A 72,089-nucleotide genomic window follows, 5' to 3' on the forward strand; every position below is an offset into this window, starting at 1 on the left:
TAATAAAGGGTTAGGGACTAGCAAAGATGATGGATAAGTCAAATCTATATGCATTGGACATTAATTTCATTGTTGCTGAATCAAAAGATAATGAGGAAGAAGCTATTCAACAAGTGTTAGAAAGGTTCCTCTCTTCCCCTTGGTACACTGGTATCACCTATGTTTTGCAGCACCTACAAGCTCCACCTGGTTTAACAAAAACAAAAACAATATTGCTTAAGTTGAAAGCTGTAAAATTTTGCATTCTAGATCAGTCTTTATGTTGGAAATATTCAGGACGAATATTATTGAATTGTTTGTTAGAAGATAAGGCAGATAAAATAAAGGCGGAGTTTCATAAGGGTGACTATTGGGGGCATTCTTTTTGGAAAACCACAAAAAAAAATCTTGAGATTTGGTTTCTATTGGCCTACATTATTTGCTCATGTTCACGAAAGGGTTTCTAGTTGTCATGAGTGTCAAATATTTGAAGGGAAGAAGAAAATTTTACCTCTACCCTTGAAGCTTATTTTAGTGGAGGTGCCTTTCTAGCAGTGGCGATTAGACTTCACCGAGGAGATTAATCCAATTTCATCAACTCATCAAAAATGGAGATTAATAGCTACATATTATTTCACTAAGTGTATTGAAGCGATTCCGAATTGGCAAGCCACAGATTCAGTGATTCCAACTCATGGTAGGTAACATTATCTCCATATGTTGTTGTCCTCATAATATTATTACTGATAACGTTGTTGCATTTAAGTCTAAAAGAATGATTGATTTCTACAATAGATATAACATATTGCTTGGTCACTGTATTGCCTATTACACACAAGGAAATAGTCTGGAAGTGTCCTCTAACAAGAGCTTAGTTAATATCATAAAGAAATTGTTGCTGGAGAACAAAAAGACTTGGAATAAGAAATTAATCAATGCATTATGGGAAGATATGGTAAGTACCGAGAAATCAATTGGAATGTGACCTTTCCAATTGGTTTATGGAGTGGATGTTTTTTTCCTACTTCCCTAGGAGTTCCAGTAATGAAATTAATGTGGAATAACATGTGGAACTAAATGATATGCAGAAGAGGATTAATCAGATTATACAATTGCAACAGACTAGAGAGGAGGTCTATAATAACACTCAACTGATTCAGGAAAAGATTAAGAGGATTCATGATAAAAGGATAAAAGATGATGATTTCAAGATTGATGACCTTGTGTTGAGATGGGATGCTAGGAATGAAGAAAAGGGAAAGCATGGAAAATTTGAAAATTTATGGAAGGGACCTTATAAAATTGCAACTTTTCATGGAAACAATGCCTATCTGCTAAAAGACCTGACAAGGAAAATACTTGTTGGAGGGCCTGTTAATAGCAGGCTAATCAAACACTATTTAAATTTCTTTTAGCTGGTTTAAAAGCATCATTGTACATACCTCTTTTATTCTCAGTACTGCATGTGTGGGTGGTTTCCATTAGAAATTGAAGCGTGAAGTGAGGACCATGAGTTTCTGATGAGATGCTATCATATGCAGTAAAAATTTGCAGTCAGTCAAGTCAGTCTTGGTTGGTTGAGAGTCAATAAAGCACCCAATGGAAAACACTACTCGTCTATGATGTTCTTGGCACCCCACAGGGATGATTCCATCCCCATTGGAGCCTATGTTAGGGTCCTATGTCTAGGAATCTTGGTCATGTTATTCTTTCTATTTATCTAAGGTTAATTTGTAAAGATTAGTCATGATGACCTAACTATTATGGTTCAAAGAGGTTTAGATTTAGATTAAGTGTCACGTAAATTTGTTTATTTCTCTAAAGATCCAAATGTATAAAGTCATGAGGTATCCTTATTAAAGGGTAATAATAAGTAATTTTTGGTCATCATGGAAAGAGAACAAAGATGATATCATAAAATCCTTGGTTATTATAGTTTAGTCACCATCCTTGGTAATCATAAGTGGGTCACCTAAGTTTAGAGATTTAGTTTACATCAAAGCAATCATGAGATAGATTAGGCACATATTTGGAGGCTATGGTGAGTCAGTTTAAATATCATTTCAATGACAAGTTATGATATCAATAAGAAGATAACAGTCAGAATGATAGTCCTTTCCTTGATCCCAAGCACTGCATTTTCAAGAGGTGTTGCGCATTCATGATTTTCTGTCTCACTCATGATTATCGCCATAATTTCTGCTCTAGTTGTTTTTCAATTTTATTTGAAATTTCCTCTTCGTTCCACATCACTCATATTTTTTCCATTTCCATCGGAAGCCCTGGTATGCTTGTTTTGTTTCGTTGCAAAAAGGAGGCAGGGGTGCTACAAATCCACACAACACTGCAACTCTCACATACCGGTGGTTGACCTTTCTTCACAAGTGAAAATCCAAGTCTATTTGTGTTCCTTAGCCCCAGATGAATCCTCTAATTTCATGGAGGAGCTAGGAAAACCATAAAAATACTATAAGAAAGATAAATTCATCGTTGTTTTCCTTTTTGAATTGTTATGTTTCTGCCTTTTGTGTTGTGTTTCTATATAGTGGTTTATATTTCACATTTCCTGTTGCCAAATTCACATTTTTCAAAGTGTAGCTTCCACATGCAATGTATTCCATGCTCTTAAAACTAAATTGAAGTTTCTTTCCCTTAGTGTTTATGCTTAAAAGTCTTTAGAAACCCAAAAACCTTAAGTGTTGTTTTTTTTCCTTTCTGCGCTGCAACTGCCCATTAAGTTTCTTTCTCAACTGGTTGTGAATTTATAAGTTTTAAGGTTTCCCTAAGAAAGTTTACAATATCTAGTGTTCTGTGTAATGGTTCTGTGTCTTAAGTCATCATTAGAGGTTTAAGATATTGTAACTCCTCCACTGTTACAGACAACAAATTGCTCATAATCCTAAACTATCTACTGTAACAAGATAAAAATCATGTCAACTCGAGAAGACAAGAAGCAAAAGGGAGGTGTCATTTTTCGACTTAAGTGACAAGATGTCATAATTATCAATGAAAACCCAACCATCATAATGGATTTTGATCAGGTGGGGTGTATGAGGTTTTGTGAAAAGATTCAGGGGTGTCATTTACAACTAAGGAGTTTTCCAAGGGTTTTGATGGTTTGCAAGCTGTTATCACTCAGGCTGTTCCCCAAAAGATCTTGAGAAAAGGGAATACAGATGAGGTAACCACTAACCAGTCTTTTAGCTGCAGATTCTAGCCAAATCTGCAACTAGAGAGGGCTCTCTCTTTATGATTTAGATTTGCTTTGTTATATGTTAGGCTAGTTATGAAGCACAAGTATTTGTTTGGTGTTTGGAAGGTGACATTCAGTAGAATATGGCTGCAAGATAAGAGAAGTTCAGACCATTGGGTTAATGGAGTCAGTTGAAAATGAACCTTTGGTATGGTTTCTTAGGCAAAAGGATGACTGCAGAGCAAGATAATTAAACACAGAGCAATTTTCAAGCCGGAATAAGATGAAATGAAGTCAGGGAATGAAAGGCAATCAAGAATCTTTCATTATGCTAACAGAGAGAAATTGAATAAACACTATCAATGAGCAGTTAAGAATTCTTTGATGATATTTAGAGTGAAAGAACCAGGGAGACAAGACCAGTCAAGAATTCTTGCCTATGCTAGTCCTGTGGAAAACATAAAAATTAACAGGAATTGAACATAGAGTGCAGTCAAGTAAATTCTGGGTTATCCATTTTTCCTGCAATTCAGAATATGATATATAGATGATAAATAAACATAGGAACAATAAAACAAGGGCAAAAAGACTTATTGTTCCAAGAAGTAACACGAGAATTATGCAATATATTCTTCTGTCATTAATCCCACAACAGAAAGTTCACCAGCAAAGCATTCCAAAAATCTTTATTCAGAAAGTTTCTCAAAATTACAGCGCAGGTCCAAAATGATATCCACCAACCAAAAACAATACATCTCATGAGGAGGTATTTATAAAAAAGAGTTACAAAATATCTCATAGACAAAATATCAAGCATTAACTTCATCCATCTACTTCTTTAAAGGCAGTAGGTGGCACTGGAAAGAGAGCACAATGAATGCAAGAGTAACTTGCGTTGTGCTGGCTGCCTTAGGTGGTATGATATCTTTGACTTTTTGACTTATCAAGTCAGCTGGCAGCTGTTTCTTTATCTCGCATTCCTGTGTTGCTGTCCTGGCCCTTCCATTTGTGCCCGATTTCTCTTTACTGTGTTTTGGCATGAACGCCTTCCTTGTTGTCTTCATATTTATGATAGGTGGCACGGATATTAAATTTGATTAAATGCAGACAAACAAAAAAGAACTAGTGCCAACACTATCTTGGTAAAATATCCAACATGCCGTGCCACCATTGATCTGTTGGCAACTGGTGTCTTTGTAGTTTAATTAATGTCTCATCAGATTCAGTATGCATGTAGTAATTGGGCTGGATTTCAAAAAGATGTGTCATCTCATGTTCAATGTAGAACAAATTTTCTAATTTGTCATATAAACTCTGTCCAGAGGGAGGTACTGTCCCTTCTGTAGTGCTCGATGATGCTGTAATTTGATTGGTAACATAGGTATTTACCCTATGAGCATATTGTTCATGTGTTAATAGTCTCCCATTGCTGGTCAATAAGCTGGGTAATCCTTTGCTCTGCAATACTGCAAACTTTTCCCTCAAAGTATTTATTTCTGTCTGCATTTCCTGGCACTTTCTTTCTAAAGTTTGTACAAAATTCCTCATGGTCAACACCTTTTTTACTATCAAAATTGTACCTATTCTATCCTGAATATCTAGAGCTACTAGCTGCTCTCCGGTATGAGTATTCAAAAAATGAATTAGCTTATTGGCTTGTTCGGGCTTGTTAGCCAATAATGCTCTGGCTTTTTGAGTCTCAAATTGAGCTATCCCTATTAATTCAATCTAGTCATGAATAGTCTGTATTGATGTCCATTGATCAGTGATGGATTGGCCAATTTTAGTCCACAAAATTGTTTTGATTTCTTCCAGAGTTTTGTGAAGAGTAAGGTCCTTCTCCAAGGCTTTTACCTTATTTTCCAGAGCCTTCACTTCTCTTGTTTTCTCAGCCACAGTTATTTTTGATTTGTCATAATTCACCTCTATCTTGGCCAATTTTTCTTTGGCTTCTTTTAGTTCTGCCATTTGGAGTTCTAAAGCCTTTATTTCCTTCATCAACTCTTCCATGCTCAGGCTGGCATCTTGTCCTGCTGCTATTGCTGTTGTAGTTGTTGCTGAAGCTGAGGTACCTGCTGTTGCTTTTGGGACAATGGGAGGGACTGCTGCTATAGTTGTAGGAGGAGCTGTTATGCTTATTGGAGCTGTTTTTGGTGGTTGGGAGGCCAATTCTCCTTGTTTTCGTTGTAATGCTATCTCAAATGCCTTCTCTTTTTCTGCCAGCCTTTCATTCATCCTCATTAGCAAACTCACCCCATCCTCCTCTTCTTTCTGCTGTGCAACTTCTGTGGTCTGAGGGTGCATTGTAATTGGCAGCTTAAGTTGCTTTCTGAGGGCTGCTATATCTTCTTCTTTCTTTTTTATTAAGGCCTGTATGCCCTTGGGATCCTTGGGATCATGTCCTAGCTCCATAATAACTTCCTCCAAGGATTTAATTCTATTATCCTTAGCTAATGAGGAGGCCTTCTCCAATTCCAATTGGGCAGAAGTATTGTGCAATGGATTCTGCAGTCTGTGAGAAAATAATGGTTTGTCTGCCATGGTAGAGTATACCATTTCTCTGGTTTGTTTATGTAACTCAATCTGGTCCATTGGGTGGATGTCTTTAGAGAGAACTTCCAGATTGGTCCTGATATAATCAGCAGCTGATTGTGGCTACTGCGTTGTAGGCCTGAAGTGACTAAGGGTCATTTTCCCTTCCTGGATATCATAGGCTACCATTAGCCTTTGTTGGTTGGTAGGAGCCATTCTTAGCAATTGATTATAAAGCTGGAACCTCACTGGCTTATTTCTGGCATTTATTTTAGTGAATGCTTTCTTGATATCCGAGCCTTGCTTGCTTTGTTGCTTGGTGGATGTAACCTCCACACCATGCTGCCTCTCTTGCTCTTTTTGAAATGAGCTAGTTGATGTTTCCAGAATTGGAGGAGCCTACTGTTCAGCTGTCTCCTCACCCCCTAATTTGCCTATTGTTTCTTCTGCCAATTCTTCCTCAGAGTAAGGGTTCAATCTTTGGCTCTTTTCCCCTTGTTGTTCTACTAATCCACCTATAGGTGTATCTTCTTGTCTGTCCCTTTTCTTGGCTCTTTCCTCATTGAGAGGAGTTTGTAACACAGGTATTTCAGGTACTTTTGTTTGTGTCGAAGGAGATTGCCCTTGACTTTGCTCCTTGGCTGTATCTGGCCGGTCTGCCATTGTATCTTGCTACTCTGAATGTTGTACTTCCTTGCCTTTGGATGTCCCTGTAGGTGGAGTCCTCTCTTGAGTAGGTTGTTGTGAAGTTGTGGCAGATGATGTGCCCGCTCCAAGGTGTTGGGGCAATGTGAAAGGGAGCTCTCCAAAAGAGTCCAAGTCAAGTGTTTTCTCAAGCTCTTTCATTGCATTTTTTAATTTCTATTCTTCAATAAGCTCTTCAACTAGTGTGCCTTCTATCCAATCCTGTTGATTAGCATATTGTTCACTTTCAGGGATTTTGTGGTGCACATATCCTGTAAGCTTGTTTTCTACTCTTCTAAAACCTATGAAATGTTCAGGGTCATATGGTGACCAATGAAAACTTTGTTTCAGCATAAGTTGATCTCTTAATATCTTATCTGCTTCCTCCCGGGCTTCTTCCCTTTTATTGAAGATAAAAGGGCCCAATTGATGTCTTATCTTGAGCTGTGCTTTTTTCCTAGCATCATAGAAATAAGTCAAGTCTGAACTATTAAATTGCCGGTAGTATTCCAGGGCAAAGAGTCTCATAGGGACATACTTTGGTAGCTTGTAGGGAGCTAATTCACAGCCATAAATCCTGATCACTGTGTGGCTTTGGTAAAAATACCAGTCACCAATACTGTATTCCTTTGAGAGATGTAGGATTTTCTGCATTTCAGCAGAGAGCCTAGGAGGAGGAGTTGTTATCAACAAAGAAGTGGCTGGATATATGAACAGGTCAATGAACTCACAATATGTATATGGGGAGTCATGGACTTCATGGAATACTGAGGTCCAGAACATCACAGACCTCCTTTCTCCTTTTAGGTCCAATCTTTTAAGAGGAAGTTGGAAACTATCAGGTTGATAGTACAGTAGCAAATGATATATGTAGGATGTGTATTTGAACACTCTTTCTCTCTCCAAATTCATGAATTGCTCATGGATTTTATTTGCTATGAAGGTGGCATAATCATACTTGACAGCAAGGGGCTGTCTTGGAGGGAATATGGACATTAATGCTAAAATAGTTTCATCAATATGCTCACTGGTTTTGAAGCCCAGAATATAGGAAATCATATCAGTAATGAGTATATGAGCCTCATTGAACCAGACTTGATTAAAAGGAGGTGGATTCTTGGGCTGGCTTTCTGGCCTCATGAACAATTGAGCTATTCTGGTAATCTCTGAACTAGGCAGTTTGGTAGCTTGGTCAAGCAAGAATTTCATGGTGAGAGGAGCCAGAGGCTGAGTGGGCTTAAAGTTCAACATCTCATTTATGGATTAAGGAGTAATATGGAAGAGTATAGTCCAAGATGGAGCCATAACTGCTCTTTGTGTGGGATCATAATTTTTGCAGCATAAATGGATGAAATCAGGGAGCACATTTACTGAAGGGAGGTAATAGATAGGCATGTTGGATTCCCAAATTCCCAAGACATTAGTATTGCTTCTGTAGCTATTTCTAACTTCACAGAAGGCTTGTAGGTGAGGCTTCTCACCCATCATATCCTTAATTTGAAAGTGCCTGTCAGCAAGGGGTATCCATTCCAATTCCTTATGTGGTGCATTCAAAGGGGCAACATTCAAGGCCATTGGAGCTTCCATGGTTGACTCTCTGTGTTTAAAATTGGAGTTTGGGTCTGTGTAACAACAGAAAACAGAGTACTGACACTGGGGTCTTTCACAAAAATTTTGCAAACTGAGTTTTGTATAAAAATAGCCTCACTGGGTAAAATTCAAAGAAAGACAAAGTCTGCAGAGTTTAATTGGTTGTTGGATAAAACAGAGGAAATGGTGCTCTTTTGTAAGTGAGTTTGACAATTTTAACTCAATATTTAGGCATTTCTTGGCAATTTTGCCCATGGAAATGGGCTTGAATTGAAATTTAATGGGCAATTTGCAGAGGAAAATAGAATTTGCAGGTTTTCTTTGGAAACAATGGTCAAATAGTGACTTAAAGTGTAGAGGTTTGCAGGCAACAACGCATTTAACTCGAATTTAGTTCTTCGGGTGATTTTAACAGAGAAATTTGGAAAAACAGGGTTTATGGGCGAATTATCGGTTAAATACCTATTTTACAGGCGATTGGTGCGAAATGTGGTTGCAGACTGAGTTGAGGGGGCCGAGTCTACAGAAAGAATTCGCTTGGGTGGCGGACTGGAGCGTTGGTCGCAAACACATCATAATTTTGCATGCACAGTCTCCGTAATACAATGAAATAAAAATAAACAAAAACCATCACTTTCATGACTTTTAAACGAAATTTGGGGTTTTTCGGGCTTTTTGGTGCTTTTTGGGATGATGTCATCATGACATAACTTTGTCCTGTAGCGGGGTACGGAAGGTGATGTGGCGGATGACGTGGTCACTGACATGGATGGATGACATGGCAGACACGGCGGATGAAATAGTGACGCAGGCGCTGACATGGTCAGCGGGAGGCGGTAGCGGTTTGTGGTTTCTATCGCACCGCCTTATGTATGAGGGCAGTTTCTGGTAGAACGGACCCGATACAATGTGCTGACGACACATGTCCTGGGGTACGGTGGGAAAACCACTTTCTATTGGGCGCTAATCTTTGGATGTCATAGCGGCTCCGATATTAACGAGAGCCATTGGATGGGGAGGGCCCGATCCGACGGTTGACGAAACGTGGAGGTGGCGGGTAGTTATGGCGCGGGAACCCACCAAATATTAATGTTTTATATGTATTGCGGGGTTATAAAACTTTGGTTATCAGGGTATGCAGGTATGGTTATTTAATTAACCGAACGTTAATTAAATCCCACTGCTATTGCGCGGCGAGCTATGGTTATTTGTTAAACCAAAGGTCAAACAAATCCCGGTGGAACACGTGGTGGGTTGTTATTGGCCCCAGGTGGACCAATGACTCCCGAGAAAATTAAAATATAGCCATATTAGGCCGGGGTGGGATATTTATAATGTTTTTGGGTTTTTTTGTTACTTATATATAGTAGGGGTAGGGAAACTTTATATAGGAGTTATATAATAATGTTAGGGTGTCAATATGACAAATGATAGGAGAATGCTAAGTTCATAAGGTAGAAACTTAGGTTTTTAGGGAAATGAAAGGGAAATGAAGTGATTATTTTACACAAGAAATGTGGCTTGTTTTGATCAAGTAAACACAAAGTTTCACTTAGTATTTCTCATAAAATGAAATGGGTTAGGACCACTGAGCAGATCCCAATGTCCTTGAGGGGATGTTAGTAAGTGTTCTTGGGGAAAAGAGAGGGGAAATCAGTCATGCTCCACTGAACTGTAGCCACTTTGCCATGATGTTTGAGATACTCATGAGATGGATCACATTAATGCTGATCACCAACCTGCTTCTGCAACACCAGAATCACCTACCCCTTCTGCTATACCTAACATTTTTTCTTCATCTTGTTTGGGTGCATTTGAACTAGAAAACCCTTTCTTCCTTTTTCTTTTGACTGCCCTCCTATCGAAGTCTGCCCTTATCTCTTCCAGGGGCTCAGATTCAACTGTTGAGCACCCTTGTTTCTCTACCTAGCTAGTGATCTGCCAAGCTTGAACTATTTGAACAGACCTTATTCTCTAATGCTTAATACAAGAAATTTAAACATGGACTAGCCAAGATTGAGCTGTTGGGCCATCCGTCAAGTGTGACAAATTCACTAATTGCATGATTTGAAATTCTTTGTAATAAGTAGTATAGTAGTGGCATTTTGACTAGCCACTTTCCTGGTCTTTCTTTGGGGTTCATTTTCTTTCTTTTTCTTAACCAATTCATTTTTCTTTCCCTTTGATTTTTCTTTTAGGGCATACCCTCTTTACATTTTTTAAATTCTTCTGTTTTTTGGAAAATATGGAACCTTTGCAGCATGGAAAGGATGATCATATTTGGCATTTCTACAGTCAATCATGAAACATGACACCTATTGGTATAGGAACCTAACAGTGGCTCCACTTGGGGATGGCTTTTCCAGGTGAAAAGCCAAGAACATCAGGTCAGATGGCCTTACTTTCAACTCTTGCTGTAATCTGAAACTTCCTTCTGCTGTAGAAAAACAAACTGAATCTTTGTAGCATATATACACTTTTGATGAGCTGATGTGAACAGAATTACAACTCTGTCTTTGCTGGTTTGTCTGAGTATTTTTCGTCATCTATATAGCTCCCAAGTTTTCTTCTTGATTTCTTTTGATAACCTCAAAATATACACAAAAAGGTGGCACAATTCCTTGCTTTTCCCTCAAAATTTACTGCATCCTGTTCCCAATCTTATTGTTGTAATAAACTGCTAAAATAGACACTATTTATGTACAAAATACAGTCCTGTTATATTAACAAAGAGGACGAAAATAATGCTTGAGCATTTGCCCATTGACTGGCCCTTCCTCAGCTTCTGTACCATTCAAACTTATCAAAAAATAGGTGTTATTTCCTTGTACAGCTTGAATAACAAAAGGTCCTTTCCATAGGAAGTCAAATTTTCCATGTTTTCCTTTGTCTTCCCTCCTAGAATCCTACTTCAGAACTTTGTCTCCTATGAAGAACTCCTCTGCTTTTGTCCTTTTTTCAAAAATCTTCTTGAGTCTGTCTTGCAGAACCTGAATTCTCTGATACACTTCCTCTCTAGTCTGCTGCAAGTGAATAGTTTGATTGATTATTCTTTGAATATCATTGGGTTCTGCCTGTATTTCTTGCAGCAATTTGATCACAGGGATTCCCAAGGATGAAGGGAATACAGCCTCCATGCCATAAACCAATCCATATGGGCTTGTCCCAATGGATCTCTTTATAGATAGCCTGTCTGCCCAATGTGCATTAACAAGCTTTTTGTTCCAATTCTTCTTATTTTCCTCCAATACTTTCTTTATGATGTTTATCAGGCTCTTATTGGATGATTCAGCTAGACCATTACCTTGAGGGTAATAGGCTATGGAGTGGCCTAAGGTAATATGGTAGCTGTGGCAGAAATTGATCATTCTTTTGGATTTAAAGGCAGCGGCATTGTCTATTATCATCTTTTTCAAACAGCCAAATCTAGATAGGATATTGGTTTCTAAGAATTTAATGATGGTTGAGTCATTCACTTGCCTGCAAGGGATGGCTTCTATCCACTTAGTGAAGTAGTCTGTGGCAGTTAAAATCCACTTGTGTTAGCCAGAGGAGGAAGGGTGAATTTCTCCAATAAAATCTAAACCCCATTGTTGAAATGGTCTCTTTGTGGAAATGGGTTTTAGAGGTAAAGGTAACATCTTTCTCTTGCCTTCAAAGATCTAGCATTTATGGCAAGAAACTACACATTTTTTCACATCAGCAAACATGGAGGGCCAATAGAAACCAGCTCTTAGAATTTTATCAGCGGTTCATTTCCAATACAAATGTCCACCACAGTCCCCTGCATGAAATTCCTTGAGCACTTTGTTAGTTTCATCCTGTGTTAGGAAATTCAGCAAAATACCTTCATGATTCTTCCAAAATAAAACATTGTCTATAATACAAAACTTTGAAGCTTTCATTTTTAAGAATCTCTTTTTAGTTCTGGATAACCCTGGAGGAGCTTGCAGGTTTAACAATACATACACTATATCAGCATACCAAGGTGATTGTAAGAAGGCTTGATTGATCTGTGGAGTCACCATCTCCTACTCGTTATCCAATTCATTAATGTCAAGGGCTTGGAAATTGGTTTCAGTAATCAATTTAGCTAAACCTTGTCCTTTTATCAGTTTTGTTGGTTTGATTTCAATGTCATATTCCAAAATGTTGGTTATCCATTTGCCCCTCTTACCTTCAATTCCTTCTTGAGTCAGAATGTCTTTGACCACAACATTTGGAACATAGGCTATCACATGAGAGTACAAGATATAAACTCTGAAATCCTTGATGGCCTTTACAAGGGCATAGGCCTGTTTCTCCATGATTTGATACTTGAGTGGAGCATCTCTAAGTGCTTTGCTGAAAAAAGCAATGGGCTTCTCACATCCTTGGTCATCTTTTTGTAATAGGACAGCAGCAATAGTATGCTCAGATGCAAAGGAAAAGATTATAAAATCTCTATCAAACTTGGGGCTTGTGAGGACAGGTGTTTTAGTCAAAGCTATTTTGATATCCTCAAAGGCTTGTTTAGCTTCTATTGTCCATTTGACTTTAGAATCTTTCTTCAGCATGTTATTCAACAGTCTTATCAGTTCGGCCAAGTTGGGAATGAATCTTCTTAGGAAATTGATCTTTCCTAGGAAAGCTTGCAATTCTTTGATGTTCCTTGGGTGAGGCACTTGGAGGATAGCTTGAATTCTGTCCGGGTCAATTCTGATGCCATCTTTCGAAATTATGTGACCTAGGACTTTACCTTCTTTTAGGCCAAACAATGATTTCTTCGGGTTCAATGATATGCCATATTTCTACAAATTAGGAACACTTGCCTGAGATGTTATAAATGTTCTTGATCTGATTTGGAAAAAGCAGTGAGATCATCAAGATATATGACTAAAAAATCATGGATTTCTTTAGCAAAGGCTATGTCCATTGCTCGTTGAAATGTGGCCCCTGCATTTTTAAGTCCAAAAGGCATTTCTACATATTTGAAGGTTTCCCAAGGTGTTGTAAAGGCAATTTTGTCTTGATCATCTGGGTGAACTAAGATCTGATTGAATCCTGAGAATCCATCTAGCAGTGAGATCCTAGAGGCCCCTACTACCCTTTGTAAAATGTGATCCATCTTGGGCAAGGGGTAATGGTCTTTGAGAGATACTTTATTCAGATTTCTTAAGTCAACACACAGTGTTATCTCTCCCGTTTTCTTCCTAGTGGGAACTAGATTTGGAATCCACTCTGAAAATCTAATAAGTGCAATTATTCCAGCTTGGTACATTCTTTTGATTTCCTTTTCAATGAGAGGAAGGAGGAATGGATTAACCCTTCTCATCTTTTGTTTAAAAGGCTTTTGATTTTCTTTTAAAGGTATTGTGTGTTGGATGACCGAAGTATCATAGGACTTGAGGTCCTCATAGCTCCATGCAAAGACATCTTGAAATTCTTTAAAGAGCTCAATGTATTTTAGTTTTTTACTTGGAGGCAAGGCTTTGGACAATTTTATCATTTTAGGATTTTTTGCATTCCCTATGTTATAGTCCTCAATGTCTGCATTTAGAGGCTACATTTTTGGCTTTCTTGGAATATCATTTGAATCAAATATATCCTCCAAAGGAGTCAAGCCTGTGGGAAAAAAGTTATCTTTTAAATCAATGACTTTAGCTTCTCCTTCAGCAACTTCATCAAGGTCCATTTGTTTCAGCTTTTGTAAATTTTTGTCAGAAAAAATTGTTGGATGCGAAATCTTATTTGTTGTTTTAGCTGATATATTTTGCTCAATTTTGTCTATTTGTTGTTGATCATCAATGGTGCTTGTGTCTATGCTTGTGCTTGAGAATTCCTCTTTCAAAGTCAAGAAATTATTGATTTGGGTATCATTTTCAAACACTTGCCAATTTTTTACATTATCTGGAACACTAGGTCTATGTTTATTCTCAACAGTAAAGTGATGATTGGGCTCGAATGGCAGCTTGCAAGTGCTGGCAAAAGTTGCCAAACTATGTGCATGTAAATTATGGTTTCTTGAGATTTTGGTGAGCTGGAATTCCAAGAAGGTGTTGAGTATTTCAATGGCTGCCCCTCTGTAAGCTCTTAACCTAAGGTCATTTGTAACAAAGTTTCGCTTTATCTGTTGGATAATCAAATTTGAGTCCCCTAGAATTGAAATCTTACTTGCTCCTAGACTTCTAATCAGTTTGAGTCCCAGCAAAAGGGCCTCATATTTGGCCATATTGTTTGTACATCTAAAATTTAGCCTATATGCATGTCCTTGAGCATGGTCATTTTTCTTGTTGTGTATCCAAACCCCTGCCCCTGCTCCTAATTTGTTCACTGACCCATCAAACTCTAAGCACCATAAGATTTCTTGATTACCTCTAGCCTTAAGAGTTTTAACAATTTGTTCAGTAGGCAGATTTGGATTTCGTAACTCAGATGGTTTGTCTTGTTCGTTTGTTGCATCAATCACTTCAACAATTTTTTGATCTTGAGCACTAGATTGTTCATTTATGTTCTTTGCTTGTGCTGATTCTAGGAGCTTGACATCAGTTTTGGGACACCTTTCAGCATTGTATAAGATGAATAAATCCATATCTGAATGCATGGAATAAATGGGGAAGTTTTGGGGTTTCTCTTGACTGCTGACCACATATTTCATCAATGTTTCCCGATATAATCTCTTTGGCTGGCCAAAGACTGAAATGGTGGCATAGGACATGTCTAGTTGCAAAGACCCTTGGAGTTTTGTGCCCCAAGATCTGAACAAAAGCATTCCATACTTAGGTGAGATATCAGCTACCACCACATCTATCAAGATTTTCTTGGCAGGGTATTGCACTATAGATACACACAAACTTTGATTAGGCCTAGACATTTGACCTGGCTGGAATCAAATGAGAACAAGTCTTTGTATGGCCTTGTGATATCTAGGTCCAATCTTTCCATCACAGACTTAGGCATCATATTATGGGAAGCTCCTGAATCAAACATTGCATTATGCAACACCTTGTCATGAATGTTTAAGCTCACATAGAATGGACGAACTCCTCCATCTACTGTTTTACCATTTACCTCAGGACCAAGTATTAGTTCTGGTTGGTCATCTAAAACATTGACTACATCTCTATTCTCTGATATTTGAAGTGACCTACTGATTTATTCTCTGTAAACCTCATGTTTAGCCAATTCAGACAGAGGAATGGCTATTTTCAACTTACCTATTTCTGTTTCTAGGTTGAAAGGTTTTTCCACTTGAGTTTTTGTATTCTAGGCAGCAAGGTTTTCTTTTTTTCTGTGTTCTCAGTGGTTTTTTCTTCATCATGAGTGCTGTTATGACCTAAATCTATTTTGAAATTGTTTTCAGGAGAGTTGTCTGCATTCTTTTTTGGAGGAAAGGATGTGGATGGTTGATCATTAGATGGCTGGAAGTTTGATATATCCTCAACCGTGGGTTCTTTTGGGTTGAGGTCTATTTTAACAGGGAGTTCTGTCAGGACAGTTTTATCCTTTGCTTTCTTAGACTGCTTGGTATCTTTCAGCTTGTTAGGTTCAGGCACATCTATCGTTCTGCTTCTTAATTTGTATTGTTTATGGACCTCATAGATCGCTGCATCATACCCTTCTCTGAAGTCAAATGATTCTCCGGACTTGGATTGAAATTGATTGAAATTATGGGCCTCTTGGTCATCTTGTGTTAGAAAGATTTTTTGTTCACTGTTTAAACCCATTAGGTTGATTTGGGTGTCCTCTATTGGCTCACTAGAGGTTCAGGCTTCGGCATAGTTCTCTTGAAATGGAGGTCTGATATTCTAATCAGGGCCAGTCTTCCTGGTGTTAGGATTTTGATTTTTTCTAAAGTTTGGATTCCTAGTGGTGTTACTTGGTTGACCCTCCCAAGAAGATTTCCTTTCAATGGTTTCCACTCTATCACCCAGTCTATCCATGACTTTGATGATTGCATCTAGTTTTTGTTCAAATGCTGAAGGCTCTTCTTTGAAAGTAGTCCTTCTTTTAGCTCTAGCTCGAGCTCTTTTAGAGATCAGATTTGTCTCTACACTAACAGCTATGCTCTGCATGTCTTCCAAGCTGGCAAGAGCTCTTTCCCTTAGCTGATATGCCATGTCAGAGTCAAACCCATCAGGGAATTTGATTAAGGCTAAGTCAGGTGGAGGTCTAAGGTTTTGAGGGATAGCATTGTACACATTGTTGAATCTAGCACAATAGTCTTGGACAGTTTCTTGTGGGCCTCTTTTTAAACTGTCATACTCTGATAGGATATGAAATGGGTCCTTCTTCTTTTCCCAACTATTCAAAAAGGTTTGGTACAGGGCATCCGGATCAGCGATTGTGTTTGCACCAAGTGCCCTAACCAGGTCCTTACTTCACCGGTTAAGCTTTGAACAAAAATTTTCATTCTGGCATCGTTGTCATCAATTTCATAGTTCTCAAAGTAGTCCATCATTTTCTTAGTGTGTTGCTGGGATGTGTAGGAGCCAGTACCATCAAAATATGTAATTTTGCTTTGATAATCTTGAGGCATAGACCTTGGATTTGCAGGCAACTGCAGAGGAGCATAACGGTTTGCCATATTTACAAGTATAAATGGGACAACTGGTAGCACAGGGATAACAGCTGGGATAAACGGGGTGGGTGAGGGAGTGGAAGAGGTGCTTTGAAGTGATGACGGTGAACTAGAAGAAGCTGCAACAACAGTAGAAAGGACTGCTCCCTTTGCAGGAGGACATTGGGTCAAATTATGCTGAACTATATCAAGATTTACATCAGTAGAATTTTCTAGACTCTCTTGTCTTCTTAGGGTCTTGGAGATTAAGTTAGGATTTTCAAAAATAGCTGGAGGGTCAGGATCCTGATTTTATCTAGTGTAACGTACTTTCTTCTTTGGAGCCAACTTCTAGTTTTGTTTTAGGTATTTTCTGGAAATGTTTAAAGGACACTGTTTTTTACAATATTTTTTTGAGAAAGTATGAATTGAAAAAGTTTTGAATTTTCCTAAAGATATTTTCTAAAAACAAAAGGAAAATGATAGAATTTATGAGAAAACTGTATAAATCCTAATGCTAGACTGGAGTTTGACTGAAGCAAATTTTATTTACTCCTGTAAATGCACAACAAAAACAGTTTCAAAGGCTACTTGGCTACCTTCAAGCTCCATCTATAGCTTTAGAAAATAGATAGCAGTAACAAATACAATCATTCAGATCCCCAGTGGAGTCGCCAATGATGTTATCACTCAGGTTGTTCCCCAAAAGATCTTGAGAAAAGGGAATACGGCTGAGGTAACCACTAACCAGTCTTTTAGCTACAGATTCTAGCCAATCTGCAACCAGAGATGGCTCTCTCTTTATGATTTAGATTTTTTTTGTTATATGTTAGGCTAGTTATGAAGCACAAGTATTTGTTTGGTGTTTGGAAGGTGACATTCAGTAGAACAGGGCTACAAGATAAGAGAAGTTCAGACCATTGGGTTAATGGAGTCAGTTGAAAATGAACCTCTGGTATGGTTTCTTAGGCAAAAGAAGGACTGCAGATAAAGATAATTAAACACAAAGCTATTTTCAAGCTGGAATAAGACGAAATGAAGTCAGGGAATGAAAGGCAATCAAGAATCTTTCATTATGCTAACAGAGGGAAATTGAATAAACACTACCAAGGAGCAGTTAAGAATTCTTTGATGATATTTAGAGTGAAAGAACCAGGGAGACAAGACCAGTCAAGAATTCTTGCCTATGCTAGTCCTGTGGGAAACATAAAAATTAATAGGAATTGAACAGAGAGTACAGTCAAGTAAATTCTGGGTTATCCTTTTTTCTTGCAATTTAGAATATGATATATAGATGATAAATAAACATAGGAACAGTAAAAGAAGGGTAAAAATACTTATTGTTCCATGAAGTAACACGAGAATTCTGCAATATATTCTTCTGCCATTAATCCCACAACAGAAAGTTCACCAGCAAAGCATTCCAGCAATCTTTGTTCAGAAAGTTTCTCAAAATTACAGCGCAGGTCCAGAATGATATTCAACAACCAACAACAATACATCTCACGAGGAGGTATTTATAAAAAAGAGTTACAAAATATCTCATAGACAAAATATCAAGCATTAACTTCATCCATCTACTTCTTTAAAGGCAGTAGGTGGCATTGGAAAGAGAGCGCAATGATTGTAGGAGTAACTTGCGTTGTGCTGGCTGCCTTAGGTGGTCTAATATCTTTGACTTTTTGACTTATCAAGTCGGCTGGCAGCTGTTTCTTTATCTCGCGTTCCTGTGTTGCTGTCCTGGCCCTTCCATTTGTGCCCGATTTCTCTTTACTGTGTTTTGGCATAAGCGCCTTCCTTACTGTCTTCATATTTATGATAGGTGGCACGCGCATTAAATTTGATTAAATGCAGACAAACAAAAAAGAACTAGTGCCAACACTATCTTGGTAAAATCTCCAACATGCCCTGCCACCATTGATCTGTTGGCAACTGGTGTCTTTGTAGTTTAATTAATGTCTCATTAGCTTCAGTATACATGTAGTAATTGGGCTGGATTTCAAAAAGATGTGTCATCTCATGTTCAATGTAGAACAAATTTTCTAATTTGTCATATAAACTCTGTCCAGAGGGAGGTACTGTCTCTTCTGTAGTGCTTGATGATGCTATAATTTGATTGGTAACATAAGTATTTACCTTGTGAGCATATTGTTCATGTGTTAACAACCTCCCATTGCTGGTCAATAAGTTGGGTAATCCTTTGCTCTGCAATACTGCAAACTTTTCCCTGAAAGCATTTATTTCTGTTTGCATTTCCTGGCACTTTCTTTCTAAAGTTTGTACAAAATTCCTCATGGTCAGCACCTTTTTTACTGTCAAAATTTTACCTGTTCTGTCTTGAATATCTAGAGCTGCTAGCTTCTCTTTGGTATGATTATTCAAAAAATGAATTAGCTTATTGGCTTGTTCGGGCTTGTTTTCCACTAATGCTCTGGCTTTTTGAGTCTCAAATTGAGCTATCCCTATTAATTCAATCTGGTCATGAATAGTCTGTATTGATGTCCATTGATCAGTGATGGACTGGCCAATTTTAGTCCACAAAATTGTTTTGATTTTCACTAGAGTTTTGTGAAGAGTAAGGTCCTTCTCCAAGGCTTTTACCTTATTTTCCAGAGCCTTCACTTCTCTTGTTTTCTCAACCACAGTTATTTTCGATTTGTCATAATTCACCTCTATCTTGGCCAATTTTTCTTTGGCTTCTTTTAGTTCTGCCATTTGGAGTTCTAAAGCCTTTATTTCCTTCATCATCTCTTCCATTCTCAGGCTGGCATCTTGTCCTATTGTTGTTGCTGTTGTAGTTGTTGCTGAAGCTGAGGTACCTGCTGTTGCTTCAGGGACAATGGGAGGGAATGCTATTGTAGTTGTAGGAGGAGCCGTTATGCTTATTGGAGCTATTTCTGGTGGCTGGGAGGCCAATTCTCCTTGTTTTCGTTGTAATGCTATCTCCAATGCCTTCTCTGTTTCTGCTAGTCTTTCATTCATCCTCATTAGCAAACTCACCACATCCTCCTCTTCTTTCTGCTATGCAACTTCTGTGGTCTGAGTGTGCATTGTAATTGACAGCTTAAGTTGCTTTCTGAGGGCTGATATATCTTCTTCTTCCTTTTTTATTAAGGCCTGTATGCCCTTGGGATCCTTGGGATCATGTCCCAGCTCCATAATAATTTCCTCCAAGGATTTAATTCTATTATCATTAGCTAATGAGGAGGCCTTCTCCAATTTAAATTGGGTAGAAGTATTGTGCAATGAATTCTGCAGTCTGTGAGCCAATAATGCTTTGTCTGCCAAGGTATAGTATACCATTTCTCCGGTTTGTTTATGTAACTCAATCTGGTCCATTGGGTGGATGTCTTTAGAGAGAACTTCCAGATTGGTCCTGATATAATCAGCAGCTGACTGTGGCTGCTGTGTTGTAGGCCTGAAGTGACTAAGGGTCATTTTCCCTTCTTGGATATCATAGGCTGCCATTAGCCTTTGTTGGTTGGTAGGATCCATTCTTAGCAATTGATTATAAAGCTGGAACCTCACTAGCTTATTTCTGGCCTTTATTTCAGTGAATGATTTCTTGATATCCGAGCCTTTCTTGCTCTGTTGCTTGGTGGATGTAACCTCCACACCATGCTGCCTCTCTTGCTCTTGCTGAAATGAGCTAGTTGATGTTTCCATAATTGGAGGAGCCTGCTGTTTAGCTGTCTCCTCACCCCCTAAGTTGCCTTCTATTTCTTCTACAAATTCTTCCTTAGAGTAAGGGTTCAATCTTTGCCTCTTTTCCCTTGCTATTCTGCTAATCCACCTGTAGGTGTCTCTTCTTGTCTGTCCCTTTTCTTGGCTCTTTCCTCATTGAGAGGAGTTTGTAACACAGGTATTTCAAGTACTTTTGTTTGTGTCGAAGGAGCTTGCCCTTGACTTTTCTCCTTGGCTATATCTGGCTGGTCTGCCATTGTATCTTGCTACTCTGAATGTTGTACTTCCTTGCCTTTGGATGTCCCTGCAGGTAGAGTCCTCTCTTGAGCAGGTTGTTATGAAGTTGTGGCAGATGATGTGCTCGCTCCAAGGTGTTGAGGCAATGTGAAAGGGACATGTCCAAAATAGTCCAAGTCAAGTGTTTTCTCAAGCTCTTTCATTGCTTTTTCTAATTTCTCTTCTTCAGTAAGCTCTTCAACTAGTGTGCCTTCTATCCAATCCTGTTGATTAGCATATTGTTCAATTTCAGGGATTTTGTGGTGCACATATCCTGTAAGCTTGTTTTTTACTCTTCTAAAACCTATGAAATGTTCAGGGTCATATGGTGACCAATGAAAACTTTATTTCAGCATAAGTTGATCTCTTAATATCTTATCTGCTTCCTCCTAGGATTCTTCCCTTTTATTGAAGATAAAAGGGCCCAATTGATGTCTTATCTTGAGTTGTGCTTTTTTCCTAGCACCATAGAAATGAGTCAAGTCTGAACTATTAAATTGCCGATAGTATTCTAGGGCAAAGAGTCTCATAGGGACATACTTTGGCAGCTTGTAGGGAGCTAATTCACAACCATAAATCCTGATCACTGTGTGGTTTTGGTAAAAATACCAGTCACCAATATTGTATTCCTTTCAGAGATGTAGGATTTTCTGCATTTTAGCAGAGAGCCTTGGAGGTGGAGTTGTTATCAACAAAGAAGTGGCTAGATATATGAATAGGTCAATGAACTCACAATATGTATATGGGGAGTTGTGGACTTCATGGAATACTAAAGTCCAGAAAATCACAGACCTCCTTTCTCCTTTTAGGTCCAATATTTTAAGAGGAAGTTGGAAACTATCAGGTTGATAGTACAGCAGCAAATGATATATGTAGGATGTGTATTTGAACACTCTTTCTCTCTCCAAATTCATGAATTGCTCATGGATTTTATTTGCTACGAAGGTGGCATAATCATACTTGACAGCAGGGGGCTGTTCTAGAGTGAATATGGACATTAATGCTAAAATAGTTTCATCAATATGCTCACTGGTTTTGAAGCCCAGAATATAGGAAATCATATCAGTAATGAGTATACCAGCCTCATTGAACCAGACTTGATTAAAAAGAGGTGGATTCTTGGGCTGGCTTTCTGGCCTCATGAACAATTGAGCTATTCTGGTAATCTCTGAACTGGGTAGTTTGGCGGCTTGGTCAAGCAAGAATTTCATGGTGAGAGGAGCCAGAGGCTGAGTGGGCTTAAAGTTCAGCATCTCATTTATGGATTGAGAAGTAATATGGAAGAGTATAGTCCCAGATGGAGCCATAACTGCTCTTTGTGTGGGATCATAATTTGCACAACATAAATGGATGAAATCAGGGAGCACATTTACTGAAGGGAGGTAATAGATAGGCATGTTAGATTCCCAAATTCCCAAGACATCAGTATCGCTTCTATAGCTATTTCTAACTTCACAGAAGGCTTGCAGGTGAGGCTTCTCACCCATCATATCCTTAATTTGAAAGTCCCTGTCAGCAAGGGGTATCCATTCCAATTCCTTATGTGGTGCATTCAAAGGGGTAACATTCAAGGCCACTGGAGCTTGCATGGTTGACTGTTTGTGTTTAAAATTGGATTTTGGGTCTGTGTAACAACAGAAAACAGAGTACTGGCATTGGGGTCTTTCACAGAAATTTTGCAAACTGAGTTTTGTATAGAAATGGCCTCATTGGGTAAAATTCAAATAAAGACAAAGTCTGCAGAGTTTAATTGGTTGTTGGATAAAACAGAGGAAATGGTGCTCTTTTGTAAGTGAGTTTGACAATTTTAACTCAATATTTAGGCATTTTTTGGAAATTTTGCCACTGGAAATGGGCTTGAATTGCAATTTAATGGGAAATTTGCAGAGGAAAACAGAATTTGCAGGTTTTCTTTGGAAACAATGGTCAAATAGTGACTTAAATTGCAGAGGTTTGCAGGCAACAACGCATTTAACTCAAATTTAGTTCTTCAGGTGATTTTAACAGAGAAATTTAGAAAAATAGGGTTTATGGGCGAATTATCGTGTAAATACCTGTTTTACAAGCAACTGGTGCGAAATGTGGTTGCAGACTGACCTAAGGGGGCCGAGTCTACAGAGTGAATTCGCCTGGGTGGCGGACTGGAGCGTTGGTCGCAAACACATCGTAATTTTGCATGCACAGTCTTCATAATACAACGAAATAAAAATAAACAAAAACCATCACTTTCGTGACTTTTAAATGAAATTTGGGCTTTTTCGAGCTTTTTGGGATGACGTCATCATGACGTAACTTTGTCCTGTAGCGGGGAATGGAAGGTGATGTGGCAGATGACATGGTCGCTGACATGGATGGATGACATGGCAGACACGACGGACGAAATAGTGACATGGGCGCTGACATGGGCGGATGACATGGTCAACAGGAGGCGGGAGCAGTTTGTGGTTTCTACCGCATCGCCTTATGTACGGGGGCGGTTCTAGCAGAACAAGCCCGATGCAATGGGTTGACGACACGCGTCCCGGGGTACGGCGGGAAAACCACTTTCTATCGGGTGCTAATCTTCGGACGTTGGAGCGGCTCCGATATTAACAAGAGCCATTGGATGGGGAGGGCACGATCCGACGGTTGACGGAACGTGGAGGGGGCAGCTAGTTATGGCGCAGGAACCCACCAAATATTAACGTTTTATATGTATTGCAGGGTTATAAAACTTTGGTTATCAGGGTATGCAGGTATGGTTATTTAATTAACCAAGTGTTAATTAAATCCTACTGCTATTGGGCGGTGAGCTATGGTTATTTGTTAAACCAAAGGTCAAACAAATCCCGGTGGAACACGTGGTGGGTTGTTATTGGCCCTAGGTGGACCAATGACTCCCGAGAAAATTAAAATATAGCCATATTAGGTCGGGGCGGGATATTTATAATGTTTTTGGGTTTTTTTGTTATTTATATGTAGTAGGGGCAGGGAAACTTTATATAGGAGTTATATAATAAAGTTAGGGTGTTAATATGACAAATGATAGGAGAATGCTAAGTTCAGAAGGTAGAAACTTAGGTTTTTAGGGAAATGAAAGGGAAATGAAGTGATTATTTTACACAAGAAATGTGGCTTGTTTTGATCAAGTAAACACAAAGTTTCACTTAGTATTTCTCATAAAATGAAATGAGTTAGGACCATTGTGCAGATCCCAATGTCCTTGAGGGGATGTTAGTAAGTGTTCTTGGGGAAAAGACAGGGGAAATCAGTAATGCTCCACTGAACTGTAGCCACTTTGCCATGATGTTTGGGATACCCATGAGATGGATCGCATTAAAGTTGATCACCAACCTGCTTCTGCAACACTAGAATTACCTAGCCCTTCTGCTATACCTAACATTTTTTCTTCATCTTGTTTGGGTGCATTTGAACTAGCAAACCCTTTCTTCCTTTTTCTTTTGACTGCCCTCCTATCTAAGTCTGCCCTTATCTCTTCCAGGGGCTCAGATTCAACTGTTGAGCACCCTTGTTTCTCTACCTAGCTAGTGATCTGCCAAGCTTGAATTGTTTGAACAGACCTTATTCTCTAATGCTTAAAACAAGAAATTTAAATGTGGACTAGCCAAGATTGAGGTGTTGGGCCATCCATCAAGTGTGACAAATTCACTGATTGCATGATTTGAAATTCTTTGCAATAAGTAGTATAGTAGTGGCATTTTGACTAGCCACTTTCCTAGTCTTTCTTTGGGGTTCATTTTCTTTCTTTTTCTTAACCAATTCATTTTTCTTGCCCTTTGATTTTTCTTTTAGGGCATACCCTCTTTACATTTTTTAAATTTTTCTGTTTTTTGGAAAATATGGAACCTTTGCATCATGGAAAGGATGATCATATTTGGCATTTTCACAGTCAATCATGAAACATGACACCTATTGGTATAAGAACCTAACACAAGCAAAGGTGGGGACACCTACTTTTCTAGTCACAACCAAATAAATAGCTGAGGCCAATGAGATCCTTTTGAATGGAGAGGAATGGTTTAAGCATATGGAGTTTGATTTGGTTCATTTCAATGATTTTCTCAAACTAAAACACAAGAAAGGGTATGGGTCTGTTGTTCCAAGGAGCTATCTACAATACTACCATAATAAATTGTTGGAGTTGATTCAAAGGTATTTCACATGTGAAGGGAGGTTCAGTGAAGTTTATCACTATCATATTAGGATCCTAATTCATTTTACAAGTAATAATCCCTTGAATATTCCTTATTACTTGTTTAGAAGTCTTCAAGCCAAAGGGTGTCCTATTGAACCTAGTTGGTTTCATTTCTCATTAATTAAACAACTGGTGATAAAGGATCTTGAAGAGAAGGAGCAGTTATGATAGGAATTTTTGGTTTCTTCAGGGTGGGTAGGAAAATTTTCTAATAACTAGAGAACCAAGAAACATACCCAATCAATTATAGTAAAAGAGGCCTCACCTTTAGCAACTAGCTCGGTCAAAAATCCTTTTACTAAGAACAAATCAGTTGATAAAAGGAGTGCTAAGAAGCTTCATTTCTTACCTGACATAGAAAAAGTGGCTACGGTACCCAGAACAAGAGCTTCAACCAAGATATTTTTTGTAGATCAAACACCTACACATGTTCAAGTTGTTGAATAAGAAAGCACACAGGGAGAAAACAAAGTTGATGAAAGGGATAAAAAAATCAAAGATTTTCAATATCAATTGGACGATAATCACTTAACAATAGCTTATATGCAGCAAGAAAATATATAACTTAGGGATAAAATATCCTAAGAAGTTGTTCAACACAATGAAGGAGAACCATCAAGGAAAACAATAGGACTTGCTGAAAATGGTAAAAGAAAACAAGTCATTGATGTTTAAGAGATAAAGGAGACAATTAAACAATCAAGGGGACCTAGAACTAAGTCTGCTGCCAAGGTGCAAGTGCAAATAAAAGAGACTATCTAGCCATGACAGACAATGTTTTTTAATGAGAAAAAAGAGTTTGAAAGGCTATTGTAACAACTTGAAAGATTTACACAGAAGGTAGATCAGCTTGCAAAAAAGGATCATAGGGATATGTTTTATTTGTTTAAGAAATTAGAAGTTCTTGAACCTATCCTTGAGAAAGATAAATACAAGTTGAAGTGGACCTTTCCTCTGCACAGGCAAGTGAAAAGTTTGTATGTACAGGAATTGGTGTTATAAAGAAGACTCAGATTGGTAAAGTAGAAGCTCACTAAGGCCAAGAAATCTGGAAGAAAGAGGAAGAGAGGCAAGTTAGAAATACTAGTAGAGGCTAGTAAAAAGGTAAATATTCATAAGGAGGGTACCACTTAGCTGTATGTTTTTGTCTTTTTTCTCAGAAAATAAGTCTGTTTTGGTGAAGCTTGTAAAACGCAACAAGGAATTGCTGCACTTTTTATGTAGTCTTTGGTGTTAATAAGATAGTGGAATTTTTAAGTTTTTATTGTCATGAGAGGAGTTATATGAAATTTCACAACACTTATATTGGCGCCTCCAACATTTGCACCAAAAGAAAGTCATGAAATGTTTAAATTTTGAAGGCGCTACGAAAGGTGATAGTTTTGCTACGAAATTGGGGGTTAGTCAATAAGGAGTTCTTAAAGTACTATGAAGCTTATCTGAGAGGTTCAGTACCATTATAGAGACATTTTAAAGACACCCACTTGCTATATTTTTTTAGGGAAGGGCTACAACCTTACAAAACGTTGAGGGCTAATTCAACTTGCTCTGAATATCGCTGATGCGCTATGAAACTTATAGTCAACACAATTTCACTTCATATTTCTGATTTTTAGTTTTTATAAGTAGTTTGGATCATGTGGATAGGTGGAAAATTGTCTTAGGAGGTGTAGTTAATGTTTATTTACAAAATATTACAATTTGGTGATTTTTTGGCCATAGAATGGTCACAAGTAAAAACACTCCTATTTTTAAGCATATGCACCAAAATTTCGATGTATCTATTTAGGAGTTTGTTTAGATCAATAATTTAAACAACCTAGAGTGGGATATTGAACCTAGCAATGTATATAGAGATAAAAAAACATACTAAATTGTTATGTTGGTCACATTAGAGAGAAACAAACTTTTGTGCAATGTAGTTTTTGTAAATTTTGTCAATAAATGAATGAAACAAATAAGGTGATTTGCATGGATTCCTGTGTCAGATATTGATGATGTGTTCTTATTTATTCTTGTAAGTTCATCTCATGCGTTTACATATCTTGAATGTATATATTCTTGAATGGAAAAAACCATATGCTCAAAATAGAATTCATCTTAATGGTTCTCTGATTTAGTTTTTCGAAGTGATTGATATTTTTCCTCTTGAAACAACATTTAGAATTCATCTATAATTGATGATATATTTGTTGTATTCCACCTTTCTTACACTCATGCTCCCACAATAATTTAACTCAATTTCATCACCAAGACTGCCGAGCTTGCCCCTATGTAGATAACCCTTCCTCTCTCCATCATCTGACTTGAAAAAATAAAATTTGACATGACTCCATGCCTAATGGATATGTATCTTTTCTCATCAACCGATCTTTGAAAATAGACCTTATTTGACATTATACCTAGCTTAATATTAGATCTAGTTGAGAAACCTAAGTGAGAGAGCCCTCTCCAAGGCTAGAAGGGTTAGATTCTGGCCTAGAAGTGGTTTGTGGTTACCTCTAAAATTTCTCTCTTCAACCTAGGGAAAGTTACAAGTTCTAACAACACGCACACATATTATTATGAAAAAATACATTATTTATGGCATTGTACACAGACCTTGTAGTTAGAATGAAATTCAGTTAGGGTTAGTTCTTGATAACCACTTATTCTTTCTTTATTTTCGCGGCACATATTACACATGGTGCATATTACCTCTTGTTTGCATGAAGATAATGGAGTTTGACTGAGGAGAAAAGGAAGCCTTAGTAATGATTTCTATGATGTTTCTAAGGGATATTGCATTTTTTTTAAGATTCTGGTTTTTAAGTAGGGAAGTTGCAGTGCTTCTCATTCATTTGAATCTAAGGGTGTCTTTTCATATGCAAAGTTGGTTTCTGCAACTGCAACTCCTTTATATATGTGTCCTCTCTATACATTGATAGGCTATGAAAATGTTAGCTACAAAAATGACTTATGCCAATTTATCATTCACACACTCAAACATGCAAACATTTTAGGTTGTAGTAGTTCCCACGATGTGGAGGAATGAAATATAAAATCCCTAAGGATGAGTAGAGTGTTAGGCATTTCAAATAATTTGTAGAGAAAATGGTGATGTATTTAGTCAAATATTGAAAAGTCACCTTGAGTGTTTGCGCAGACTCTCTATCTACATGATAAAGTAAAAGGAAAATGCCAGAAAGTTTATGCAGTCATGGAATAGAGTCTATTTTGCATAGGCTTATCAGCTTTAAGAGCTACTAAAGATAAGTAGCCATATATTCTTTCAAAAAACATATTCCATATGATTTAAGGGTATATTATTTCATTATTACCCTTGGAAATAAATGTGAGGTATGATTTCCTGAAAAGTTTGCAAGGATTAGTATGTAAAAGCTAAGTATTCTATCATTTATTAGAAGAAATTACATGTGGTTCTTCTATATTAAAACTAGGTAGCCATGTTTTCTTGAGAAGAATATGTCACCATCCTAATAGTTTCATGGAAATAATGGCTATTAAGTTAGTTTTCTTTTGGAAAAAGGAGCTAAGTATTTATATGTAAAAAAGTAACAGTTGAATGTGCTGGTTTCTTCAAAATGGAATACGTTTTGCATGCACCATTGTATTAGATTTATTTAAAGGAGAAATGTTTTTGCATGCTCTATCAAGATCTATTTTGGAAATATTATTTTGGAAAAATGAATGTGTTTGCATGCATATGAACAATATCCATTGTGTTAGCTTCCTCCTACATATTTCCATGCACCAAAATTAATATCTAAGGGGTTATTTTCTTTTGATAAAGTTTATGTAATCACATGTATGAAGATCATAACTAGGGTGTTAGCTTACTTTAAGGGAATATGGATGGTTGTAGTGGTTCATTTGGGAAAGAATATGTTCTTGTGTGATGGGAATAATAGTTAATGTGATATTTATATTCGAAATATTTCCCCTCTTCTTATGAAAAAGGAGACTAATAACTATATAGGTTTTGTAATTGTTTTTTCTCAGTAGAAGTAGAATGTAGTTCTTTCTCTTCCCATGGTGTATGCGAAATAGGGACAAGTGAGCATGCCTTGGTAATATTTATGTTTTTTACTTTATACATGTGAGTTATGGATGGAAAACAAGTGTCCTAACCATAAACATGTACAAATAAATAGACATGTACAGGATGGTTCATTACTTGATGAATCTTATCGTGAAAGCCCCGATGAGCCAAGGTGTCAATAGTGTTTATCTTGAAAAGTTTATCCACGATGGTAAGAAGTGATTACATTTTAAATGGATGTCAAGTGACAACTCGAAGATGTGGTTGTGAAAGAGCAGTGTTTGTGAGTTTCGAGAGTGGATGTGAGTGTTGATGAAGACCAGTCAGACATAGATTATCCTTGTCATTGTAATATTTGTTTTCAATTTTTTCCATGTAAGCATTAAGGGAGGGTATTAGATGTAATTCTTCCATGTGCTTTCATGAGTTGTGTTGACACCTAATAATTGGGATTCATTGAACATATGTAAAATATTGTAAATAGTAAAAAAGGAGAATAGGAATATGAATAGACATTGGGAGGTGAAGCCTAAGATTCTCTCCCTCCATGTGTATATCCATGAGCGAACTTAATGCAAAATACAATTTGCATTATGGAGTTACCTCCTGACCTGACATGGTATTAGAGCCAACTCCATTTTAGCTTTTCTACTCTTTTAACTCCCTCCTGTTCTGCCTATTTTGCAAAACTGACACCTCTCCCTTATCCTTCATTCCTATTCTCTTTTTCCTCTATGTGTTTTATAATCTGGTGTACATCCACATATCTTTTTAATGCTCCCAAATTGCTCCTAACATAATGCTCCTCCCCTGTGTGTTTATTCCATTTGGCCTACACCTGTCTCACCTATGGTTAGGGAAATATCATACCGCCATTGTTATCCTATACTATGCTACAAAATTTGTATGCTCTACTCTAATCACTCCAAATGCTCCATTCCATATTCCTATGTTCGGCTCCATACAGGTTACAAAGTGCCACATTGTTTGGTTTTGTTAAATTGCATTTTTTGGTTTTATTAGGTTATTCTACCACATAGCATAACTCAAAATGGTGTCTTCCCACTGTGGTATACCCATCACTGCTCTCACTATGTACCACTTAAACTCCCCTCCACATTCACAATTTCTGCAATCTTCCCAAAATTGCACCATACCTCACACTACTCCTCCACACAATTTATACTCTCTGCACAAATTATACCACTTCCACCCTCGATTATGCTCCTCACAGTCCCTCAATTGTGCTCCTCACAGTCCCTCGATTATTCTCCCACACCTTCATTGACACCCTTCCTCGGTACCCTCACAGTCAACAATTTCACTATCATACAACACCACTCCCAATTCAATACTACCTCCTAATGTTTAATACCATCTCTCCTATGTAACATTGTCTCCCAATTAATACCGACTCCAAATTCTCCAATTCAATACCACCACAGTATGTTAATCGCTCCTCCCACTTCTTCTTTGGTATATATTGGCCCTCTCCCTGACATGTCATACGTCGGCCTCCTGGGCATACATTGGCTTCCTTGGCATATCGCCTGAAGACATTAATCCATCCTCCCACTGCTTCCTTGGTATCCTCCCCCATACAGTATCTTCCCCACATCAATCTTCCAAAAGTAACCACTCCCAAAAGCATTACCTTTGTCCTATATATCAGAGTGTTTTTTTTTTTACTATTTTACACAAGAACTGACATTTTGTTTACCACTAGGAGTACACAGTTTATATATTGGGAACATAGTATATTTTTACATATCACACAATCTTTAAAATTTATTCACTGATATCAATTATTGGAGTAGTCCTCTCTAGAAAAGAGAACTATCCAGAGTGGTCAAGGAAGATTAACCACACTCTCAATTTTAATGAGTTTTGGAAAGGATTTTGTGTAGGAGAAGGAGATAATGAACCTGCAAAGCCCACCTCAGATAAGGAGATCGCCATTTGGGAAAACAAGAACAACAAGGCCTATGCCTTGATTGCAATATCTGTAAATGAATAGGTGAGTCACCATATTTCACCATTTTCAAATGCTTTTGAAGCCTTACAGATGTTGAAGGAACTCTATGACTCACACTCTGAAATTGAAGCTGTCCAATCGATGATTAATTTGTTCAGTCCGGAATTGAGAAATGATGAGCCTATTGCTTTAGAATCAGAAGTAAGATCTATTATGCATTATATTAAAACCACTATTGCTCAAGTAGACATCCCTCTTATAACTTCTATCAAGGTACTATATCCCACTTATTCAAATTATGTTGAGTCATTGCAAGCAAGTGGAAACCTCGAGGAGATTACCTTTGACTCCCTTGAGAAGAAGTTTTTTGAGAGAGAGAATGATTTTGGGAAGAAGACATCTTCTTAGTCTTCTAAAGAAGTTGTGTGTCTTGCACATTGTTGTTGGGAAAAGTATCCAATTCGGAATGCCCCTATCCCACTCTAAGGTGTGATAGTGCCTTAGCAACAAACAAGGAAAACTATCTGAGTATTCTTCTTTATGAGATGTAAATAGAGAAAGAAGGATGTAACTAACCGGTGTCTTCCGCTAGTTTTTCGATCCAATCACACTCTCTTTTGTTTGCTTCCCGCTTCCTGCTCTTTCACTGGTCCAGCTTCACCAAGTCCCTGCAAGATCACAAGAGAGGAAAACTACACAAAAGACATGCATTTACATTCATAACTAGTTTAGGATCAGATATAAACTAAATATGCAAATATAACAAAACATCATTGAGATACAAGCATATAGGAGAAACTCAAATAGCTTTATTGATATGATAACAAAGTCTAAGAGGAGATACAACCAAGTGAGTCCTGATCCAGCATCTACCTCCCAGCAAAGGAATCCCTTCCTCTCCTCCAACAAAGCATAAATCACCCAATGTACTAATCTCAATCTCAAACCAACAACAATTCTCTGCAAAGTACAAAATTCCAGCCTCCTGAACCTCTGGGTGAGAGATCAATATATAGATGTAAGCAGAGAGGATGAGTCAGCTTATGTTTTGACTTGTGGCCTCTCTCTGTCAGTTCATGCTTCCACTTGGAGGTTGAGAACCTCTTACTCATCACTAGTCGAATTCATTGAGGCAAGTGTCATTGGAGAAGATTCTGGAAGCTTCCAGGGTCTTTCCACCTCGTTGAATGAGCTTGCCATTTGTCATTTCCCACTCATCGCACTCTGGTAGTGCTTCCACCTGCGTTGCAGTGCACCTAGCCAGTGTAACCTCTGCATTTCAACGCAGGCAGCTAGTCGAGCCTCTAAATTGATCCTGAATTGACTGTTTCTGAGTGGTTTTTGGTGGAGAACTTCTGGGAGAAGCTGTCATTGGTTGACCTTGTTCCTTTAGGGGCAGGAACAACTCTTTTAGGGACTTTGGATCCCTTGGATTATGGACATTTCATGCTCAATGCTGTAAGGCACAAAAATGTCTATAACAGTTGCCCCCTAAAGTATGAGGCCGTTTATCGAGTGAAATGCTTTATTAGGAGGATCTGAAGTTCTTCCAATGCTGGGAGGATACCTGTAATAAGATACAATACAATACATTATTTTTCATACTGCTTTCATGATCTAGCTGAGGCGGGCATTCCCATGCTCAACTTTATAAATTCATTTTTCTGTACATAGAACAGACAATCTTCTGATGGTAGACTGATGATTTTGATGAAATCATCATCCTTTTGGTAGGATGATTATCTGTGCTGTAATGCTGTACATGTCAATGTCTTTATTTTTCCTGAATATATATCGCAGCCCGGATGGATGAAACTAGATCCGAGGTCTTCAATCTCGTCCGATCTTCACTCTAAGTAGAAGTCGATCCATGTGAGAAATGTTCTGAAGTCGAACATGGAAAGACATCGCTTGATTACCAGTCAATGATGTAAACTGTTAACAAGCGCGAGAGGAATCACCGATAATGATAATGACCCTCAAGGTACTGCAGTACAATTCACGTGGTGTGAATAAAGGACTTGGCGTCGAACACCACGCAAAATCTTTCGGTCGAAGGTCATTGATGTATACCTGTCCCCGGAAGTGAGAAACTTGCCATTGAGGCATGCAAGCTTCAAAGTACTGAAGGGGGTGTTCCTAGATCAACTTCTTGGATAATGAGTTGATGTCGACAAGAAGCGATCCGTCAAAGGAGGGCCTTAATGTATCCCACATCTGTGACACGGAACGGAGCAAATGATTTTGATGGAGGTGAAAACGATCTGATGATATATGGTTCAGGGTGGCGGTCATGAAAGGATGAAGGATAGTGTATGGTAGTGGATGGGACACGGTTGACTTCTCTGGATGACTTCTCTTGAACATATCGGCGACACTTGTGTGACGGATCGGTAGCATTTACCCCAAAGATGGATGGTATTGGCGAGACCATGGTGATGTGACCGGTGAATGAAACAACCCAACCTGACTCAGGCACGGAGTGGAGGTGTCATGTTCAAGAGCGACTTGCTACCAATAAAAGTTCTTTGAGTTTCTTCCCAATTTTCCCCGGTCATTTCTGACTAGTACCTCTTTATTTTTGTCAAGCTTGAGGAGGATAACATATGCTTGTTCTATAATTTTTCCTTCGGGCAAACCCATCGCTATGTTTTAACGAGCCTAGCGATAGTGAAACTCGTTCTCGTCTAAAGACAAGTTTGTCGCTATTAATGCTTTTAACGAGTCTAACGACAAAGATAACTCGGTCCTTTTCAATTTTAGAGAGTCTGAAAAGGTACGTAAAGATAACTCCAAAGTTCCTTTTTCGTCATCTAATCCATTAAGTCCGAAAAAAGTATAAAACAATACAGAAGGGATGGATTTTCGATAGTTTTAACGAGCCGAACAAAACAAGCGCTCGATCTTTTTGTGCAATAATCCCTCAGGTCCAAAAAGATTAAAATCTAGAGGAGGAATAGCACTTCCGGTCACTTTAACAAGCTGGAAGGCCAAAACTCGGCAATCTTTTCATATTTTACGAGTCATATGAAAAGAGCTTAAAGAGGACTTGTCTTTTGAGGAACGAGTGATGAAACAGGTTAGCAGCTGATTCCAGGTAAGGGTTGGAATTTTCCAATCACGACAGTGTCACAAGGATGGCTAGTGAAATCACTCTTCGAAGCTATTCCTCAAAATGGGTAAACAATCAAATGGAGGTGAATGATCGGCCAATGGAAAAGTGGAGGTGACGGTGAAAACACGACCAAGGCTTTAATGGCTGATAAATTTACATTCACGGTGGTTATTTACCGGAGGGTTCATTTTTTAACGAGCTTAAACGCGGATTGAAACACTTGCTCGATCTTATGTTTATTTTTTAACGAGCATGAACTATGTGTTAAAACTGCTCGATTAATCCAGTCATATGATAAGAATGTCTCATAAAAAAAACCGGCAAGCTTTCGAGTGTTGCCCCACACCCTTTCTTTATGCAAGTTAGGAAACGACTAATCCAAAAAGCAGATAAATAATCACTCTTTGCTTACACTCCAAAAGGTTTGCATGCCCCCAGGTATAAAACAGAGTTTCAAAGTTACCTCTACTTCACTTCCGCCAAAACATTTGTTTTAACGAGAGAGGCCTACCTCTTACAGGCTACCCAAAGATTGTTCTATTTACAGCGTAAACAAAACACTTCTTTGGCGATGTTGCTCGAAATCAACAAAGGTGAGCGACAATGCCCGCCGACTCACATAACTTTGACAAAAGAATCTTATTCTAGAATAACCCCTATCTCAATCACGGACGGGGGTACAGACTAGTCATATTCTCCCGCGGAAACCTACCCTATACCCAAAGTTTTCCTGCCGAAGCAGACCAGGACGCATGCCCCCTGGGTTCTAGTCATATCCTTCCGAATCACTCGCGCTCATCGGGAGGACGGACCATGGGTTGAGACATTTCTTGTGCGAAGAGACCATTTAGTGATGGTATATGACTATTTGCGATGCCTGATCCGGGAAATGAAAGCTGGTCTATGAGCTTGACCACTCTTCCTTCGTGCAGAAAACACATTACTCTAAAGAGTGAGGAGACGATGGCTCCCATGCAATATATACAGTCTCGTCCAAGGAGTAGGTTATAATCCAAGGGTCCTTGAACGACCATCACGTTCATTTGAACGGTCTTCCCTTTCAATGTGATAGGCACATTGGGGAGGATCCCTAAAGGTCGACTGGTTCCTTTATCGAAGCCTGTCAGATTTCTCATTTCAGGCAAAAGCATTGGCGAACCAAGTGCTTTCCAAGCAATAGAGGAAAGGATACTCACAGATGCCCCTTCATCAATGATGGTGCCAACCATTACCATTCAGTATATTTGAACGATAATTCTGAATGGTATGTTGGCTGGCAACCGGGGTCTGCCTAGTTGGTTCCAGTCGAAGGATACAACTAGGTTGCTTGGTGGTGGGACCGAGTAGACAGCCGGATATCGCTCTGACGAACTTCCTTCCTGCAATAAAGGAATGGGTGCATTGCCCCCGTGTTCGTCGGAGTCCGTGTTGATGAAAAGAATCTGGATGGTGTCATCCTTATCCTCTTCAGTGACTGTATCATTCGAAGATAAATCCTCTGAAGGCAAGACCGGGTCAACTGCCGCCTTGACCTTTTGACTTTTGTTTGGTATGGATTCAGTCGGTTTATCCTCAATGATAGACGCTTCAGCTGACCACTTGAGTGGGCCAGCTGGATCCTCAACTAACGAAGGACTTGGCAAGAGTTTTTTATATCCAGGAGGAAGTCGTAACGATGAAACTGGGCGATCTTCCAAGACTCTTTTAGCCTCGTCTAAGAAGGGACAATGGTGGAGGGCATGGTTGCCTTCGCACAGTCTACAGGGAGGTCTAGCCCTCCCTTTCTGTCCTGGAACTTCACTTTCGCTAGTTGACGGTGTACTTTCAACATGACCATCAGAGGTTGACGACACCGGATTGTGCAAACGGGGAGACCAGTCCCTTAGTATGTGAGGGATGCAGGGACAATCTCTGTGAAAGTGGTCTCCCTTGTAGATGACACATGGCGATTTAGGCCTGGTCAGTGCTGTGTGTGGATTTTCATCAGACGACACTTGTTTTCCCTTATTTGCCTTTGGCTCCTTCTTCTTTTTCTCTTTCTTCTTCTTTTCCTTTTTCTCCTTAGGAACTTGGTTTTTAGCTTTACCAGTCCCGTCATGTGAAGAGGAAGGAAGAGAAGATGAATTAGAGGAAGTAGAAGGTTGGTGGGAAATTATGGACTCGTCTAATTGCTGATTCGACTGTTTAGGAATAGTGGTGTTCTGAACGACATTGGTTGAGAAGAGCCAGACCGGCAGGCCAATTGTCAGTCCTGGAAGCGACAATGTGGCCATATGAGGCGCACCAACATCTCCCCAAGAGGAGAAGGGACTAGGATTTCCACCAAGGGGAATTCCTTGGTTGGTGGGCTCCATTTTCTCAACTTAAAGATCAACGCAGGAAAAAGGGGGTGATTGTTCCGTTTAAAATAAATTTTAACGACGCTTAGACACAACTTGATTTTTCAATTTTAAAGAGTCGAGAAAAAGCTAAAGATGACTCTAGTCTCCTTCTATGTTTTAACGAGCCCAAAGTGACAAATGCTTGGATGGACTTTTTCTGTTATAGAGTCTGAAAAAGGCCAAAAGGAACTGCTCTGGAGTTCTAGGTAGAGGGTGTGCCAAACTTTTCGCAAAACCGCAGATTCCCGAATGCTGTGTTCAGTGCATTGCGATCAGTAAGGCGGCCGACACGGATTCCTATGGATAAAGGTTTTATTCCTATAGGGGTCTCCCAATATATACTCGACGGTACGTGGGAGCACAATCCGTACTGGCACTTATCGTCTCTCAGGAGGAATCACCCAACCATCAGTGAGGCGACCAGTGACCAGGTTTTACAACGCCGGAACACATCTCTAGCCTAGACCTCTATGTTGTGCGTTATGTTACAAAGCGTTGTTAAGTTCATTCAATTTATTTTAGGTTGATCTTTCTTAGAAGTTTGCCTTTTTGGATCACCACGAGATGTATGATACAATTCCTAAATGCAGTCTAAAGATGATAAGCAAGCTTTTATATCTTTTCAACAATGAAAATCCTAGCTACAAGGGGAAAAGAAAGACACCATCTTTTCTCAAAGAGCATAGAGCACACAGTAATGCACTTTTCCCTAAATCAACATACAAACTGTCAAAATGCAAATGCACATATGCATGTATTTGTTTTCACTTTCTTAATATTGATGCCTAAAAAGAAAGCTGTTGTATAAATTTGAATTCGATTTCAAGTGAAAAACACAAACAAGTTCCTTTTTCGAAATCAAAAAGACGATTACGACACTTTATGATTTACTTGTTTCGACACTTGAAATGCATAAATTCAAACCAAAAGACAAAATTAAAAGCTAAATCAACTGTGAACAGCAAACAAACTCACTCCTAAGATCAAAACGACACTTACGACAGGTCTAGATCTAAGGGCGACAGTATGACTAGTTTACTTTTGTAATGGGAAACTGCAAATGATGTAACAAATACGCAAAGAAAAGGGGTTTCAGATAGGTACACTGACTGATAACAGGCTGCAACAAACAGAGATAAAACTGAGCAAAAGGAAGCAAGGAACCACAGCTGCACAAGGCAAAGACTGATCAGCGCACCCTCAGCACAGAGAAACTAAACTTCAGCGCAGGTAGCCTTCACGGGACCTCCGTTGAAATGTAGAACCTCTTCACAGAGTCTGCGCTGAAGCAGAAATGAGAGTTGTTTCTGGGTTCTGGGTCACGGTTTGCAGTTTAATCTACGATTTTTGGCCGGATAAAAGCTATCAATTAGGTACAATTAGAAGGATGATTTAAAGGAGGACTAAGATCTATCACAAAGGGCTGTTAGAGCACTTTTGGATCAGCTGTTCAGATCATAAACAGGCCCAGCGAATGGACTAGAGTAGCTGATCTCTACTTTGCATTTGTAAATGGAAAATGCACGATTCGGCACTCTTGAGTTTATGAAATGAATAGCAATAGAAACACAAATAAACTAACAAGATACGGTCCCCAGTGGAGTCGCCAATTTGTTGTTGGGAAAAGTATCCAATTCGGAATGCCCCTATCCCACTCTAAGGTGTGATAGTGCCTTAGCAACAAACAAGGAAAACTATCTGAGTATTCTTCTTTATGAGATGTAAATAGAGAAAGAAGGATGTAACTAACCGGTGTCTTCCACTAGTTTGTCGATCCAATCACTCTCTCTTTTGTTCGCTTCCCGCTTCCTGCTCTTTCACTGGTCCAGCTTCACCAAGTCCCTGCAAGATCACAAGAGAGGAAAACTACACGAAAGACATGGATTTACATTCATAACTAGTTTAGGATCAGATATAAATTAAATATGCAAATATAACAAAACATCATTGAGATACAAGCATATAGGAGAAACTCAAATAGCTTTATTGATATGATAACAAATTCCAAGAGGAGATACAACCAAGTGAGTCCCGATCCAGCATCTACCTCCCAGCAAAGGAATCCCTTCCTCTCCTCCAACAAAGCATAAATCACCGAATGTACTAATCTCAATCTCAAACCAACAGCAATTCTCTGCAAAGTTCAAAATTCCAGCCTCCTGAACCTCTGGGTGAGAGATCCATATATAGATGTAAGCAGAGAGGATGAGTCAGCTTATGTTTTGACTTGTGGCCTCTCTCTATCAGTTCTTGCTTCAACTTGGAGGTTGAGAACCTCTTACTCATCACTAGTCGAATTCATTGAGGCAAGTGTCATTGGAGAAGATTCTGGAAGCTTCCAGGGTCTTTCCACCTCGTTGAATGAGATTGCCATTTGTCATTTCCCGCTCAGCGCACCCTAGTAGTGCTTCCACCTGCGTTGCAGTGCACCTAGCCAGTGTAACCTCTACATTTCAACGCAGGCAGCTAGTGGAGCCTCTAAATTGATCCTGAATTGACTGTTTCTGAGTGGTTTTTGGTGGAGAACTTCTGGGAGAAGCTGTCATTGGTTGACCTTGTTCCTTTAGGGGCAGGAACAACTCTTTTAGGGACTTTGGATCCCTTGGATTATGGACATTTCATGCTCAATGCTGTAAGGCACAAAAATGTCTATAACACACATAGAGAGAAAAATCTCTCAATATTCTTCTAGAGGAAGAGGTGGCTGAAGAGGAAGAGGAAGAAGAAATTTTAGAGGTAGGGGGGGGGGGGGGAATTTCCAAGGAGACAAATTTGATATTCATTGCATACGTTGCAATAGAGATGGACATTAGGCATCTACTTGTATGTTTCCTTGCGACATAATGGAGTAGGAAAGAAATGAAGCCAAAGGTAAAACCCATAACAATGAGAAAGTTAAAGAACTTGAATTTGCCCACTATGTTAACAACGTAAACTTTGAAATGGGAACTATAAACTCAAAATGGGGACTCTAGCAAAAAACCCAAAAAAAACATCAAAACAATCCAAAAAACAAAAAGTATGTATTTTGGAATGATGCTTTACTTTTTTTAGGGTTAATTTTCAACATATTTAAAAAATGCCAGTAAAACCAATTTTTTTGTGTAAAAGAAATGAAAAAAACACACTAATGTTTTTGGTAGAATAACATTTTTCTTTCTTAGGTATAATTTCAACATTTTTTAGTAATGACAATAAAGATAAAATAATGGGATCCAAAACACATTAAAATTCCATCAGTTTTTATCCATGTCGTTAAACATATAATAACATGACACTAAATATTGCTAAAATTCTCATTGTTTTCAACCATAACATTAAAGTTTAAAAAAAAGAAAATTTTCCAACTATAGAATTAAAAGATTCTAAGTTTTCAACACATTTAAACCATGACATTATGAACAAATTACATGACTAAGTCAATCAAAATATCAATACTTGTAGATTGAAAGAAACATAAATTATATCTCTAAGTTATTGTTGCATTGTGGATATTCTAAACAATAAAATTCATCATAATTAAAACATATAATCCAACAAATATAAAAATGACTCATAACTTCATTTAACATGATATGGAAATCAAATTTTTTACTTCAAGATATAATGCAAACATCAGTTATATAAATTGTCTTAGACAACTATTCAAAATCACTTATATCTTCTTGCACACCATCAGAATTCACATATTGAGATGAATGACTAGATGTAGAAGAAAATGTTCCATATTCTTCTCTTTCATCAACTACTACCCCATATGAATCCACATGCATGCCCACCATTTCAGGTTTCAAAATTCTTCTAGATCTATGACTCGATTCAACAGACTCCCATCTCAACATTGTTTCTTCTGCTAAAAACCTCTTTAGAATATCTATCGTCCTAAATCAAAGAGTTCCTCACTTTGTTAAAATGAAGTCATAAACAAGTATGTCAACATTTTCCAATTTTAAGAGGTCTATGCAGCGACGATTTATATTTGTACCCTTTTCTTTTCTCTTTTCACCAATTTGTTTATCAACTACCATCTCTGGCTTGAACACACCATTTAATGGGTGTGTATTTGTGGCATACCAATGTACTTCCTAACCTGAAACATCTTCATTTTCTGTAATGACCTTTATAACCTTAGCAACCCAGAATGGATAGCCATTAACATCTCCATCTACTAGCACTGCGATCATGTAACCCTCCTTAATATCCTATATTAAACCCCTATAAAGGTATTCCATTGGTTCACATTGTGCACGAGGTCTTCTGGGATTAATATACATTTCTCTTTCCTCTACCTATGAAGAATTAATAATACGTTGAGATTGTTTATGTTCAATAATATTTCTTTCCTCATGTTCCTTTGACACATTTTGTGGCCAAATTAATGGCTTTTTCAAAGGTATATCTTCATTTGTTTTTATTGAAATGATATTACTTTGATTATTCAAAAAATACTCCCACCAAACTAAATCAACAATATGAAATTACTCATATGTATATCTAATACATTTTTTAATTTCTTCGAGGAAATTAGAATAATTTATATCTTTTTTCTACCAACGTGCATTATGAACTTGAGCAACTAATTTTAATAACAATATATTTGATGCAAATATTGGATGATATGGAATGAACTTCAAAAATGCCAAATCAGATGACGACGCCCATTCTACATTACTTGAATACTTCTTGACCCATATTATTGTTTTCCCATCAATGTTTTTGATACGAAATTGATGTTTGAACCTAATGTCATTAAATTGTTCAATGCCTTTTTCATCACCATGCGATCCCAGAATAAACCTTCGCATGTTGACATTTTCTTCCAACAAATGAAAAATAGGCTCTTCCATGTATGATTCCTTAATACATTCAATTAATGATGACAAGCTCCCAAATCCTTCCTCCTCGATGTGACTGAAAAACGACTAAACATCTAATCAATATGCTCATGAGTACGCCAAACAAGAAAGAAACCAACCTTTACCTTTGGAAAATTTCTCAATTCAACAAGCATGTTTAGATATCCAAAAACAATCTGATTTTTGTTTTCACAACAAGTATTGTACAATTGTAGATACAAAACTTCAGGAAGATTGCTCGACCAATGAGAAAGCACATCATGAATTATGGGTATTATCATATTTGCATCATTATGAATATTTCGAGCTATGAACTATACCCTTGGCAATAGTTTCACATTGAAGGCCATACAACTGACCAAGTGAAATTGAATTCAAATTTTCTCCTGTAAATTTTTGGGTGTGCAAACAAAATGTGGTAGAAGTGTTTTCTTCTATTCCATACCATCAACTATCAAACGCAAATATTTATTTGGATTATCATAACACTTCTTTCTATGCTTGTACAAAATTTTCCTTTCACTTATTTGCTACTCGCGATGCTCTTGAATCGCTTTGACAATGGAATCTACACAACATAAAAGAAAGTCATTAATAAATAGGTTTTCATAGTTGATGACTATGTACTTTTAAAACTTAATGTTATGTATGCTTACCTCTTTCTACCCCTTCACACCTCTTTCTACCCCTTCACATTTATCCCTTTTTTATTTAAGAGAAGCACTTGTACTGCAAGCCCCCATCCTTGTCTTCTTAGGAATATAGACATTGTTGAATTATTTCTTCCATATCTTCATAAAATATTGATATATTGTAATAAATCAACCATTTCCTTCAACACCTTCTACATATTCTTTGTGTAAGTTGTATATTTCTCCTCTTGAGAAATTATCTGGAATATGTATTGTCTCTCTATTTCACATACACTTTCCATGTTATGAAAATAATTATTTCATCCATGACATTGAAGTATTTGATAATGGCCCAAATTGTCATTTATGACTTACTTCTAAATAAAATGTGGGATTCTTTTCCAAATTTTCTTGGATTTTTGATATATGGAAATTACCCATTGAACAAAACATTTTGAAAGCCTTTCTATAGATAAACAAAGACCCAACATCATAATCATAACTTAAAAATGTAGATTGCATGCACCCCACTAGATATGAATTTTGCATGCTTTTATTCATTGACAAATATCTCTTCCTTTTCTCCAATGAAAACTTGAAATCCATATGTTTCAAGCAATTCTTTTGACAGCATTCACTTGAAATGAGAGCACTGATAGAAATTCTTCTCGTGAGATATTCTGATCTACCCCTTCTATAACTAGAACATATTGGATTTATATGAAAAGGTATGCTCCTACTCCTCGATACAATATTTGTTGGCAACGTCTCCATCATTGAATTATCATCTGTATAAGAATTTTCATCATCATTAGGAGGAATATTATCCTCACTATGATCATCTGTGCTTTTGAAATAATAACTTGGAGGATATTCTTCATCTTTCCCTTTGTCATTGCTACCCTCATACTCATTAGAATTAAATGGAAAATTTGGCTCTCTATTTATTGGATATTCTTCATCATGTTCATTATCAATGTTGTCCCCATAGTCCATAGGATTAGGACTATGTAGAAAATGTGACTCTTTACTTACTGGAAATTCTTTATCCTTCCCTTTGTCACTGTTGCTTTCATAGTCCTTAGGATTATGACTAAGTGGAAAATGTGACTCTCTATTTATTAGAAATTATTCATCCTACCTTTCGTCACTACTTCTCTCACAGTCCTTAGGATTAGGACTAAGTGGAAAATGTGACTCTCTATTTACTGGAAATTCATCATCTTGCCCTTCATCACTACTTCTCTCATAGTCCTTAGGATTAGACCTAGCTAGAAAATGTGACTCGATTTATTGAAAATTCTTCATCTTGACCTTCATCAATGTTGCTCTCATAGATCCTAGGATTAGGACTAAGTGGAAAATGTGACTCTCAATTTATTGGAAATTATTCATCCTACCCTTCAACACTGTTTCTCTCATACTCCATAGGATTAGGACTAAGTGGAAACTATGACTATCAAGTTATTGGAAATTCTTCATACTGGTCTTTATCATTGCTACTCTCATAGTCCATAGGAGTAGGACTAAGTTGAAGTTGTGACTCTCTATTTATTTGAAATTCCTCATCATGCTCTTCATCACTGTTGCTCTCATAGTCCATAGGATTAGGACTAAGTGGAAATCGTGAATATTTATTTAATTGAAATTCTTCAACCTACCCTTCATCGATGCTATTCTCATATTCCTTTGGATTAGGAATAAGTGGAAGATTTCAATTTCTATTCATAGTGAGACATTTTTCATTATATTCATCAATATGAATAGAAGTGTTACACGATAAGGATGTTGATGCTTCACAAAGTGAAACTTCACTATCATAAGAATCCATGGCTCTCAAATAGAAGAGGTTGAATGATACAAATGAAATATCTCCTAATGATAATATATAGCTTAAAGAATGGAAATTTGCCTCCATAAATTTTGTTTCATGTATTTCCCTCCAAAAATTTCTTATACAATTTATTGAAAAAAAAAAAATGAACTTTGGTAGGACTACATCTTCATCATGTCCAATATATCAACTTGATCGGGGTAGGTAATTGAACCGGTGACTTCACATCAAATAGTGCCTTAACAGAGCATTTGTCACCATCTATCCAAGACCCCATGGACTATTTATTGAAAAAAAATTAACTAAATTTTTGTCATGAAATTAATCTTTTAAACTAAATCTTTAAACTAAAGTTTTAAACTAAATCTTTTACCTAAATTAATATTTTACTTATCTATATAACATTTACTAGACAATTGAATATATATATATATATATATATATATATATATATATATATATATAGAGAGAGAGAGAGAGAGAGAGAGAGAGAGAGAGAGATCTTCTATCCGACATTTAAAATAAATTACCATATTGGCATAACACAAATTATATATTAAGTTTTTATAAAAAATAAATTATACCGCATTCACGAAGCAATACAATAATTCTATAACTTCCACTATATAATAAATTTCATTATCATTATTCCCTCACATCACATCAAGACTTTTCGAGGTTTTGTTAAAAGACTTCAAGAAATTTTTTGGAGCAGCAACATTGTTATCGATAACACATTCAATGGGATATTATCACATTTAAAAGGTTAGTTTCCATTTTGCTGAGTCCAGGTCTTAAACTCCCATAGGTTTACTAGTAGTTATGTGTCCATTGGGTTGTTATGTTCACGAAGAATAATAGACAAAAAACACATTCCAGTAAAACAAGATTAACTTTTTATTAACGAAACTTAGCTTCCTTTTACAAATTAAAAATTGACATGATCCCCCTCAGAGGCATGGGGCCACTATGTCAGCAGTGGGTAGAGTGAGCCCGGTCGTGGGCTTCCTAGTTGTGAGCATGCCTGCCCAGGGTAGAGCGGCCCCTTACAGGCCAGGCGGCCATTCTCAGAATTGCCCCCCAGGCTATGAAGGGGTCGCTTTGCCCCGGGCGAGCAGACCCATGGCAGGGTGTGCCCGCCCACATGCATGTTCCCATGAGCAGGCACACCCAGCTGTGCATGTGCCTGCCCATGCCCCCCCCGATGTCCCAGCTTGCCCAAGGGCTGAGGGCCAATTTTGGGAATCGACTGTCACCCCTTGGGCTGGTTGCATTATGGGGTAAGGGTGTGAAAGGGTGTTGCATGCAACCACTTCCACCCCCAACCCCCATGACCCAGCCTACCTAGGGGGTGAGGGTCGATTATGAGAATCAACCCTCACCACCTACGCGGAGTAGGCTGCGGGGGTGGGGGGTCGAGGGGTCTAAGTGTAGCACCCATCCATCCCCCACCCCCATAGACAAGCCCACCTAAGCGGTGAGGATCAATTCTCGAAATCGACCCTCACCTCCTGGGCGGGCTGGGCCGTTGGGTTGGGGCTTGGAAGGGTGCTGCATGCAGCCCCCTCCACCCCCAACCCTTACTACCTAGCCTACCCAAGCGTTGATGGTCGACTCCAAGAATCGAACCTCAACACTAAGGTGGCTGGGTGGTAGGGGTGGCTATTGCAAGCCGGCACGACAATGGTCGGTCATGCTCACCCATACGTACATAGCCTATGGGTGGTTGCGCTTGGCCATGGGTGTGTCTGCCCTAGGAAAAACATCCTCCTAGCCTGTCAAAGGGGCTGATTCCTGAAATCAACCCATGGAAGGTCAAGGGGTCGATTCCCAGAATCGCCTCCCTAGCCTGTCGAGGATTATTCCCGAAATCAACCCTCTGTAGGTTTGCCTGACGAGAGCCAATTCTTGGAAATCCCCCCTCGCCTACCCAAGGCAGGCCAGGGGTTAGATTTTTATAATCGTCCCCAGGAGTCCACAGGACCATTTCCCAGAATGGGACCTCGGTAGGCTAGGGTGGAAATTCTAGGAATCGGCCCCTTTTCTCTCCAGGCAGGCATGCACATGCCCAGGCACGCCCGCCCACAGTCACAAGGATGCACACGCTCGGGCATGCTCGCCCACATGAATAGTGGTCAATTCTCAAAATCACCTGTTTGACATACAAGGAGTTGATTCAAAGAATCGTCACTCTAGCAAGTAGGGGGACGATTCTCAAAATTGGCCCCTGGCTTACCAAGGGAGCAGGGACAAATGAAAAAAGAAATAATTCTTTTTCTAAGGAATGGATTTTTTTTTGTTCCATGTATGAACCTAACATCTAACTTGTCATGGGGGATGATGTGCATGTTTCTGGTCTTTTATTGTTTTTAGATTTTTTTTCATTTTGTCTTTTTTACTTAATCTATTGATTTTTTTTGTAATTTACTGATTTATATATATGTGTATATTTTTTGCCGGAAAATGGCATCAAGGAAGATTTTTTTAATCTTTCTTGACCAAATATTGCTAAAACTGGAGGTGGATCCTCAAAAAATACTATTGAACGAACCTGACATGAGCTAATAACTACAAATCTAGCAAGTGTCTCAAAGGATAAGAAGTTGATTTCTTACTGGAAGAAATCACAAGAAGTGAAGCGTATAGAACTTATATGGTTTGTGAAATATAGATAAAGTAAAAAAACATTTACGGATTTATCTATATGTTGGTATCCCTAACGATAGTGGAAGTCATGACGTTCTGGGAAAAGTACCGGACATATGTTTGATACCATATACTTAAGTTGTTTATGTACTTACAAAACTGCCCAAGTCACATGACAGGATTTGATATCAGTTTCCATTATCAATGTATGACATGACAAATGATTCTACGAAGATGCGTAAACAAATCATAAATGAGATTGCATAATATATCGTAATTTATTTATATTTATGTACTTTTCATTATTGTCAGTGTATCATTATATATTTTATAACCTAGTTTTTATTGACATATGATATTTTGTTTGACATAATTTTATTGAAAATATTTGAATTAAGTTGGGAGGATTTTGTTTTATAGAGCAAGATATTATGAATGTTGTCAGCAGTTCCTACTCAGGGTTAGAATAAGATAGAAAAAACAAGCAAAAAAATTTAATCAGTGATGCTACAAAACTGCATCCAAGGGATCAACAAGGATTGCCTATAGTGGATAAATCTAGCAAAGCTAGACATGTTACTTTTGAATATGAGGAAGTTGAAACTAAAGCTGAAGAATATGTTGTCATTACAAAGGATGAGATTAGAACTCGTGTTAGAAAGGAGAAGAGCCATAAAAAACAAAAGAAAAAATGCACAAGAATGTCTCTTTTCTAGTTGATGATGAGGATGTTACTTATCTATAAGAAATGAGGAGGAAGAAAATAAAAGTGGATCATTCTCAAAAATTCATGGCCAGCAGTGAAGATCCTAGTGAAAATTCAAAAGAAACTAGGGAAATCATTACACCAGGAGCTGATTTAGAGGATGGCATTATTAAAACAAAACAAAATTCCATTACACATCACTTGACAAAGACAAACTTAATTGAGGGTGGTCGTACATTTCAGCTTAATGTAAGCCAAATCTATAAGCCAAGTCAAGGAAAATTTAAATATCAAAATAGAAAGCCACCCCAGCTACATGTTCACAACTTGAAAACATTGATGAGGTAAAGTCCATATGCACTTGTGATTGATTATGTTCGTTTTGTTGATCCAGTTCAAGTTCCCAACAAAGAAGAATTTGATAAGTCAAAATGTTTTGAAAACAATTATTATGTCCTAGGGGGGACCATTCTATATAAGCTCAAAGGAAATTGATGGAGGAATATCCTAATAACCCACGTTTTGAAACAATGAAATGTATCATTTATGCTGGTTTATAAAATACAAAAGAAAAGTTATTGGAATGGGATCATAATACAAATAATGAGTATAGGATGTCTATGACTTTCATTGAAAGGGTTAGCTTTATTCGTAATGAATTCGAAGAAAAATGTGTTGGGAATAAGACAAAGGTTAGTCAAGCATTTCAAAAGGAATGTTTTATGGAAATAGGCTATCAAATTGAGGGAAAAATCAATTCAAAAGATAGAAAAGTAAATTCTAATATATTCAGAGGTATGGATAACATTTTCCAGTTGGAATTTAGAGCTCGAGAGATATGGGAATTGATTAATGATATTTTTAGCATGTGGGAGAACATTAGCATTAAAAACCAGAAGGTCAAAACGTCTAAACCATTGATATGTAGCAGCAGTAAATCAGGTCCTGAAATGAAGCTTCTTCCAAGAGATATGACTATCACACCTTGGATAGCATTGCAAGGAGAAAATGATGAAAAACTTGTCAAAACAATATTATGTCATGTGAATTTAGGGGAATTATCATTGGAGGAAATGTGTGAGGAATTTTAAAAGTAAGTTTATCGAGTTATTTTTACTTATTTCTAGATTATAATTTCCTTTTAAATATAACATATTGTTGTTAGTAGTTTTTTTATACATATCATTATATTAACTTTTTTTACTTTATCTATTTAGGCACAAGGTTTACATGAAAATAAAAGTACAAATGGTTAAATTTTTGAATGAAGATAGTTGGGATGATGTTGTACACAACTCCTCAGATTCAATTTCTACATCAACACTAAAAGATTGTTATCTTGAATTTTAAAAAGTATGTCAATTTATACATTCATTTTTATTCATCTATATACTATTTTTATTTTATAATGTATACACATATTTTTTTATTTTATTAAGGATGAAGATGGATGCAAATGGAACACCAGATAGTTTCAAAAGCTTTATTGAAAAAATTAAGATGGAAAGATTGAGAAAGAAATGTCTTAGTAATGTTGAAATTGATCATAGTCTTACTAATTTCATTTGGAATGGGCTTGAGACTATTCAATATCAAATAATACAAGGTGGTTGTAAAGACATTGCTAAAATCATACCTAAAATGGATTATTCCCTAGTTATTGCAGATATTCTCCATGGTTTCAATATCCCAAACATTAACCATGATAGTAACCCTTATACTTATCAAGCTCTTAGTAAAGTGGTTGTGGGATTTGTATAATTCACAACATCACCATTATGGATATTTGTGACATTTTGTTCAGGCACACAATTGGCAATGTTATTGACAAGCTTCAAGGGGAAAGGAAATTCAAGGATGCAACTTACATGGTAAGACATTGAAATTGTATGTTTGATTAATGTTAAAAAAATCATTTATGTATAAGTTAATTGAACTTTCACTATTTCATGTTACAAGCAAAAGTCAAATCTTGTTAACCATGGAGATCAACCAATTCTAAGTGATTGTGAGTTCATCCATGTTGAAAGTTGGACAAAAGATGATAGCTATAAGCCTATGCTTCTTAATCAGGTATATGGAAAGAGTCATAGACAAGTATTGATTCATGATGATATTGTAAAAAAGCTAACATAGGAAGATAAAGAATCAAAATGAGAGATAGTTAACATTTTTAAAAAACCACAATCATTGATTAACTATCTTATAGACTTCTGTTCAAATTAACTATCTTATAGACTTCTGTTCAAATGAAGTAGATTAGGGTCTGGATTTATTCTTAGGCTCAGTTAAGTTTTATTATATAAAATTCAATTTCAATATCCTCTTTCTTAATTTATATGTGATTATACTAATTTACTTCATTATTTCTTTTGTGCTTGATAATTCGGTAGAACAATAGAATATTGCCTACAAAAAGGAAGAAATTGCAATAACTTTAAAAGAGACGCAGTATGGTGAAAACTTATTCAGCAATGAATTAATGCTCTTCAATTTCTTTGAGATGCAATGCATGAAATTGATTGACGAAAGGGGATACTAATTAATCACATGTGGTAAAAAAGGCAAAGGAACCTCAACCACCATTATATGGAATGATTGGAAAGGCATACATTGGGAGTTTCGCAAGCATCGACATCAAATATCCATCAGAAGAGGAAAATGAACAAAATGAAGCAGAAAATATTGTGCAAGAAGACAATGATGAAACTCTAGAAGATCAAAAGTATGGATTACACGATATGATTGGTTAAATTTAAGTTATGATTAGAAATAAAGCTCATTTTTTATAACTATTAATTAGTTATACTTTTAATGTTTTGACTTTGACATTTTATGAGAAGAATAAGTATGTAATTAATGTTGTTATATTTTCAATATTTGTATTATGTGATTTTCACTTTAATTTTTATGTCAATCATTATTTTTGAAAAAAAAGGTGATTATTATTTTTTTGACATGAAATTCATAAAAAAAAACACAAAAACAAAAACAAAAAAACAAAAAAACAAAAAACAAAAAAACAAAAAACAAAAAACTATTATTTAACCATTTTTGTTGTTAAATTTTTCCCATACAAATTGTGATTTTGACATGACATTTCTAGCAAAAAAGTCGCAAAATGTGTAATTTTTTGTTATATTTATGTTCAAAATGTGCATTTTTATGTTAATTGTTAAAAAGTATTGTTTTTTTAGAGACGATTAATTGATGTACGTTGAAAATTTAATTCGATATATAAATAGGTAGAGTATCAAAACTTTAAATATTGACCTTTTTCTTTAACTATGCAAAAAAATAAAGATCTCACTACAAAAAAAAATAAAAGAAAGAAAAATATGAAGAAGACTAAAAAAATTGTTAAATTTAGAAAATTATAATTCACATTTAACACATTAAAAAATTTAAAATCAAAAAATAAGTCTTCTAAAACAATGGCTTGAGGCTGCATCATCACTTTTTAAAATCAACTTGCAAATCACTAACATCTTAAAAATAATGTACATAAAAAAAATTGAAGTGTCAAAAACTATGCTAATATATATATATATATATATATATATATATATATATATATATATATATATATATATATATATATATATATATATATATATATATATATATATATATATAGATAGATATATTCTGAATCAACACTTTTCAAAATCGGTTGATTTTTTTGCTACCTCAAAAAAATGGGTAATCGTATTAGTTCCTGTTTCAAAGTTTATGTTATTTGTTGTGGTACATTGTAATATTGGAGTAACTAAAGACTTATTTAATGCTTCACTTTCTTTTTGAAAAAATGATTGGTTGCTTGATTCAAGAGCTACCTTCCACATGACTTTCAGAAGATATTTGTTTACATAATTTACTGACAATGTTGATGGAGCAGTATACTGTACAGACAAATCAAAATTGAATCCATCAAGGCTTGGTATAATTAGGCTCAAATTTCCTGGTCTTCCAGACATTCTTGTACATGATGTTTTATACCTCCTAGAGTTGAGGAGAAACTTCTTGTCCTTATTGCACATATGCCAGCAAGGACACTCCATTCATATGTTTGATGACAAGGTTGAGGTCAGGAAAGCATCACATCACTCACTTGTCATGACGGGGATAAAATAAGAAACACTTTTGAAGATGCAAGGTGCTTATGCTCATGCACAAAACTTCTCATACAGTTCTCATTATTATGAAGGTACATTACCATCAAGTCTTTTATGGCATGCTAGATTTGGAGACTTGAAATATGATAGCCTTCACTTGTTGCAGAAAGATTGTGTTACTAGTTTTCCTACAATTCCTAGGAAACTTAAGCAATGTGATGTTTATAATCTAGGAAAGCATAGCAAAGAGTATTTTCATGATTCAGGTTCCAGAGCACATAGAAAACTTGAACTCACTCATTCAACTTTATGTTCTTCAATGCATGTTCCTTTTGCAAATGGAAATAAATATATGATGACATTTATTGATGACTACATCAGAATGTGTTGGGTTTACTTATTGAAGAAAAAATCTAATGCTTTTCAAGCATTCAAGAAATTTCATGCATGGATTGAAAATGATACACAATCTCATATTGACCTTATTCACACTGATAATGGAAAGCAATACACTTCAAATAAATTTGAAAACTATCTTCTCCAGCATGGGATCAAATATCAAACAATATGTCCTTATAATCCCCAACAGAACGGAGTAGATGAAAGAATGAATAGAACAATATTAAATATGGTACTTTCCATGAAGTTTTTCAATAATGCAAAATTGATGTTTTGGCCTGATGCAGTTCTATGTGTTGTGTATGTAAAGAATAGATGTCCATCTAATGCTATTAGAAACAAGAGTGTATGTAAAGAATAGATGTCCATCTAATGCTATTAGAAAGAAGACACCTTATGAAATGTGGTATAGCTACATTCCTTAGGTAAAGCATCTCAGAGTCTTTGGTTCCACTTGTTATGCCTTGATACCAAAGGAACAAAAAAAAAATTGGTGCGATGAGTCATAAGTGTATCTTCTTGGGGTATTCAAATACCTCCAAAGCATACCATCTCTATGATGAATTTAATAAGAAGTTTGTTGTATCTAGATATGCAATCTTTCTTGAATATTCCAAAGCTAACAATGTTGTTGAGCGGTTTCTTGATCGATTGCATAGATTCGGACCTTCAAAATCATTTCAAGAATTTCATAATCAGATTCCAAATCCTGAAGGGGGATTCCTATACTTGATCAATTAGTGGAATCTTCTACTGAAGCAATCTCTCTCCCCAAATGAAGCTCCAACCACTTATGATACTATGAGTGATGTTATTGACAAAATTGGGATACTAAATCTTGACTTAGCCCCAACTTCGTCAAATAAGCAACCTAGGACATCTCAGAAAGGTCCTCCAAGATGGCTGACAAAGACACTTGAAAGTGTTTGTCCTAATGAGGTTGGAAAGACAGGATCATGAAGTACAACTAAGAAATATCGAGGTGATGTAGATGATTCTGATTCACCTATTGATATGGATGTTTCTTATGATTATGAACTAAATTTGTCTACAGATTTTGAACTAACTTCCTACAAAGAAGTCACATATCATGATGAATGGAAATAAGCAATGTAGAAGGAATCTGATTCGTTGTTAAAGAATAGCACTTGGAAACTAGTTGATCCTCCATTGGGAACCAAACTAATTGGCTGCAAGTGGGTTTACAAGAACAAGTATAAATATGATGGCTCACTTGACACACATAAAGCCAAGCTTGTGGCAAAGGGCTTTTCATAGAAAGAAGGGGTCGATTATGAGGAGACGTTTTCCGCCATGACAAAATGGGCTACCATCCAGAAACTCTTTTCCTTAGCAGCTAAGAATGGTTGGAAAGTCCATCAAATGGATGTAAAAAATTATTTCTTCAATGGAGATCTGAAACAAAATGTTTTTATGTCCAAACTAGAAGGATTTGTTGTGAAGGGCCAAGATCACAAAGTATGCAGGCTTGTGAAATCCTTGTATGGCCTCAAGCAAGCACTGCAAGCTTCATCTGAAAAGTTAACAGAGCATCTTTTGAAACTCAACTTCAAACATTATTATCTTGATGGTGCAACCTTGTTTGTCAAGAAAGTTGGCAAAGTAGTTGTGTATCTTGTGGTGTATGTAGATGATCTTTTGATGACAGGGAAGAATGAGAGCTACATTGCATCCATAAGGAATGAATTGAGGAAAGGTTTTGAAATGGACAAGTTGGGCTATGTTCACTACTATCTTGGTATTGAAGTAACTCAACATTTGAAGTTTATATTCCTCTCTCAGAAGAAGTACATTGGATAGTTGTTGAATAGGTTTGGCATGACTGAGTGCAATCCTTTGACTACTACAATGGAACAGAACATGAAGCTCACATCCATTGAAGGAAAATAATATGAGGATGCAACAAAGTATAGACAACTTGTAGGAAGTCTCAACTACCTTACTACTACCAGACTAAACATTTAACTTTTTGTTTGAATCCTCTACAGGTGGATGCAGAACCCTTGTGAGGGACATTTCTCTAAATGCAACACCCTCCACTCCCCACCCTCGTAGCCAATCCTTCCCAGCGGGTGACATTCGATTCCAAGAATCGGCCCTCACCCCCTAGGTAGGCTCGGCCATGGGGGTGGGTGTTGTAGGTGGGCAAGCACATGGTTGGGTGCACCCACCATGGGAAAAATAGCCCCCATGGCCTATCACGAGGGTGATTCTTGGAATCCGCCCCTAGCCTACCAGGGGGCTGATTCTCAGAATTTTCCCCTGGCAGGCCAAGGGGTCGATTCACAAAATCGGCTCCCTGGTCTATCTACGGCTATTCCTAAAATTGGCCCTCGGTAGGCCAAGGGAGTGATTCTAGGAATCTACCCCGTGGCATAAGAGGGGCCAATTCCAGGAATCGACCCCCTGCCCTGGCCCCACGGGCTAGGGGGTCGATTCCCACTATGAGCCCCTGACAAGCGAAGGGGGAGATTTTGGGAATCACCCCCATCGCAAGGCAGGGGGGATTTTTTCCCTATGTGTGAATGCCAACAAGCATAGGCACAACACAATGCTAAGCCACAACGGGCACCTAGCTTGTAGGGGGCCAATTATGAGAATCACCCCCTTGCCTGCCAGGAGGATGTAAGGAACCGATTGTCTAAATCAGACCCCTAGCAAGCATGGGGTCGATTCTCAAAATTATCCCTTGGCCTACCAAGGGACCATGGACAAATGCAAAAATAAATATTTTTTTCTAAGGAGTGGATTTTTTTTTGTTCCCTATATGAACCTAACATCCAACTTGTCATGGGGGTCAATGTGCATGTTTCTAGTCTTTTTTTCTTTCTAGATTTTGTTTCATTTTGTTTGTTTACTTAAGCTATTGGTTTTTTTGTATTTAACTGATTTATATATATGTGTATATTTTTTGAAGGAAAATGGCATTGAGCAAGATTTATTTGAATCTTTCTCGACCAAACATTGTTAAAACCGAAGGTGGATTCTAAAAACCTACTACTAAATGAACTCGGCCTGAGCTAATAACTACAAATCTAGCAAGTTCCTCAAAGGATAAAAAGTTGATTTCTTAATCGAAGAAAACACAAGAAGTGAAGTATACATAATTTATAAGGTTTGTGAAAGATACAAAAGGTAAACAACATCTGCAGATATATCTATATGCTGATATTGGAAGTTATGAGGTGCTAGGAAAAGTACTAGACATGTGTTTGATACCAGATAGTTAGTTGTTTATGTACTTACAAAACTGCCCAAGACACATGACAATATTAGATATCAATTTGCATTGTTAATGTATGAGATGAAAGATGATTCTACCAAGATGTGTAAACAAATCCTAAATGAGATTGCACAAGATGCCATAATTTATTTATATTTATGTGTTTTGTGTTATTGTAGCTATATCATTATATCTTTTGTAACTTATTTTTTATTGACATACGATATTTTTTTTGACATAATTTTATTGAAAATCTTTCAATTATGTTGGGAGGAATTTGTTTTATAGAGAAATATATTATGAATGTTGTCAGTAGTTTCTACTTAGGGTCAGAAGAATATATGGAAAACAAGAAGAAAAAAAGCAATTCATGAAGCTACAAAACTACATACATGGGATCAACAAAGTATGCCTATAGTAGATAAATCTAGCAAAGCTAGACATGCCACTTTTGAAGAGGAGGAAGTTGAAATTGACGCTAAAGAAAAAATTTCCATTTTTGAGGATGAGATTAGAATTGATGTTAGAAAGGAGAAGAGTGATAAAAATGCCCAAGAATGTATCTATTCTAGTTGATGATGACGATGTTACTTATCTAGAAGAAAGGAGGAGGAAGAAAATAAAAGTTAATCATTCTCAAAAAGTAATGCCCAACAGTCAAGATCCTAGTGAAAATTTAAAAGAAACTAGGGAAATCATTACATGAGGAGATGATTTAGAGGATGGGATTATTAAAACAAAACAAAATTCCATTCGACATCACTTGAAAATGACAAAATTAATTGAGGGTGGTCGTACATTTAAGCTTAATGTAAGCCAAATCTATAAGCCAAGTCAAGGAAAAATTAAATAGAAAATTAGAAATCCACACCACCTATATGTTCACAACTTGAATACATTGATGAGGTACAATCCATATGCTCTTGTGGTTGATTATGTTCTTCTTGTTGATCTAGTTCAAGTTCCCAACAAAGAAGCATTTGATAAGTCAAAATGTTTTGAATACAATTATTATGTTCTTGGGCGGGAAACATTTTGTAGAAGCCCAAAGGAAGTTGATGGAGGAACATCCTAATAACCCACATTTTGAAACAATGAAATGTATCATTTATGTTAGTTTATCAAATACAAAAGAAAAGTTATTGGCATGGGATCATAATACAGATAATGAGTATAAGATGTCTATGACTTTCATCGAAATCGTTAGATTTATTCATAATCAATTTGAATAAAAATGTGGTGGGGATAAGAGAAAGGTTAGTCAAGCATTTTGGAAGGAGTGTTTTATGGAAATAGGCTATCAAACTCAAGAAAAAATCAATTCAAAAGATGGTAAAGTAAATTTTAATATATTTGGAGGTATGGATAACATTTTCCAATTGCCATTTAGAACTGGAGAGATATGGGAATTGATTAATGAGGATTTTAGCATGTGGGAGAGCATTGGAATTAAAAACTAGAAGGTCAAAAATTATAAACCATTGATATGTAACAATAGTAAATGAGGTCCTGAAATGAAGCTTCTTCTAGAAGATATGACTATCACAGCTTGAATAGCATTGCAAGGAGAGAAGGATTAAGAACTTGTCAAAACAATATTATCTCATGTGAAGTCAGGGGAATTATTGTTGGATGAAATGTGTGAGGAATTTTAAAAGTAAGTTTTTTGAATTATTTTTATTTATTTCTAGATTATAATTTTATTTTAAATATAACATATTGTTGTTCATAGTATTTCCTATACATATTATTATGTTAAATTTTTTTACTTTATCTTTTCAGTCACAAGTTTTATGTAAAAATACAAGAACAAATGGTTAAATTGTTGAATGAAGATAGTTGGGATGATGTTGTATGCAACTACCTAGATTCAAGTTCTACATCAACACTAAAAGATTTTTATCTTGAATTTAAAAAGGTATGTTGATTTATACATTCATTTTTATTCAAACGTATACTATTTTTATTTTATAACATATACATATATTTTTTTATTTTATTAAAGATGAAGAAGGATGAAAATGAAGCACCAGATAGGTTCAAAAGCTTTATTGAAAAAATTAAGATGGAACGACTCAGAAAGAAACGTCTTAATGATGTTGAACTTGATCCTATTCTTACTCATTTCACTTGGAATGGGCTTGAGACTATTCAATATCAAATAATACTAGGAGATTGTGAATACATTGCTAAACTCATACCTAAAAGGGTTTATTCCTTAGTTATTGTAGATATTCCACATGGTTTCAATATTCCAAACATTTACTATGATAGTGACCCTTATACTCATCAAGCTATTAGTAAAGTGGTTGTGGGATTTGTAGAAGTCACAACATCACCATTATGGAGATTTGTGACATTTCATTCAGACACACAATTGCTAATGTTATTGACAAGCTTCAAGGGGAAAGGAAACTCAAGGATGTAGCTGACATGGTAAGACGTTGAAATTGTATGTTTGATTAATGTTAAAAAAATCATTTATGTTTAAGTTAATTGAACTTTTACTATTTCATGTTACAGGAAAAGTTCAAATTTATTAACCATGGAGATCAACAAATTATAAGTGATTGTGTGTTCATCCATGTTGAAAGTTTGATAAAAGATGATATCTATAAGCCTATGTTTCTTAATCGGGTAGATGGAAAGAGTTATAGACAAGTATTGGTTTATGGTGTTGTTGTAAAAAAACTAACATATGAAGATAAAGAAGAAAAAGGATAGATACTTAACATTTATCAAAAGCCACAGTCATTGATTATTTTTTGATCAAGTGAGAGTAGGACCATCTATTAATTTGAAAAAAAATTACATAATATACATAAGGCAACAATAGCTGCAAAGGAGCAAAAGCCCACACAACCGCTTATCCAAGCAAGTAAAGAAACTAATGGACAACAAAGAACCATCCACCCTAAAGGCATCAAACGGGGAAATTGGTGAAAAAGGCCCACAAAACAATGCCAATAACTCCCTCAAAACCTCCAAAGAACATGAAAAACCGAAGACCGTGTGATCAACCTTCAAATATCCAACGGTTAGGGGGTGATCTCGGGAAGCCAACAAGCATGCCCTTTAACTATGAAAATGGACCCGAAGAGAACTATGTGCAACTTTTAAACTATATCATGTATGAATAGGGAGATAACCATTGAGAAACTTATCCACCCGAAATTCACAGGATGCAAAAGATCCATAAAGAACAGTGCAACTAGCCTAAGCTATAACTGCCATAATGGACCTGAAACTAAAATAAGTCATTTCCTGAAATAATTTCGGGTCTAGATGGAAACTTATCAGTCATGCAGTTTGTTGCCTGAAATCCATAGGATGGCAGTGATCTCATAAACATGCTTGAGCTATAATTGCCATAATGGACCTGAAACAAAAATAAGTCACTACCTGAAAGAATTTTGGGTCCGAAAGGAAACTTAACGTTCATACAGATTGTCGCCTGAAATCCATAGGATGGTAGCAATCTCATAAACTTGCCCACTCAATAACTAAGTAAACGGGCCCAAATAGTTAAAATGCCATAAACAATGTATTATCACTCCATTCATAGACTTGCCTTGTATGTAGCTTCCCGCTCGAAAACCATAGGAATATAGAGTCCATGTTGTGGTTTCCACCCAAAAACCCAAGGTGACCTTTAGTCGGGTGTTTGTCATCCTGCCCGCACTTAACTAAATGCTCCTACCCCATAATGACCCCAATTCTTTTATTTCCATTAGTCTTCACTCTGCTGATTTCTCATGCTTTGATAGTGCTCTTTGTCTAAGGTCGCCTGTCTGTGACAGTCTTCCCACAATCGTCCTTGGGGAGTCACCATCCATTCATATCTTTTATTTCTTTTGAAATAGAGTACTCCTTCATTTGCCAGAATATCCACTACCACAGTCATTGCTTAATTATCTTATACACTTATGTTCAAACGAAGGAGATCGGGTTCTAGATTTATTCTTAGGCTCAGCTAAGTTTTATTATATAAATTGAATTTCAATATCTTCTTTCTTAATTTGTATGTGATTATACTAATTTAATTCATTATTTATTTTGTTCTTGATAATGAGGTACAACACTAGCATGCTGCCTACAAAAAGGAAGAAATTACATTTCCATTGAAAACGACCAAGTATAGTGAAAATTTATTCAACAAAGAAATAATGCTCTTCAATTTCTTCCAGATTTAATTCAAGAAATTGGGTTGAGGAAAGATGATTATAATGAATCACGTGTGGCAAAAAATGAAAAGGAACCTCAACCACCATTAGATGGAATGATTGGAAAGGCATACATTGGGAAATTTCCAGACATCAAAGATCCATCAGAAAAGGAAAATGAGCAAACTGAAGCATAAAATACTATGGAAGAAGACAATGATGAAACTCTAGAAGATGAAAAGTATGGATTACGTGATATTATTGATTAAATTTAAGTTATTCTTGGAAATCAATCTCATTTTTTGTAACTATTAATTAGTTATACTTTTAATGTTTTGACTTTAACATTTTATGAGAAGAATAAGTATTGAGGTAATGTTGTTATATCTTCAATATTTGTATTATGTGATTTTCGCTTTAATTTTTATGTGAATCATTATTTTTTGAAAAAATTGTGATTATTATTATTTTATGACATGAAATTCATAAAAAAAACTATTATTTAACCATTTTTTGTTAATTTTTTCCTATAAAAATTGTGATTTGACATGTCATTTCTAGCAAAAAAATCTCAAAATGTGTAATGTTTTTGTTATATTTGTGTTCAAAATGTGTATTTTTATGTTAATTGTTAAAAATTATTGTTTTTTTAGAGACAATTATTTGATGTGAATTGAAAAATTAATTAACGATATATAAATATGTACAATATTGAAACTTTAAAATATCGACTTTTTTATTTAACTATGCAAAAAAATAAAGATCTCACTACAAAAAAAAAAATATGAAGAAGAAGACTACAAAAATTGTTAAATTTAGAAAATAATTATTCACATTTAACACATTAGAAAACTTAAAGTCAAAAAATAAGTCTTCTAAAAAAAAGCTTGAGGTTTCATCAACACTTTTTAAAATCAACTTGCAAATCACTAACATCTTAAAAATAATGTACATAAAAAAATTTAGAGTGTCAAAAACTATGCTAAAAAAAATTATATGTATTCTGAATCAACACTTTTCAAAATCTCTTGATATTTTTGCTACCTTAAAAAAATGGGTAATTGTATCAATTCCCATTTCAAAGTTTACGTTGTTTGTTGTGGCACATTGTAATATTGGAGTAACCGAAGACTTGTTTAATGCTTCACTTGATTCTTGAAAAAATGATTGGTTGCTTGATTCAAGAGCTACTTGCCACATGAATTTTAGAAGACATTTTTTTGAATAATTTACTGACAATGTTTATGGAGCAGTATAATTTGCAGACAAATCAAAACTGAAGCCATCAGGGCTTGGTATAATTAGGCTCAAATTGCTTGGTTTTCCATAATTTCTTCTACATGATTTTTTATACATCCCGGAGTTGAGGAGAAAATTCTTGTCCTTGGTCCACATTAGTGAGCAAGTACACTCTTCATTTATTTGATGGTAAGGTTGAGGTTAGAAAATCATCATATCACTCACTTGTCATGATAGCAATAAAAGAAGAAATAATTCTGGAGCTACAAGGTACCTATGCTCATGCACAGAACTTCTCATATAGTTCTCATTATGATGAAGGTACATTTCCATCAAGTCTTTTATGGCATGCTAGATTTGGACACTTGAACTATGACAAGCTTCGCTTGTTGAAGAAAATTGGTGTTACTCTTTTGCCTACAATTCCTAAGAAACTTAAGCAATGTGATGCTTGTATTCTAGGAAAGAGTAGCAAACTATCTTTTCATGATTCACATTCCAGAGCACATAGAAAACTTGAACTCATTAATTCAAATTTATGTGGTCTAATGCATGTTCCTTCTGCAGATGGAAATAAATATATGATGACATTTATTGGTGACTACATCAGAATGTGTTGGGATTACTTATTGAAGAACAAATCTGATGCTTTTCAAGCATTCAAGAAATTTCATGCATCGATTGAAAATTATACACAATCTCATATTGGCTCTATTCACACTGATAGTGGAAAATAATAAAATTCAAACAATTTTAAAAACTATCGTCTCTAGCATGCGATCAAACATGAAAGAATTGTTCCTCATAATCCCCAACAGAATTGAGTATATGAAAGAATGAATAGGACAATCTTAAATATGGTACATTCCATGATGTTTTTCAAGAATGTAAAATCGATGTTTTGGGTTGATGCAGTTCTATGTGTTGTGTATGTAAATAATAGATTTCCATCTAATTCTATTAGAAACAAGACTCCTCATGAAATGTGGTATGGCTACGTTCCTTTGGTAAAGCATCTCAGGGTCTTTGGTTCCACCTGTTATGCCGTGATACCAAAGGAACAAAGAAACAAAATTGGTGCAAGGAGTCGTAAGTGTGTCTTCTTGGGGTATTCAAATACCTCCAAAACATACCATCTCTATGATGAAGTTAATAAGAAGTTTGTTGTATCTAGAGATGTAATCTTTTTTAAATATTCCAAAGCTGACAATGTTGTTGAGCGGCTTCTTGATCGCTTGGATATATTCGTACAAGCAAAATCGTTTCAAGAATTTCATATTCAGATTCTACATCTTGAAGAGGGGATTCCTATACCGGATCAATCTGTGGAGTCTTCTTCTGAAGCATTCTCTCCCCCAAATGAAGCTCTAGCCACTGGTGATACTTTCAGTGATGTTATTGAAAGAAATGGGAGACTAAATATTGACTCAGCCCCAACTCCATTAGATAAGCAACCCGGGACATCTCAGAAAGGTCATCCAAAATGGCTGACAAAGACACTTGAAAGTGTTTGTCTTGATGAGGTTGAAAGGACAAGAACATGAAGTACAAGCAAGAAAAATGGAGGTTATGTAGATGATTCTAACTCACACGGTTATATGGATGTTTCTTATGATTATGAACTGAGATTTTCTATAGATTTTGAACCAACTTCCTACAAAGAAGTCGCTTGTCATGATGAATGGAAAGAAGTGATTTCAAAGGAATATGATTCCTTGATAGAAAATGGCACTTGGAAGTTGGTTAATCCTCCGTTGGGAACCAAACCAATTGGTTGCAAGTGGGTCTATAAGAACAAGTATAAAGATGATGGCTCACTTGACAAGAATAAAGAAAAGCTTGTGGCAAAGGGTTTTTCACACAACGAAGGGGTCGATTATGAGGAGAATTTTTCCCCCACAGCAAAATGGGCTACCCTTCACACACTCTTTGCATTGGCAGCTCAGAACGATTGGAAATTCCACAAAATGGATGTAAAACATTATTTCTTGAAGGGAGATCTGAAAGAGAATGTTTTTATGTCCCACCCAAAAGGATTTGTTTTGAAGGGCCAAGAACATAAATTATGTAGGCTTGTGAAATCCTTGTATGGCCTGAAGCAAGAACCGTGAGTCTGGTATGAAAACTTAATTGAGTGTCTTTTGAAACTCATCTTCAAACATTATGATCTTGATGATCCAACTTTATTTTTCAAGAAAGTTGGACAAACAATTGTATATCTTGTGGTGTATGTAGATGATCTTTTAATGAAAGGGAAGAATGAGAGCTACATTGCATCCATAAAGAATGAATTGAGGAAAGGTTTTGAAATGGCTGACTTGGGCCATGTTAACTACTATACCGGTATTGAAGTAACTGAACATCTAAATTTTATATTCCTCTCTTAGAAGAAGTGCATTGGAGATTTGTTGAACATCTTTGGCATGGCTAAGTGCGATCCTTTGAATACTCCAATGGGATAGAACTTGAGGCTCACATCCATTGAATGAAAAAAAAATTGAGGATGCAACAAAGTATAGATAGCTTGTAGGAAGTCTCAACTACCTGACTACTACCAGATTAGACATTTAATTTTTTGTTGGATTCCTCTCGAGGTTTATGCAAAAGCCTTGTGAGGGACATTGGTCTATTGCAAAAAGAACTCTAAAGTAATTGAAGGGAACTCAAGACTTTGGACTGAAGTATACACAGTTGGGTGACTTTAGCTTGATTGGATACTCTAATTCAAACTTTGATGGAGATAAAGAAACTTGGATATATACTTCATGTTATGATATGAGTCTTGGATTAGGGGTTGTCTCCTCGAGGTTGCGCAAACAGTTAGTTCTAGCAGATTCCACAACAAAGGAAATTGTGTGGCTTAGGAAAATTCTAGAAGGTTTACAGGTGAAACAACTTCAATTAACTCCACTCCTGATTCACAACACTTTTGAAATAAAGTTGGCCAAGAACCCAAAGTTCGATGATCGAATGAAAAACATCAATACAAAACACCATATGATTCGACATCATGTTAAGGAAAAGACAATGCATCTATGCCATTGTTCCATAAATGAGAAGATTGCATAAATCTTCACCAAAGCGCTTGAAAGAGAAAAGTTTGAAAGATTCAGAATAATGCTTACACTCATCAACATCCCTTCAGATTAAAGGGGGGAATGTTGACACTTAATCATTATGATTGGGTAAATATATGTAAAATAGTGTAAATAGTAAATACGAAGAATATGAATATGAAGAGACATTGGGAGCTGAAGCCCAAGAGTCTCTCCCTCCACGTATATATCCATGAGCTATCTTCATGCAAAATACAATTCACATTGTGGAGTTACCTCCTCGACTCACAAGTTGTCTTTGAGATTTTCCAAACATTAATATAGAATTTTTTGTTTCCTATGTTTGAGTTGTGGTTTCATGTCCTATATATATGTGTAACTGTTGTGATCAATAAATATATAGAAGTGTGATTTTTGTTGTGTGCAATTGTTCTCTCAATTTTTTCCTATCAAAAGAGCACTCATGCAGGCAACAAGAAGATACAAAATATTTATAGATTTTAGTTGTAACCCCTTTCCACTGAATAAAGTAATATAAAACCCCCCTTAGTAGGAGACCACAACCAGCGAGCCATTCCAAAGAAAAAATTAGAAAAGACCAGGAAGGATAGAATCATCATAGCCCATGCAAAGACCCATATCTTGGATTCACTTGCAAGTGCATTTCCATTCTTTATGGCAATAGGCTACTCATAGGTTCATTCAATTACATACTTAATTTATTTCTCTTAGTTTATCTAATTGTGCTGGAAACCAACATTAGATTGGATATAGATTATTCACTCATTATAAAAAAAGAATTTATGCAAGTTCAACCATATTGCAAAAAGCATGTAAGTCTCTTTTACATTACATATATTTAATCATAATTTTTATATTGTGATATTATTCAAAATATCTTAGTTTCTTATTAATTTTTGTGCAAAGTTAGGTAAGATTATAGTAAAGGATACATTTTTTGACCACCTATTGATTTCAGTGTTAATCATAAACTTTTATTTAATAATATTTAATATAGAAAATTAATTTATTTTATTTATATAATAAATAAAATTTATTTAGTTCTAATATGATGGGACTAAGATTTGGGGTTTTATTGTTAACTTAACTCTTTCTAATTTATGTTATTTCAAATATGTTCTAAATTTCATCTTAAATATCCCAAATTTCATATTTTTTATCTTTCCTATCCAAAGTTTCATCTTTCTAAATATTTCTTTCCTTTAATTGTATTGCATAAACCATCTCTTTTCTAGAATATGTACTCACATATTATTGCAGCCATAGATTGCTCACCACCTAAATGGCCTTGCCACCACCCAAACCACCATCTCAACGTACGACCTAAGCCATCATCTTGTCAGCTCACCACATGAGCTAGCTTCATAGCATCTCCCATCATGGCTTTAATATGCTTATGCTGGACAATATCACTACCTTGTTGCTTGAATATGCTTGATAACCTTAGAGTGAGGAGTTGAGAAGGCCCAATATGAGATCAAAATTGATTTTCCACTTGGAGGGACACCTATTGGTGGAAACAAGTTCTTAGAAATGGAAAACTATATAAGGTTCAAAAGAAACTATAACCATGGTGCATACATTAGATAGGGAACACTTAGACAATAAAATGGAATTTGATTTGGAGGAGAGAAAACCGAGAGGTAAAAGAATATAAGGTTATAAGCATCTCCCTTGGTAAACTATTCAAAATTAATTTATTTTCTATTTTTAATTATATGTACTGCAAAATATTTTATACTCATTCATGAGTTATATGTTACAAAACTGTTGTGAAACCAGCTCAAGAAAAGATAGAAAAGATAGATCAACGCCTTAGAATTCAGCCTCTTCGAGGGGGCAACCTCCTTTACATTACATAAATGAACAACTCTTGGATGATACAAATGACAAAACCTCCTTTCTATATATAGGAGTGTAAGGAGTCACAATATAATCCAGCTGACCTAACAATAATAATATAAAGCCACAAAAATAACAATAGAGGGATTCTATGGGGCACAGAAATAACAACATGGGCGTAATAGGGGCACAACAATATAAAAAAGGGGTATAACTACAATAGTAATGGGGTAATCACTAGTATTATAGGGACCCAACATGCCCCTCTCCTTCAAAAAAGTGTTGTCCTCAACGCTTGAGTAGTTCTGGATACTTCTGCATAAAATTCTCATCCTCCCATGTGGAATCTTCAGCGGATAAGTTCTTCCACTTGATAAGATACTCTGAAATTGATCGATTTCGTAGCTGTCGAGTTCTTGTTTCTGTGACTGCTCCCGGTTCCAATATAATTTTTCCTTCCTCGTCAAGTTCTGGCAATATTGTTTGAACTGGGAGCTTGTCGAATATAACCTTCTTTAAACATGAAACATGGAAAACTGGGTGCAATCGAGAAGCTGCAGGAAGCTCCAATTTGTATGCCATAGTACCAATCTTTTGCAACACCTTGTACGGACCATAATACTTTGGTGATAATTTATTATCCTTCTTAGCTTGCTTTAGGGACATTTGCTTATATGGTTGTATCCGTAGGAATACCCAATCACCTACATCAAAACTTCTTTCACTGCGATGTTGATCTGCCTGTTGTTTCATTCTATTTTGTGCCAACACGAGGTTATCCTTTAAGAGTTGGAGGACTTGTTGTTGATGTTCGATGTGATGTTCCACTGCTTGAACCTTATAATTTTCTCTTAAATATGATGTGATGGATAGTGGTTGATACCCATAAAATGCCATAAATGGGATCATTTTTGTTGCTGTATGGAAGGAAGTGTTATACCACCATTCAGCCAGAGGCAACCATTTGACCCATTGTGCCTGTTTATCAGATACAAAGCAATGAAGATATCCTTCCAAACATTTGTTTACTATCTCAGTTTGCCCATCAGATTGAGGATGATAAGATGAGCTATGAGCTAACTGAGTACCAAGACAAGAAAATAATTATGTCCAAAAATTTCCAGTGAAAATGGGATCTCTGTCACTTACAATAATCTTTGGGTTTCCATGTAGCTTTTAAATTGTTTCCATAAATGCAGTAGAAACTGTACTGGCTTTAAATGGATGTGATAATGCACAAAAGTGTGCATACTTGGTAAGTCTGTCAACTACCACCATGATGACACTCTTTCCCTCAGACTTGGGTAAACCTGTGATAAAATCCATTGAAACCTCCTCCCAACGTTGGCTTGGAATGGATAAAGGTTGTAATAGACCTGGTGTCTTAATTGTTTCAACTTTATTTTGTTGGCAAACCAAACATTCCGCCACAAACTTTTGAATATCTGATTTAAGGCCATCCCAAAAAAATTCCTTCTTAACCCTGTGGTAAGTTTTTAAAAATCCTGAGTGCCCTCCTAAGGGAGAAGTGTGCAATTCCATAAGAATCTTTTGTTTTAGCTGGGAATTCTTACAGAGGTATAAGCGATCTTTGTACCATAATGAATCATTTTTCTAGCTAAATGTATCAGACGTACTGGAATCTTGTTGTAGCTTTTGAATAAGTGCCCACACTTCTTCATCATTCTTCCATTCCTCCCTTGCTTCGTTTATCCAATCTGGTTGGATAATAGAAATGGCGCACAACAATGCTTCCACATCCTCATCCTTTCTTGAGAGTGCATCTGCCACCACATTTTGCTTCCCTTTTTTGTAGATGATTTCAAAGTCATAACCCAACATCTTTGTGACCCACTTTTGTTGCTCTTCAGAGGATAATCTTTGTTCTAAAAAGTATTTAAGGCTATCATGATCTGTTTTTACCTTGAAGTGTCTTCCCATTAGGTAGGGTCGCCATTTCTTAAGTGCATGGAGTATTGCCAACATTTCCTTCTCATAAATAGCTTTGCTTAAAAACTTTCCCTTGATTGGACGACTTTCAAAAGCAATGGGTCTTTCATCTTGCATTAGAACAACACCAATTCCATTTCCTGAAGCATCACATTCCACAATAAAGGTTTTTGTGAAGTCCGGTGTAGCTAAGACCGGTGCTTGGCACATTGCCTCTTTAAGATGTTCAAAGGCCTTTGTTGCTTGCGGAGTCCATGAAAATGCATCTTTCTTCAATAATGTTGTTAGAGGTGCTGCTATTCTCCCATAATTCTTAACAAACTTGCGATAATACCCTGTCAACCCAAGAAATCCTCGCAGATGCTTTATGGATGTGGGGATTTTCCATTCCTTAATGGCTTTAATTTTGCTAGGGTCTACCTTAACTCCTTCATGAGATACAATATGACCCAAATATTCCACCTCCTGGACTCCAAAGAAACATTTGGATCTTTTTGCATATAATTGTTTCTCCTCCAATAGTTGTAGCACCCTGTCAACATGTTCAACATGATCCTTCCAAGACTTGCTGTAGATTAGTATATCATCAAAAAATACTAACACAAATTTTCTAAGGAATGGTTTGAAAATTGAATTCATCAAACCTTGAAATGTTGAAGGTGCATTGGTAAGGCCAAAAGGCATGACCAAAAATTCATAATGACCCTCATGAGTTCTAAATGTTGTTTTCGGAATGTCTTCAATCTTCATTCTGATTTGATGATATCCCGAACGAAGATCCAACTTGGTGAAGTAAATTGATCCATGCAATTCATCCAGTAATTCATCAATGACAGGAATTGGGAACTTATCTTTAATAGTGAGCTTGTTGAGCTCCCTATAATTTGGACACATGCGCCATGATCCATCCTTCTTGTGCACCAATACTACTGGAGCAGAGAAAGAACTTTGACTTGGTTGAATTATACCAGCCTCTAGCATTTCTGCAACCATACGTTCAATTTCACTTTTTTGGACATAGGGATATCTGTACGGCCTGATGTTTGGAGGAACACTTCCTGGAATCAGATGAATAGCATGATCATGATCACGCATAGGTGGGAGACCTTTGGGAGTCTCAAATACCTTGGAATGATTGTCCAGGACTTTTTGGAGATCTGGAGAAATAGATGATTCCGATGTGGAAACATCTAGCGAACATAATTGTGCAATTACACCTCTTTGCTCCTTTTTTAGAAGCTTGGTCATACCATTAGAGCTGATTATCTTTCCTGGTTTCCCTGCAATACCCCTTAATTCAACTTCCTTTCCTTCCGTAGAAAATTTGATGAAAAGTTCTTGAAAATTAAAAGCTATTGTACCCAAGGATTGTAGCCATTGGACTCCTAGTACAACATCAGCACCTCCCATTGGAATGGAAAGCATTGGGCTAGTCAATACATATTCTCCCATGGATAGCTTGATATTATGGCACCTTCCAGAGAAATTTATTGTTCCTCCATTTGCAATCATCACTTGACACTCTGGTGCTGGATATAGGAAGCAATTCAATTCTTTTGCTACCCTACAATGAATAAAATTGTGGGTGCTTCCTGAATCAATCAACACTATTACCTTTTTCTTCTTGATTTGTCCTTCTATCTTGATGGTTTGAGGAGTGGTAATTCCCGCCAATGCATTACAAGATATGGTTGGATTTATTTGTTCTTCATCTAGGCTTTGTTCCTGGAGTATTTCTTCTTCTTTTGACCTTTCTTGCTCCTTTTCTTCTTCCTCTTCACAATCTATGTAGAATAATTTCTTCTCAGCACACTTATGACCTTTAGTGTATTTGCTATCACAACTGTAACAAAGCCCTTTTGCTCTTTTTTCTTCCAATTGTTGTGGTGTCAACCTTATAGGTTGTGGAAGACTAGGAGCAACAACACTTCCGTCTTTATAGTTGTGAGTGGTATGCTTCCTAGTTGCCATAATTTTGCTTTCCATTTTTCTTGCTAACCTGAATGCCTTCTCTAATGAATCAGGTTCCCAAAGGCGAACATCATGTTGGATATTATCCTTTAAAGACCCTATGAACACATCAATCCTATGCTCCTCTGGAATATCTTTTACCCTTATGTTCAAATTTTGGAACTCCTCAATGTGCTCCATTACTGAACCCTTTTGTTTGAGACTTATCAATTGGCTAAAAAAAGTGTTGCTTTTTGTATCTTCATAATGTGCTATCAATTCTTCCGTAAAAATTGCCCAAGTGATAAATTTTCTACGAGAGAAAAGCCATTGATACCATACAAACTGATTTGGTTCCAAATATACAGTTGTCATACGTACCTTTTGTGTGTTTTGCACATTATTGAGATCGAAGAACTGCTCCATCTGTAATATCCATGTGGCGGGATCCTTGCCATCAAACTTCCTCATATCGATTTTTGGAATATGGTGGGTCTTCGATCCAACATTAGAGTCTATGGAATCATGATTAACATTACTTTTGTTCACATCATGAGTTTCCTTTACAACCTTTTCACCATTGGTAAGTATTTCTTGTAGAAAATTTGTCAAATCTGTCTTCAAATCTGCCATGTCTGTCTTCAAATCTGTCTTCAAATCTGCCATGTTTTTCTTCAAATCTATCTTCAAATCATCCATCTTAGCTTCCATGCCCTTTATCTTAGACTCCACACCATTTATCTTAGATTACACGCCATTTATCTTAGCTTCTGTTAGCTTTTGTGAGCGTGACATATGTTGCACTTGTTCTTGTAATTTTGATATATCATGTAGCATTTCTTCCTCTTCTTCATGAGTCATGCTAGAGATTTCAGGTTCCTTACTAGGTTTTTGCATTTTCTTTCCTTGGGGCATCAGTTACCGATAATAATGCTTTACTATGCCCTTTGAATTCCGTTAAACCAAGCTTACACAAAAATTAAAAAAAAAACTACACACCTTTTTTCACTTTATAGAAGCCTGATATTGAATCTGATGTATCTCTGTAATTTCAGATCATCCACTTCTGAAGTTGCAACTTGTCATAGCCTTCTGCGTCCTCTTTCCAATGCCTCAAGTCTGACCCAAATTGGATTCTCCTAGGAAGAGTTATGCGAAATCTCCCACAGTGACTTTCTTTTAGACTAGTTCAGTAGAGCGAACTTGTACGACGTGCCACAAGTCACGGTTTCAACCCTTGGATCTGAAACTCGCATACAAGAAACTAAAGTCCGTCCTCTTTTTGTACCTTCTTGCGCAATTTCAATCCGATCCCCAGAGAGAAATTTATGACGATTTTCCCCAGGTCACCTGTTTTGAATGTAATTCAGGAGTCTGCAAAAAGACCAACTTCCTCAGATCATATCCCCGCAAATATTGTGCGAAAAGCTCTGAAATTCGGAACCAAGGTTCAGAACGATTTCTTCTCAAATGGGTTTTTTTTGCGACTTCTGAAACATCACAGAAAAAAAGTTATAGCGAAAATGCCACGATGACCTGTTTGGAGCAGCGAAACCCTAGAATCCAAAGCTCTGATACCAAATGTTATGAAACCAGCTCAAGAAAAGATAGAAAAGATAGATCAATGCCTTAGAATTCAGCCTCTTCGAGGGGGCAACCTCCTTTACATTACATAAATGAACAATTCTTGGATGATACAAATGAAAAAACCTCCTTTCTATATATAGGAGTGTAAGGAGTCACAATATAATCCAGCCGACCTAACAATAATAATATAAAGCCACAAAAATAACAATAGAGGGATTCTATGGGGCACAGAAATAACAACATGGGCATAATAGGGGCACAACAATATAAATAAGGGGTATAACTACAATAGTAATGGGGTAATCACTAGTATTATAGGGACCCAACATATTATTTCAAATATGTTCTAAATTTCATCTTAAATATCCCAAATTTCATATTTTTTATCTTTCCTATCCAAAGTTTCATCTTTCTAAATATTTCTTTCCTTTAATTGTATTGCATAAACCATCTCTTTTCTAGAATATGTACTCACATATTATTGCAGCCATAGATTGCTCACCACCTAAATGGCCTTGCCACCACCCAAACCACCATCTCAACGTACGACCTAAGCCATCATCTTGTCAGCTCACCACATGAGCTAGCTTCATATCATCTCCATCATGGCTTTAATATGCTTATGCTGGACAATATCACTACCTTGTTGCTTGAATATGCTTGATAACCTTAGAGTGAGGAGTTGAGAAGGCCCAATATGAGATCAAAATTGATTTTCCACTTGGAGGGACACCTATTGGTGGAAACATGTTCTTAGAAATGGAAAACTATATAAGGTTCAAAAGAAACTATAACCATGGTGCATACATTAGATAGGGAACACTTAGACAATAAAATGGAATTTGATTTGGAGGAGAGAAAACCGAGAGGTAAAAGAATATAAGGTTATAAGCATCTCCCTTGGTAAATTATTCAAAATTAATTTATTTTCTATTTTTAATTATATGTACTGCAAAATATTTTATACTCATTCATGAGTTATATGTTACAAAACTAATATCAACAATACTATTAATATCAACGAGATAATTTTTGCAAAGCTAACCTATTCAAATTCATGTCGACTTAAATAAATGTAACCAAAATATAGAACGAATAAAAGGCATGAAAGGAAAACCTAAATGAAATCAACTTCTTCAATATTTATTTCCCCCACAATGGCAGGACTACGAAAATGTATGCATCAAACAACACCATGTGCTTATAGGAAATCTTTAATAAAATTCAAAATCACCTAAGTTAACAAGATGTTAGTCACGGGTCCTTGCCAATTAATTTCTTCGTTGCAAATTGATTTTAAGATGGTATCGATAGAGTCCATGTCATTCATAAGCTAACAAAGGTAGTGAGTATACCATCACTTCCTAGAGAATAGACATGCATTTTGTACTATACCATCCTTTGAATTTTCTAGTGGCTAACACCCGATCAAACTTCACATCAAAACTACTTCACCCCCCTCAACTTCACATCAGAACTAATTCAACCCCGTCTTGCTGTAACAATAATTCAACTTTGAGAAAGAAAATCAATGTGTTTGGAGAGGGTTTTTGTTGGGTCCCTATAATACTAGTGATTACCCCATTACTATTGTAGTTATACACCTTATTAATATTATTGTGCCCCTATTGCCCCCAAATTGTTATTACTGTGCCCCATAGAAT

This window comes from Pinus tabuliformis, chromosome J, assembly GCF_031772625.1.
Source record: "Pinus tabuliformis cultivar Carrire ecotype Pingquan chromosome J, CPIR1, whole genome shotgun sequence".
Lineage (NCBI taxonomy): Eukaryota > Viridiplantae > Streptophyta > Pinopsida > Pinales > Pinaceae > Pinus > Pinus tabuliformis.